Source organism: Nerophis lumbriciformis, linkage group LG02 (genome assembly GCF_033978685.3).
Source record: "Nerophis lumbriciformis linkage group LG02, RoL_Nlum_v2.1, whole genome shotgun sequence".
Classification (NCBI taxonomy): domain Eukaryota; kingdom Metazoa; phylum Chordata; class Actinopteri; order Syngnathiformes; family Syngnathidae; genus Nerophis; species Nerophis lumbriciformis.
Genome location: NC_084549.2, coordinates 35212330 through 35284418, shown reverse-complemented (window position 1 = coordinate 35284418; position 72089 = coordinate 35212330). Strand labels below are relative to the sequence as shown.

Below are 72089 nucleotides of genomic sequence, written 5' to 3'. Positions count from 1 at the left end.
ATATCCATCTGCGATTAATCACGATGAATTTTGAGTTAATTATGAATAATGCAATTAATCGCGATAAATATTTTAATCGTTGGACACTCCTAATACTTCTCCCTGAGCTGCTACCTTATCGTGGTGGAGAAATTTGCATGTCCCAATAATCCTAGTAGCTATGTTGTCCGGGGCTTCTGCGCCCCTGACAGGGTCTCCCAAGACACACAGGCTCTAGGTGAGGGACCAGACAAAGAGCAGCTCAAAGACTACTATGAGGAGACATATTCAAGGATCGTGGTCACCGGGGACACCCTCTTTAGCCAGGCCTAGAGGTGGAGCTGGATGGCGAGCGCCTGCACTCTGCCCCGAAGAGGCAACGTGGGTGCCCCCTCCGATGGGCTCACCACCCTTAGCAGTCAGGGTGTTGAGGGGATCCAGTTTAGTGGCAGCAGGATTAGGTCTCTGCTCTTTGCGGATGATGTGGTCCTGCTGGCTTCATATATATATATGTATATATATATATATATATACATATATATATATATATATATATATATATATATATATATATATATATATATATATATGTATATATATATATATATATATATATATATATATATATATATATATATATACGTATATATATATATATATATATATATATATATATATATATATATGTATATACTGTATATATATATATATATATATATATATATATATATATATATATATATACTGTATATATATATATATATATATATATATATATATATATATATATATATATATATATATATATATATATATATATGTGTATCAGTGACGTGCGGTCACTAGAGGCAGGTGAGGCCCCGCCTCACCTGCCTCTAGTGGAAAGAAAAAAAATGTAAAAAGAAAAAAAACTAATTACATTGTTATATGTATCCAGTGATTATACGAAAAAGTTATTTTCCATTTAACTTCACCAGTTTTAGATTATTTTTATTCAAAATCGCTGAATTTTCACATTTGCCGTTCAAATACTGAGAAGAGACGGTGCGGTGATCAGCAGCCAGTTGAGGCACGTCACTCATTTGTGCCTCACCATGGATTGCGGACTCGGCTAACTGCTGGCCTGCTGTGCAGTGAGACCGTATTGCTATATGAATTATATTATACATTTCCATAGTTTAGTTAGCTGAGGTATATAATGTACAGTGTATTTTGTCAACAACTGTATGTGTGTAACGTATTTCTTGTGCTGAGCAATCATAAAACTGCTGCAAAGACGCACTGGCTGAGGCTCGTGTAATCCCGCCTCCTGGTGCCGGTTAATGCACCCCCCGACGGGAGCGCCACACCAACCAAAGCCCACACCCAAACCCTCCACGTGCAAGACCGAATCCACCCAAAAAAAGTCACTTGACAAGAAGCCAAAAAGTGCAAAAACAACAATGCTCGCGCCGGAGGAGCGTGAACGACTGCAGGGACACCACATTAGGTACACATGCAGACTGCAGCACAGATTTCATATTTCATTCATTCACAACTCCTTCAACACGAACACCGCTGTTCCCGCACTTATAAGTAAAGGTAAGACCATAATAACGTTTTTTTTTTATTAAATGTGCTTTTTTGTGTGCTACAGTTTGTATGTGTAAAGTTAAAGTTAAGTTAAAGTACCAATGATTGTCACACACACACTAGGTGTGGTGAAATTTGTCCTCTGCATTTGACCCATCCTCTTGCTCACCCCCTGGGATGTGAGGGGAGCAGTGGGCAGCAGCGGCGCCGCGCCCGGGAATAATTGTTGGTGATTTAACCCCCAATTCCAACCCTTGATGCTGAGTGCCAAGTGGGAAGAATGCTGGTATGAGCTTTTAAACATAACCCGTTAACTGCTGCCAATCAAATGGTGAATAAGATACTCTTTAGGGTTCATATGTTTTTAAATCTGACTGTGATGAAGTCAGTGCCTCACCAGCCATGAACCTCACCGCACGTCACTGATATGTATATATATATATATACTGTATATATATATATATATATATATATATATATATATATATATATATATATATATATATATATATGTATATACTGTATATATATATATATAAATAAATATATATATATATATATATATATATATATATATATATATATATATATATATACAGTATGTGAATGTTGTCTGTCTATCTGTGTTGGCCCTGTGATGAGGTGACGACTTGTCCAGGGTGTACCCCGCCTTCCACCCAAATGCAGCTGAGATAGGCTCCAGCGACCCCCTGCGACCCCGAAAGGGACAAGCGGTAGAAAATGGATGGATGTATACATATAAATGTCTATACACTGTATATGTGCAGTTCGGGGGCCCCTAATGTAATATTCAAAAAAGCACTTGTTTGAAAAAAATTTATGATCTCACTCTCCAGTTTAACAGCAACAAAGCAACCGTTTTAAAATATTGTCTCTCCTTGGTGGCCCCTGGGCTTCACCTCGTGTATTAAGAGGGACCAGACTGGTGCTGTGCATTATTATTCTGCCTCCTAATTTCCTCTCTTCTGTTTACCTTTTCTACTGTTGATATATATTCATCCTTCAGCGGATGTCTCAGATTTTATGGATGACACAGAGGGACTATATGCTGGTGAAAATTGTAAAGAGCGCAGCAATGAAAAGGGCATTGATCCAGCTAAAGTGCACACAACCCTAATCAATAGGATAGATCTGTCAGAGAGTTATGGGTGTGTGGGTGTCAACCGTTATTAAATGACGTCTCCCCCGGATGCTGGTAAGCAGCCTGACTGGAGCCTATAAGACTCATGTCACCCTGTCTGCCATGTTTTCTTATTTGTTTTATGATTACAGTATTTACAAAGTGGCGCCAACCTCGTAATCCCGGATGAGGTCATAAAATGCATGAGTTATGAGTGACGCTTTGAATTTAATGAATCGATGCGCTGTAATAATCACTTAAGATAGACACTGATGTGCAGAACTTAACCAAAACATTTATATTTAGTTTATTGTGATGTGTTGTGTGTTTGCTGTGAGATGTGATTGTGAACAATAGAGACAGGCAAGGCCTTTCACAACTGACAGAGCTTGTGGTTATCAAAGATTCTTTGATGTTCATTTCTGACCTCATCCAGATCTGTGGAAACTCACTCACCAGCAATATTTCCTCTCGGGGGAGGGGGACGTGCTGCGGTGCAAGTGAAGCTCATCTGTTTTGATTTTAATGTCAGAAATTCAAAAAGATGAGGGAGCTCAGTTGCAAGCTGTCCTCCGAGATCCACTAAATCCCCCGTCCTTCATGTATAAATCCTTTAACAAACTGGCCTAGAGTGTCTCCCTGGGTTGTCCTGTTCAAAGGATCTTTAGGGTCAAACCTGCTGGGTCAACCTCCCTAAAAGTAACAGAGTTTACCCCCTAACTAACCCCATTTTCTCTAAAAACACATGGGGCCCCATTTAGACTGTCATCCTACCTACAGTCCAAGCCTGTTGTGATTTACTGCATGGGTACACAGCCCATATAAACATATCATCCACATGTCATCATCTGGCCCACTGGGGGACTTTTCACCGATCCGTGGTACCGGATTGTTAAGATGTATCCATCTCTGCTCTTTCCATCATGGAACATCAGCACAAAAATGTTTTTAACAGAGATCCATGTAACCAGCAGCACAATAAATCAAAACGCTGAGCTTGGTTTATATTCAAGCACATTCACTGTCAGGTGTTAATGTTTATCTTAACAGCAGTAAAAGGAAGCTCAGTTGCCACCCTTTTATTTAACCTATTTATGCCAGGAAGCAGCGGTGCTAAATGCCAGGAAAAGATAAAGGACAATTCACCATATGTTGCCTTTCAGTACCGCTTTGAAATACCTGTCTGTCTTGTTCAAAAAAATCCAAATGATTAATGAGAAACTGATGTTTGGCATTGCCGCCGACTGGACTATCCCATCTTATGTCTGCGTTCTCAAGCTTACAAAAGACTCATTTCTTTCTACTCCCAGTACAAAAGGTTAATGCCAGCCCTCCCCCGTACTTTACTTTGAGTCACGTTTCGAAAAACCATTTATCAGAATAGCGTATAGAAATAACAATAGCATGCACCGTTTCAAACTTTTGACCTCTTCACTTTTTTTCATGTGACCATGTGATGTGCAGCACAAAATATTTCTCAGCGGATTGTCAAGCCTATATCAGATGTTGCATTACACCGCAAGAATTGCTATATGCAACAAAATTGAAAGTTAATAGTGACAGCTGTCCGAACCTCTGGGTGCAGAGACTTGATACTGCCAGGAGGATCAGTCTGTTCCCTGCATGACCCCTGACCTCTGCACTAGGAGAGAAGCGCCTTGTCCAAATCACTCAGGAGACAAGACCTCAGGGAGTCCTGCAACTTGTTAGTGGAGCCGGCTGAGATTACCTTTGTACGCTCTTCAGTATCATGTTTGTTTGCGTTTTTTTGGGGCCCTGAGACACAAAAACAGTGAAACGGACACTAATGAAAACAAGTGAAACCGACTATGCCAAAGCACACATCCGGAACTGTAATTCTGCCTCAGGGGGAAAGGCATCTTGTTATACTTCGCAAATTTCTAAATGAGTGGAGCCACTCCAGCACACCTGCGGGATAGATGCTAACCACTAACTATGCCTAGGAGACAAAGGTGAAAAAGACAAACAGCAATATTTACCCCAAGGAAATGCTGCATTATGGCCTGTAACAAGCAACTTCTCCCTGCTGAGGTCAAATTAATTGGACAGCCTTTCACGCTGTGGAAAAAGTAATGTGTGCGTTTGTGGACTGTAAATGTGATCTGCATTGAATGGTAAATGAATGGTTTATTATATCTACCTTAATCCATGTTTTCCAACATCATAAAGGTAATTAAAACAAATGGTTCAACATACCAATCATGGAAAAAGCCATAAAATGGTAGATAGGTGCTCATAAAATTAATAGAATATTGACGCCTCCAGTTTTGCCAGCTGAGCCTTTATTTTTATTTAACACGACTAGTGCACTGGAGAGACACAACTACAAGTCTTTGTCTCAAATATTTTTATAGGTTGGACTTTAGTCCATTAGGCCTTGAGTTGTTTGAGCTGAAGGAAGCCCCAGCTTTCAAGGGGCCATTGTGTGAGCACTTGCAGTGGATTTATGGCATCTTCTAGAACGGGAGCAGTCACACGTGAAGGACAACCAAATAGTGTGTCGGAAGGAAGCAGAGGGAGCTCAAAACGATGTATAGTCCATTCATCAATTTTCTACCGCTTGTCCTTCTTGGGGTCGAGGGGGATGCTGGTGTCTATCCCAGGTGCATTCGGGTGGAAGGCGTATTTTATATACAGTAAATACAAAACCTAGTGGTAGTGTTCCAAAAGGTTTGGTGAAGACTGAATTGTATGCAAATCCAATCAACATACTTGCCAACCTTGAGACCTGAAAATTAGGGAGATATTCAAAAGGGGCACGATATATACAGTATGTATATATATATATATATATATATATATATATATATATATATATATATATATATATATATATATATATATATATATATATATATATATATATGGTGTCTTGCTAGATTAGATTTAGTATTTTGTGTTTTGTGTTCCTGCTTTAGAAGCACTTGCATTCAGAGGAGGAGCTACACTCCCATGTTTAGATAACCGTTTCAAAACAAAATAACATAAAATGTGGATTGTTATGATCATGCTTTGATCGTCAAAGATGTTAGGTGATATTTTTTAGGTAATATCCATCCATTTTCTACTGCTTGTCCCTTTTGGGGATGCCAAATATTAGCGCCATTTCTTCTACCACGTTGTTGGCTGCAGCCGAGTCTCTAAAGGTGCCAAATGCAGGAGTTGCAGCCTTACATCTAACTTGGCTGCACTCTTCAGCCATGAGAAAAATCCAGTGTTTAACAAGATGCTTCCTCGGATTGGAAATATTCCCGCCACTTGCCTTGATTTTTACATCACAAATATTGCCGCGAGCGTAATCTGCATCGGCATTGCATTTGGAAAAGACGTTCCACACTTTAGAGCGTTTTCTATTTAGCATGGTTGGGTTTTTGTCATGAAACATTGATGGGTTGCAAGATTACTAAGAGCATTTCCGCTTCGAAATTGCCTGTTTTCCTCTCAAGTGCGAGCAAGTACTCGCCATTCGCAAGGGCTAATTCAAACAGACTTTACGATGTGACAACAACCCAGGCACCAAAACATGGCACCGCTAGATCTTACGTGAATCGGTGCCCAGAAGTACCGGGTGGTTTTGGTCGGTGCCAAAAAAAGTACCGGATCCGGTGCCCATCCCTGTTGACAAAGCATGATCATAATGTAAGACATTTTTATTTTGTAAATGTTTTTCAACTGGATGTATAGCATAGCGCTTTTATTTTGAAGCCGGAAAAGTGTGTGATTGGTTTGAGAAAGTGTCTTGACATGTTTTGATGTTGGATCGACTGTTTTAGCTTTTGTTTAATCTTACTTACTAAATCAGTCACAGTAAAAATCTAAATGTTATGTTATCACTGCACATTAACCGTAATATGAACACGGAAGTGAAGCACCACCCTCCACTAGAACGACGCGCGCAGCAGGCGTTTGCTGCAAGAATGTCGTCTCTTCTCACGGCGAAAAAGAGTCCTTTCTTGTCGGGGGAACAACTCGCTATGGCTTTGATCCTGGTATTTCCATATGGTAGACTTTCCTTTGTCTATTTCTGCTCGCTTGTGGCTCATTAGTAGCAAGTGAACTGTAGCCACATCTTAAAAAAACTAGTGCCAGTATTGAAATGTATAGTTAACATGTTATTATCGCGTTAACTTGGACAGCTCTAACATATACATATATATAAAAAATATGTATATATATATATATATATATATATATATATATATATATATATATATATATATATATATATATACCTGTATGTATATATATATATATATATATATATATATATATATATATATATACCTGTATGTATATATATACTGTATATAAATATAAATATATATATATATATATATAATTTTTTTTTAATATATATATATATATATATATATATATATATATATATATATATATATATATATATATATATATATATATATATATATATATATAAAATAATAGTCCGTGGTAACAAAGAGTAAAGTAACAAATTAATTAGTTGTCCACAGTACCCAAACACTGGGTATATATATATTAGAGATGCGCGGTTTGCGGGCACAACCGCGGAGTCCGCGGATTATCCGCGGATCGGGCGGATGAAATTTTAAAAAAATTAGATTTTATCCGCGGGTTGGGTCGGGCGGTTGAAAAAAAAAAAAAAAGATTTTAAATAGATTCAGGCGGGTGGCAGTTAAACCAATTCGGAAATATATATACATAGTTAAATGTTGTTACCCACATACGAAAAACGAGCAGGCACCTGCAGCATATGCCACAACAGAAGAAAAAAAAAAAAGAAGAGATGGACACTTTTACGGAGCGGAGAAGGGACGCCTCGCCGGGGTCCGGGACCGAGGCCCCTTCCCCCGAGAGGGCCCCACCGGGAGCCGTAGCTGAGGCGATCCGCGAGAAGGGCCCGACGCACGTCCAGGGTCACCACCGCGCCCACCGCACCGACACCCCGCCTCGTCCGTCTTCGCCGCGGCCGGCGTCACGCGCAGCAGGTAAGCAGCTTACCTGCCCGCCACCCCCGTGGCCGGGGGCTCGTAACAGGGGTCACTCCGCGCGCTCCGCCCGCGCAGCTTACCTGCCCGCCACCCCCGTTGCCGGGGGCGCGTAACAGGGGTCACTCCGCGCGCAGTGCGCTCACGAAAGGGGTGGGGCTCACCCTGGTTGATATAGACAGCAGGACGGTGGCCATGGACGTCGGAACCCGCTAAGGAGTGTGTAACAACCCACCTGCCGAATCAACTAGCCCTGAAAATGGATGGCGCTGGAGCGTCGGGACCATACCCGGCCGTCACCGGCAGCGAGACGCGCTTGGAGGTGCGCTCAGCGCGGCTCCCATATGATTGCGCACTGGTGTGCGTCTGGGCCGTGACAGTGTGGCACGCGAATGTCTGTGCTGCATTGGATCAGTCTCCTTTCTTTAACAGGCAAAAGCTTTATAACCTCACTAATGCCTTGCATCGTCTATATTAGATATATAACAACGGGCGGGTGCGGGCGGATGCGGTTCTGATTAAATGTTAGGTCGGGTGGATGGCGGATGGTTGACGACTTTCTGATGCGGTTGCGGATGAAATAATTGCCTATCCGCGCATCTCTAATATATATATATATATATATATATATATATATATATATATATATATATATATATATATATATATATATATATATATACATATATATCAGTGACGTGCGGTGAGGTTGATGGCTGGTGAGGCACTGACTTCATCACAGTCAGATTTACAAACATATGAACCCTAAAGAGTATCTTATTCACCATTTAATTGGCAGCAATTAACGGGTTTTGTTTAAAAGCTCATACCAGCATTCTTCCCTGCTTGGCACTCAGCATCAAGGGTTGGAATTGGGGGTTAAATCACCAAAAATGATTCCCAGGCGCGGCGCCGCGGCTGCCCACTGCTCCCCTCACCTCCCAGGGGGTGATCAAGGGGATGGGTCAAATGCAGAGGACAAATTTCATTACACCTAGTGTGTGTGTGACAATCATTGGTACTTTAACTTAACTTTAACTTTACACATACAAACTGTAGCACACAAAAAAGCACATTTAATAAAAAAAACGTTATTATGGTCTTACCTTTACTTAGAAATTAAGTCCATGCGCCGCAACTAAAGCCCTCACTTAAACTTTCCACATGCAAGATTGAATCTATTTAATAAAGTGTAACCGAGGGTTTATAAATGTCGCCTATACTGTATGAAACTACAAAATAACAAACACGGAGGCTCCAGTTTACACGAGGACCACTTTATTGACCTTCTTTCAAAAACCTCCGCAACGTGACATCACTTCCGCTCTTAGCGCCTTCAAAATAAGAGCTCAAGGCATATACTGTATAACAGCGCATAACAGGAACTTAACATCACAAAGAGGAAAGCCCATGAAAATAGGTTACAAAAGTTATTTAATAAGAAGCCAAAAAGTGCAAAAACAATAATGTTCGTGTTGGAGGAGTTGTGAATTAGGTACACCTGCAGTCTGCAGGTGTATCTAATGTTGTGTCCCTGCAGTCATTCACAACTCCTCCAACACCAACATTATTGTTTTTGCACTTTTTGGCTTCTTATGAAATAATTTTTTTAAATAGATTCAATCTTGCACGTGGAAAGTTTAAGTGTGGGCTTTAGTTGATAGAACAATTCTACGGCGGGGGTGCAGGAGGCGAGCCTCAGCCAGTGCGTCTTTTGCAGCCGTTTTATGATCGCTCAGCACAAGAAATACTTTAAAATAAATAAATGATAAATGGGTTGTACTTGTATAGCGCTTTTCTACCTTCAAGGTACTCAAAGCGCTTTGACACTACTTCCACATTTGCCCATTCACACACACATTCACACACTGATGGAGGGAGCTGCCATGCAAGGCGATAACCAGCACCCATCAGGAGCAAGGGTGAAGTGTCTTGCTCAGGACACAACAGACATGACGAGGTAGGTACTAGGTGGGGATTGAACCAGGGACCCTCGGGTCGCGCACGGCCATTCTTCCACTGCGCCACGCCCTTTACACACATACAGTTGTTGACAAAATACACTGTACATTATATACCTCAGCTAACTAAACTATGGAAATGTATAATATAGTTCATATAGCAATACAGTCTCACTGCACAGCAGGCCAGCAGTTAGCCGAGTCATTGCGCAATCCATGTTGCGTCACTGAGTGACGTGCCTCAACTGGCTGCTGTTCACCGCACCGTCTCTTCTCAGTATTTGAATGGCAAATGTGAAAATTCAGCGATTTTGAATAAAAATAATCTAAAACTGGTGAAGTTAAATGGAAAATAACTTTATAGTATAATCACTGGATACATATAACTATTTACATTTTTTTTTTTCTTTTTACATTTTTTTTCTTTCCATGATGGTAGGTGAGGCCCCGCCTCACCTGCCTCTAGTGACTGCACGTCACTGATATATATATATATATATATATATATATATATATATATATATATATATATATAGATATATATAAAAAATAAAAAATAAAATAAAATAAAAAAATACATACATATATATATATATATATATATATATATATATATATATATATATATATATATATATATATATATATATATATATATATATATAAAATAATAGTCCACAGTAACAAAGAGTAAAGTAACAAATTAATTAGTTGTCCACAGTACCCAAGCAAACGGTGGATGATGGTGATAGTTCAATAAATAAAATAAGTAATAACATAAAATAAAATACATACAATGCAAAGGTTAGCCATCATTAAATGTAGCTTATCACTATGTAAAGCGCTTTGAGTCACTAGAATATAATTAATTTCACTTCACTTGATAAATGTTTGTAAGTGTGTGTGAGAGAAAAAGACGGGTGTGCACGAGAAATAATATGTATCTGAATTAAACCTTTAAACACAAAGATAGGCAATAAAAGTTAAACAAACTTTCTTACTTATTCTGGATGCAAAAACAACACATTCAGCAGCTCTGCGTTCGACGTAACTTTCCAAAAAACCTAGGATTTTTGGAAGGTGCACGTATGGCTTGCAGGAAGGTATGCAGGGGGAGGGTACAAGACGGCGTCGCCTACGCAAGTTACGTGACAAATACACCAGGCTTTACTCGCCATGTCTTAGACATGATGTCTCTTCTTCTTCTTCTTCTGTTTTGATTGCGGTGCTTGACTTCAAGGTGTAACCATTATTGTTGTCCGGCCTGAAATGCCGCTCAGTGACGAATGGTGCGCAATATTGTTGTTCGGGTGGAAATCAGGAGAAATTCATGAGAATGGAGACCTGGGAGATTTTCTGGAGGGTTCCTGAAATTTGGGACTCTCCCGGTAATATCGGGAGTGTTGGCAAGTATACCAATTAACCTGTTCCTGACCCCCTTGAATGTTAAAGGGGAACTGCACTTTTCTGGGAATTTTGCCAATCATTATATTATATATATATAATGAAAGACATGACAATGGATATTATTTTGTTTTGGGTTTTTTTGCATTCTAAATATGAAATGAATGCAATCAAAAGTCTTTATTTATCTTTATTCCGAATGCAGCTGAGATAGGCTCCAGCACCCCCCGTGACCTCGAAGAGATTGGCGGAGGAAAATGGATGGATGGATGGATGGAAATATATATATATATATATATATATATATATATATATATATATATATATATATATATATATATATATATATATATATATATATTATATATTATATTATATATTTAGACAACACACTCACACCAGTGCTTTCTTTTTTTTCAAGAATGTTAATGTGTGAACTGTTAATGTGGCCATTCCTAAGGTTACTTTTTTAACCTGTTTTTTCAGCCTCCTTCACTTACATTAGGGTCCCCTTGAACTATAAAGCGATTCCTCAAGATAAGCAGCTGCCAAACGCCAGCTCACAACCTCTAGATTTAGATCTGCTTAATACATTTTGTAACATTTTTAAGTAACAAGGTAATGGACCACACCTGGCCAGTTAACCTCTTGTGAATCAGTTGCCCTTTTGAGCCCTCGGAAAAAAAGGAAGAGGTTTGCATCAAATGAGTGTAGTTATTTATTTCTTAAATTAAACTAAAAGTCTACACATCAATCCCATTTTGACTATTTTTTTTCTAATCACTGGCGGTGTTGAAAACGTTTTTAAAACACTGTTTGCTTATGGAACTAGGTAGATGAACTTAATGGTTCAAGGGATGTGTGCAGAGAAAGGTTCGCAAGTGTCAAAGAGGAATTTACATGGGGGGACTTGTTAGTTGCCATATGGGAGCAGCAAGGAGGGCGACAAGGCTGGAGGGGGGTACCTGTAGGGTCCCATGTTCTCCTGTCACTCTGATCTTATCAGGGGGCCAGACCAAGAGGAGGACCAGCTGTCACTCTCGCCGCCCTTTTGATGTCCTCCTCCAGAGCTCACACTCACCACTTCAGAGCTTGTTTTTGTTCACGATGAGAATCGGTGGCTAAGTAGAGAAAATGCAAGATAAAGCAAAGATTCCCTCTGAGGACACGTAGGGCCGGGACAGTTGGAACAAGTACTTTCTGGGTTGACAAAAGAGAGGCAACCCTTGGAGCTGACACAGGACATCCTGCTCATAAAACAGTCAGGACATCCTCACAGAGAAGCACAGGCTGATAATAGAGGAAATGCAGTGCATTCAACAGATACACTCATTAGTACCCTTGATGAGCGCATGAGCTCTTTTGAAGTCTACGCACTTTGTTGATTACCACTAAGCTGCTGGGAGTTTGTGGCAACATTATTTTTACCGAGTGCAGCTCAAAAGCTTGCGCCAACCATTGCAAACTTAAAGGCACAAAAACCACATACAAGATGACGAATGGCTGCATTGACTAATTCGTTTTTTAGATGCACGTCTCCAGGGTTGAGATGTTTTTAGGGCACATCCAGCAACCACAAACTCTGAGCATAACGTCGATGCAAGTGCTTAGTTCTTGAATGTATCATACTGCAATTTCTTCTTAAACAAATATTCTCACAATTAATTGTTGAGGTAGCATGCTTACGGTTATCACAATATTTTGATTTTCTAATATTACGTCATATAAACCACAAATAACCATTTACCAAACAGTACCTCAGTTTGGCTCCAAACCAAAAGACTCCCTTTGCATGCACCCACAAGGATTTTCTCCCCTAGACAATTGCTTGGCAGGGGCAAATGCACTCACGTTGCCCTCTGTGGCTGTGAGTGCGTGCTCTCCATACACTGCGAACTTTTGAACCACCCCTTGACCACAGCTTGAAGGGAGTTGAAACAATGGTTAGCAAACACAGCAGAGTGAATGAAGGGATTAGCTATTAAATGACAGGATGTGCTTAAAGAGGAGCAGGTGGTGGTAAAGGAAGGGCCTACTAAGCCTTGCAGGAGTTGGACAGCATGCATCTCCATTTGCCTTCATGTCTTCACAGTCCACAATCTTTTTTAACTGCATGCTCTCAAATCTTGCTGCTCATTTCCCTCACTTGTATCTCTTCACATCGCCCTTCTATATCTCCATTGTCCACTCCTCCATAGCCAGAGAAGAACTGATCCTTAACTCTGGCTTCAGACAATTGACATTCATGAGGTTGGACATTCCGGTTCAGCTCCATGCAAATGTACAGTCAGCTAAGGGACAAAAGATACTATAGAGCCCATCCCCCATATGGAGCGTTGCAAAGAGGCTTGTTGAATTTTAGTTTTACTATAAACCTTTCTATGGGGGCTCCAGAACTGCAAAATGTAATCTCATCTCCCCTAAAAGCAAAAATGATGATAGTACTACATACAGTCTCGATCAAAAGGTTACATACACTTGTAAAGAACATAATGTCATGGCTGTTTTGAGTTTCCAATAATTTCTACGACTCTTCTTTTTTGTGATAGAGTGATTGGAGCACATACAAAAACATTCATAAAGTTTGGTTCTTTTATGAATTTATTATGGGTCTACTGAAAATGTGACCATATCTGCTGGGTCAAAATTATACATACAGCAATGTTAATATTGGGTTACATGTCCCTTGGCAAGTTTCACTGCAAAAAGGCGCTTTTGCAAAAGGAAATTTACCTCCAAATTCTTCAGGACAACCTAAAATCATCAGCCCAGAGGTTGGGTCTTGGGCGCAGTTGGGTGTTCCAACAGTACAATGACCCCACACGTCAAAAGTGGTAAAGGAATGGCTGAATCAGGCTAGAATTAAACGTTTTGGAATGGCCTTCCCAAAGTCCTGACTTAAACGTGTGGACAATGCTGAAGAAACAAGTCCATGTCAGAAAACCAACAAATTTAGCTGAACTGCACCAATTATGTCAAGAGGAGTAGTCAACAATTCAACCAGAAGCTTGCCAGAAGCTTGTGGATGGCTACCAAAAGTGTCTTATTGCAGTGAAACCTGCCAAGGGACATGTAACCAAATATTAACTTTGCTGTATGTATACTTTTGACCCAGCAGATTTGGTCACATTTTCAGTAGACCCATAATAAATTCATAAAAGAACCAAACTTTATGAATGTCTTTTGTGACCAACAAGTATGTGCTCCAATCACTCTATCACAAAAAAATAAGAGTTGTAGAAAGTGTTGGAAACTCAAGACAGCCATGACATTATGTTCTTTACAAGTGTATGTAAACTTTTGATCGCGACTGTACATTATACAGTACCGTATTTTCCGCACCATAAGGCGCCCTGGGTTATAAGCCGCGCCTTCAATGAACGGCATATTTCAAAACTTTGTCCACCTATAAGACGCCCCGTGTTATAAGCCGCATCTAACTGCGCTAAAGGAATGTCAAAAAAACAGTCAGATAGGTCAGTCAAACTTTAATAATATATTAAAAACCAGCGTGATGTGGGCGCGCACGGAGTCGTATATCAACATGGACGGAGCTGCGTGAAAAAAGCCACCCGGCCTCTTCGCGTAAACTTACCTTAACCACTCGCTCATCTTTTCTTCATCCATCCCTTCGAGTTAGCTTTTATGATGACGCCGGCTGGAAAGGTCTCTTTTGGCAAGGTCTTCCTTTTGAATATCACCATGGGTGGAAGTTTCTGGCCATTAGCATGGCAAGCTAGAACCACAGTGAAGGATGACTTCTCATTCCCTGTGGTGCGAATATTCACCGTACGTGCTCCCGTTGTATCCACAGTGCGGTTCACAGGAATATCAAAAGTCAGTGGAACCTCGTCCATGTTGATAATGTTCTCTGGCCGGATCTTTTTTTCAGCTATCTTGTTTTTACAATATGCACGGAAAGTAGCCAGCTTTTCTTGAAAGTCTTTAGGCAGTTGCTGTGAAATAGTAATCCGTGTGCGGATGGAGAGATTGCGTCTTTTCATGAACCGGATCCCTGTCGCTTAGTAGGAGCCATTTTGTGGTCTTTACAGATGTAAACACACAAAGGAAATGAAACGTACGGTAATATCCGCGCGCTTCTTCTTCTTCTATGCGGGCGGGTGGTTGCTTACAGTAGAAGAAGAAGCGCTTCCTGTTCTATGGGGGCGGGTGCTTACCTTGGCGGTTGCTTGCGTAGAAGAAGAAGCACTTCCTCTTCTACGGGGAAAAAAGATGGCGGCTGTTTACCGTAGTTGCGAGACCGAAACTTTATGAAAATGAATCTTAATATTAATCCATATATAAAGCGCACCGGGTTATAAGGCGCACTGTCAGCTTTTGAGAAAATTTGTGGTTTTTAGGTGCGCTTTATAGTGCGGAAAATACGGTACTTTCTTTTCAAATATATTTTATTTGGACCATAACATATTTATTTTATGTTTAAAATGGCCAGGCAGTCTCCGATAAAACGCACACACCACTTTTACTACAAGTCCCCGAATGCATTGTAACCTATTGGCTGGTTTTCTATAGAGCTCCAGCACATGACGTCACGCAACCCGACCCTACACCACGCCAAATCAAAACAAACGCCATATTGGCAGGAAAAAACGCGAGTGAGATAGTTTCTTTATGTTGTTCCTCAGTTGTTCCAAGTATTGTAACAGATGTGTACAAGGATGTCAGAACAAACAAGGAGAGAAGAAGCGGAGAGCATTTTACTGCATTTTCAAAGACCCTGAAAGGCGACTGATACGTTTTATTTTAGCTGCTGCCTTTCCTGCCAACATGGCAATGAAACAAAACTTCCCCCACCTTGAGAGGGACAATGGAAAGGAAAATGGATGGATGGATGGAACATTTTTAGTTTTAAAAAACTTTCCAGAAAGAACAGATTACAAAATCTAATCTTGGCTTCTGATGAGAAGGGATGGCCTTAAAAAAAATTAAAAACCGATCACTAAAAAAAGCCCCAATTTAAATAGATTTAAACATCTAACTAAAAACATTATTTTTTTCAAATTTATGAATGGACTTAGAATCATGAATCACAATTTTGATGTCAATCGATTTTAATTTTTTTTAATTTTTGGCACCGTTTCAGCCAGGTAATACAAAGCACACACTGCCTTTTTTATCGCATCCATGGGAGCCTGCATTCTTGTTGTCTCCCTTTCGACAAATGGACAAAGTTTTTTGCTAAGTAGAATCACAGCTGAGTTGGACATTCGAAAGTTACCTTGCCGTTCCTCTGGCACAACACACTGGTTGAAAAACACATCCCACCAGGCTGCCGTTCTTCCAGGCCTTATCCAAAACCGTCGCTCAACATTGCTATAATGCCATCTGAGATGTGTTGTAACTGAAATAGCTGCTATCGCATGTTTCCTTCTCCTAAGTTATTCATGTGTGATTTCTACAAGCGCCTGTACATGTAGAAGAATGAGTAACACGGGCATGTCTGGATGATATGTCTCCATATTTCATACTTGCCAACCCTCCCGGATTTTCCGGGAGACTCCTGAAATTCAGCGCCTCTCCCGAAAACCTCCCGGGACAAATTTTCTCCCGAAAATCTCCCGAAATTCAGGCCGAGCTGGAGGCCACGCCCCCTCCAGCTCCATGCGGACCTGACCTGTTTTCACCTCCGCTTTCCCACAATACAAACAGCGTGCCTGCCCAATGACGTTATAACTGTAGAATGATGGAGGGCGAGTTCTTGGTTTCTTATGTGGGTTTATTGTTAGGCAGTTTCATTAACGTCCTCCCAGCGCGGCAACAACACACAACAACAGCAGTCACGTTTTTGTCTACCGTAAAGCAGTTTGTCTGCCGTAAACAGCAATGTTGTGACACTCTTAAACAGGACAATACTGCCATCTACTGTACATGCATATGTGACAATAACATCGAGGGCTTTTAGAGAGTGCAGTGCACAACTGCGCACACAACAAGGAGACGAAGCAGAAGAATGAAGAAGATACAGCCATGGCGACGCCGACGACGAGTAAGATGAAGAAATACGCTTGTAAGTTCCAAGCCGCAGCTGTGATTGGACCTGGATAGCCTCCGGGAAGAGGTAGTGGACTACCAAGTGCTTGGCAGTGAAGATCTTCCTCAGGAAGGGTTAGGTTTTGGGCCATGCTAGGGAGAGATGGAAGATACCAGACTCTAGTGCATTTGATGAAAGCACTTTTGTGCGTGCCACACAGCAATGCATCATCAGAGAGGGTGTTCAGCATGGTTAGAAAAATAGTGACAGAATAGAACAAGGATGGACAATTCAACCCTTAACTCAACAATGAGTAGATGAGTGTTATGTGTGTGTATATGTGTAAATAAATGAACACTGAAATTCAAGTATTTCTCTTATTTATATAATTATATATATATATATAATTATATATATATATATATAATTATATATATATATATATATATATATATACATAAAATAAAATACATATATATATATAGCTAGAATTCACTGAAAGTCAAGTATTTCTTATATATATATATATATATATATATATATATATATATATATATATATATATATATATATATATATATATAAAATAAAATAAATATATATATATAGCTAGAATTCACTGAAAGTCAAGTATTTATATATATATATATATATATATATATATATATATATATATATATATATATATATATATATATATACGTATATATGAAATACTTGACTTGGTGAATTCTAGCTGTAAATATACTCCTCCCCTCTTAACCACGCCCCCGCCCCAACCACGCCCCCCGCCCCACCCCCAACCACCCCCCCCAACCCCACCCCCCACCTCCCGAAACCGGAGGTCTCAAGGTTTTCGTCGGATTAAATCAGCCATATACGATGTATTGTTGGACGTATATATGGTAATGGTAATGATGTTAATTGTATTGTTACTGTAATGTGACTGGCGTGTAAATTACCTTTTGTCACTGTATATTATATAGTATATTATATACTACATTGTTAGCAATGGCGTCCTTGTGTTTACCCTTCATCCACCGTGTTTGAAGGTTGCAGAAGGAGTGCATATTTGTCCAGAAGTTGATAAGCCAAGCGTATGAATAGCTTTCGTGAATATGGCCATCTTGATTTCCGACCACGCAACTGGAACACTCGTTGCTCAGCTGTGATGCCATTCCCAGCCCTGACTTCCAACTTTCAAGGTTAATGGAACACACCATAAGCTTGATTAACATGCAGGTCACAGCATGTAAATGGAAAGTTGTTGGTTGTTTTTGAATGTTTTTTAAAGGACTTTATAGGCGGATTAGATGAATCCCCATTACCTTTACAGTACCTTACCCCACTATCCACCATAGTTAGCCACCTCTTGCTAGCGGTTTTTCCACTATTTAGAACATAACAAAAGGAAGAGACTTTCCTTTTCCCTTAATTAGTTCTGGGGTGATTTAAAATCTGCATCCCATAGACACAATAACAAGTTTCCCCATATTCCTTTCACTAAATAAGTTTAAATAAAATAATAATTCATTAATTTCTTCAATTTATACACCACTTGTCCTATAAAGAAATAAGTAATGAGTAATTCAAAAAATTTAAGGACGGACTCACACTGCGGTGCGATTTTCCTCCTTTTGCCTTGCTTGTGCTCACTGAATGAACATTGTTGCTTTGCTATCTGTGTTGTATTTTACTGAGAGGAGGTGACGGCAAACAGACACCAGGGGGTAGTATATACAATTATTTATTATATATATATATATATATATATATATATATATATAAATAATAACAAACAATACTACTAAACTAAGGAAATGGAGTGTGAACTAGAATACAAGAGTGTGTGGTGTAAGACTATGTGTGTAGTTAACTGAAGTGAGTGTTACCAACGTGTTGAACGAGATACGAGGAAGTCCATGGTGCAGGCAGGTTATCCGGGGCGAGAGAGAGGCGTCGGAATCCAGGGGCGAGCAAGAGGTCGAGGAACGAAGGAAGCAGTCAGAGTCCAGAGGTAGATCCAGGGGAAAATGAGACGCACAGGCTCACTTTCCAGGCGACGGAGGGTACTGCGGGGACACGGGAGAAGACAAGGGACAAATCAAGGCACGGAGAGGAAACACGAATATAGCATAAAGCTTGTTGCTTACGGTACACCATGAGAAAGCTAAGTTCCCGCCCCGATCCTTGGGTCCACTGGTCCTTTATTCAGCTTGCCCTCATCAGACCCAGGAGTGTAGATTGCCGGTGAGTGATTGCAGCTGGTGGCTGCTGCAGGGCGGGGACGCGCGTGGCGCGTCCCTGGATGTGCGCACCCGTGGGCGTGTCCCGAGGTGCGCACAGACGGATGAGCGGCGTTGGCAGGAGCCTGAGCCGTAACAGTACCCCCCTCCTTATGGACAGCTCCCAGATGTCCTACAGGTCGTACCACAAAAGGCACAGGAAAAAAAATCAAGGGAGGGCGGAGGGGTGAATTGGTGGTGGGTCGCCGACCCAAATGTCCCCGAATCCACCGAGGACGAGTCTGATGGCGGCGGCGAGAAGAACGCCGCTGAAGCCGGCGAGGCGGGCGACCAAGGGACGGCCACCATCTTGGCCGTCGGGAAGGCGGACGTGATTGGCGCCATGGTGCGTCTCGCCGGAAACGAGGATATGACGTCGTCGGCGGCGTGGAAGCGGCAGACGTCGGCGGCGGCGTGGAGGAAGACGTCATCGGCGAGGCAGGCGTGGAGGAAGACGTCATCGGCGGCGTGGAAGCGGCAGACGTCATCGGCGGCGTGGAAGCGGCAGACGTCATCGGCGGCGTGGAAGCGGCAGACGTCAAAGCCGTGGAAGCGGCGGACGTCAAAGCCGTGGAAGCGGCGGACGTCAAAGCCGGAGACGAGGAGGGCAGTTGAGGAGCTGGCCGAGGTGCTGGAGTCGGCGGAGCAGGCCGAGGTGCTGGAGTCGGCGGAGCAGGCCGAGGTGCTGGAGTCGGCGGAGCAGGCCGAGGTGCTGGAGTCGGCGGAGCAGGCCGAGGTGCTGGAGTCGGCGGAGCAGGCCGAGGTGCTGGAGTCGGCGGAGCCGGCAGAGGGGCAGAGGTCGAGGCCAGCCTGGGAGCTGGTGGAGACGTGGGGGCCAGCCTGGGAGCTGGTGGAGACGTGGGGGCCAGCCTGGGAGCTGGTGGAGACGTGGGGGCCAGCCTGGGAGCTGGTGGAGACGTGGGGGCCAGCCTGGGAGCTGGTGCTAGCTCGGAGGCTAGCCTGGGGACTGGTGCTAGCTCGGAGGCTAGCCGAGGGGCTGGTGCTAGCTCGGACGCTAGCCGAGGGGCTGGTGCTAGCTCGGACGCTAGCCGAGGGGCTGGTGCTAGCTCGGACGCTAGCCGAGGGGCTGGTGCTAGCTCGGACGCTAGCCGAGGGGCTGGTGCTAGCTCGGACGCTAGCCGAGGGGCTGGTGCTAGCTCGGACGCTAGCCGAGGGGCTGGTGCTAGCTCGGACGCTAGCCGAGGGACTGGTGCTAGCTCGGACGCTAGCCGAGGGACTGGTGCTAGCTCGGACGCTAGCCGAGGGACTGGTGCTAGCTCGGACGCTAGCCGAGGGACAGGTGCTAGCTCGAACGCTAGCCGAGGGACAGGTGCTAGCTCGGACGCTAGCCGAGGGACAGGTGCTAGCTCGGACGCTAGCCGAGGGACAGGTGCTAGCTCGGACGCTAGCCGAGGGACAGGTGCTAGCTCGGACGCTAGCCGAGGGACAGGTGCTAGCTCGGACGCTAGCCGAGGGACAGGTGCTAGCTCGGACGCTAGCCGAGGGACAGGTGCTAGCTCGGACGCTAGCCGAGGGACAGGTGCTAGCTCGGACGCTAGCTCGGGGACAAGTGCTAGCTCGGACGCTAGCTCGGGGACAAGTGCTGGTAGCGTGGTTGGTGGGTGCGGCCAGGCAAACTGAAAGATCGATGGTAGCGGTCTTGCTGGCCGCAGCTGTGCTACCTCACCAGCACGGCTGTCGGTACCATTCCCCCCCTCCAAAGGCGGATTCCAGACGCTTCCAGTACACTGAGGAACAGACACTGAGGGTGGAAAGAGGGTGTCCAGGCGGCGAGAAAATTCCTCCTTGCTCACATCACTGCTAAACATGCCTTTCCACGACAGTTTGGCAGGACAAGACAACTCCTCCGGTGTGGAGCGAAAAAAAGAAAAAGACATGGTGAATGGGGCAAGAGGCAGAGAAAAAAAAAAATTCACAGGGGCGGAACTAAAGTCACTGGGGCGGGGCTAAGGAACTGTGCCGTCAGGTCCTTAATAATTTTGGCGGGAACTTACTGTTGTATTTTACTGAGAGGAGGTGACGGCAAACAGACACCAGGGGGTAGTATATACAATTATTTATTATATATATATATATATATATATATATATATATATATATATATATATATATATATATATATATATATATATATATAAAAATAATAACAAACAATACTACTAAACTAAGGAAATGGAGTGTGAACTAGAATACAAGAGTGTGTGGTGTAAGACTATGTGTGTAGTTAACTGAAGTGAGTGTTACCAACGTGTTGAACGAGATACGAGGAAGTCCATGGGGCAGGCAGGTTATCCGGGGCGAGAGAGAGGCGTCGGAATCCAGGGGCGAGCAAGAGGTCGAGGAACGAAGGAAGCAGTCAGAGTCCAGAGGGAGATCCAGGGGAAAATGAGACGCACAGGCTTACTTTCCAGGCGACGGAGGGTATTGCGGGGACACGGGAGAAGACAAGGGACAAATCAAGGCACGGAGAGGAAACACGAATATAGCATAAAGCTTGTTGCTTACGGTACACCATGAGAAAGCTAAGTTCCCGCCCCGATCCTTGGGTCCACTGGTCCTTTATTCAGCTTGCCCTCATCAGACCCAGGAGTGTAGATTGCCGGTGAGTGATTGCAGCTGGTGGCTGCTGCAGGCCGGGGACGGGCGCGGCGCGTCCCTGGATGTGCGCACCCGTGGGCGTGTCCCGAGGTGCGCACAGACGGATGAGCGGCGTTGGCAGGAGCCTGAGCCGTAACAATCTGGTCCCGTCACTGCTACATTGCTGCAATTTTCCTGACTTTGTGGATTATGTCTAGTCTTATTTTCACTTGTTTTGAGTATTTCTCTTGTCATGCCTTCATTACACACACAACTGTAATCAGGGTGAGTGAGCGTGCCGGTGTTTAGACTTTTACATTATTTTTATTATTTTTATTTTCCTTCTGCAGTCGTCCCTCGTTTATCGGGGTTAATTTGTACTGGACATGACCGCGACTAACTGATTTCCCGAACATGACCGCGATAAACTAATTTCCACAAAGTAGGATTATCAATGTGAGTGTGAATGTTGTCTGCCTATCTGTGTTGGCCCTGTGATGAGGTGGCGACTTGTCCAGGGTGTACCCCGCCTTCCGCCCGAATGCAGATGAGATAGGCTCCAGCACCCCCCGCGACCCCAAAAGGGACAAGCGGTAGAAAATGGATGGATGGATGGAGGATTATCATTGATAAATTGAATATTTACATAGCTAGAACATAAAACATGTGTGTGTCCTTCTAAATATGTTTTTTTTTTCATTATTAGAGCCATCTAATCATGCAAGAACATCCATATAGTCACCTCTACACTGGTCTCACTCAATATAGTACGTAGCCTTGAGTTTGTTCAACTGTACATTACAGTACTCACCGTAAACCCAGAGGATCTTCCAAGTTCCAATGCTATGGTCGTTGCATAGCCATTAAAACACGACTACTTCGCAGAAATACTTCATCATATCCTGGGTAATTCCTGTAAGTTAGAACTGGGCTTCTACGTGCTGAAACCAACACTGAAAAAACTGAAATCTAAGTAAGATTAAATATCTCAAATAAGGGTGGTATTTGCTTATTGTCTGTCTGATAAGATAATTCTTCTCACTAAGCAGATTTTATGTAAGCGTGTTTTACTTGTTTTATGGGTTTTGGTCCTAAATTATCTCAGTAAGATATTACAGCTTGTTGCTGAGATTTTATGACCTATATTGAGTAAAACATGCTTGAAACTAAAATATCAACTGATGCAAAGCTGTGTCATTAACACTCACAAGTATAAAACTACTTTTTTAAAGTAATAATTTCTTTCTTCAAGCATGAAACAAAAAATCATGATGTATGCTGTGGAGGGGGCGTGGTACACGCGTCGCCTGTGGGCGGGGCGTGTGCAGGAGCCGGCTGTGAAGCAGATGACAGGTGAGTGGATAGCTCAGCTGGGACGAGTTATCTAATCACCTGTCTCTTTATTAGCAGCGTTGGTGACCGCAGAGGGAGAGCTGAAAAGCCAGAGGGAAGCCGGAAGGCGAGAGAGACTTTTTGAACTGAAAGAGGAAAAAGACTTTTGAACTGGAAAGAAAAAGAAAAACATTGTATCCTTGGTAACACGCCTGGCCACAGTTTGTCGGTCCTGGAAAGAACCCTGCAACACAGAGCTGTCACATATGCATATCATTATGTCAAGATAATGGCACTAGCATTTACTTAATTTAAGAATATTTTTCGACATATTGAGCAAAAAGGTCTCTTTTTTTTCTACCAAGAAAAGTGCACTTGTTATTAGTGAGAATATACTTTTTTAAAGGTATTTTTGGGTTAATTGAGGATAGCTAATTTTAATTGTTTTGGAAAGTCTTAACAAGCCGAATCTTCTTGTTCTATTGGCAGATAATTTTGCTTAGTTAAAATAAAATACACCTAATTTTTTTATATTTTTTTTATTGTTTTTGAACACTGACTTTTTGCAGTGAAGGCTGATTGTCATTTTGCAAATGCTTGGTCAACAGTCATAGTGGCTATCCTTAGCTTGTTAGCATACTTGCCAACCTTGAGACCTCCGATTTCGGGGGGGCGTGGTTGGGGGTGGGGGCATGGTTAAGAGGGGAGGAGTATATTTACAGGTAGAATTCACCAAGTCAAATATTTCATATATATATATATATATATACATATATATATATATATATATATATAAGAAATACTTGACTTTCAGTGAATTCTAGCTATATATATATATATATATATATATATATATATATATATATATATATATATATATATATATATATATATATATGTATATATTATATATATATATATATATATATATATATATATATATATATATATATATATATATATATATATATATATAAATAAGAGAAATAATAAAATTTCAGTGTTCATTTATTTACACATATACACACACATAACACTCATCTACTCATTGTTGAGTTAAGGCAGCGTTTCTCAAAGTGTGGGGCGCGCCCCACTGGTGGGGAATAGAGACATGACAGGTGGGGCGCGAGGAACGGGAGGAAATTTCACTTTAAATTTTTTTTAAAATTATTATATTCTTAGATTATTTTTTTTACTATGCTTTCATTTTCTATACACACTGTAAATCACTTTGTGATTCTGTCTGTGAAATCCGCTATATAAATAAATGGAAATTACCGGTACTTATTTTTATTGAGGCTTTATATTTCTCGGTACGAGCGAAAGTTTGACAGACATAGCAACAGTAACTAATGGGGGCGGGGCTAAGCGGAACAAACTTTCGCGCGGATGGGTAGCAGGCTAATGTGTGGATCACAATTACACAAATATATACATTTGTGACTCGCACCTCAAAGGTCGTCGAGCCAGAGCCATGCAGCGCCTGCAGAGAAACAAAAATCTGACGGGCACACACTGTGTCATTCACCGGGAAGCACTAGCGTCAAGGCAGCTCAGCCCCGAACTCAATGAGGTTTTAACAGATGTTGTGAGCGCGGTAAATTTGATCAAAACACGACCACTGAAAGCGCGACTGTTCTCTGCACTGTGTGAGGAAATGGGAGCTGATCATACAGCCGTGCTGTTTCACAGTGAAGCAAGGTGGCTCTCCTGGGGGAAAGTGCTGTCACTTGCCCTGTCTTGCCAAATGCATAGCTCCTCCTTTTTTTTTTTGCAAAGATTGCAAAGTGGCACTTTTATTGTATTTATTATTGAACTTGATGCAAGTTATTTGATTTATTATTGAACTTGATGCAAGTTATAACACTTTTTTTGATTTATTATTGAACTTGATGCAAGTTATAACACTTTTTTTTATTTATTATTGAACTTGATGCAAGTTATAACACTTTTGTTTTATTTATTATTGAACTTGATGCAAGTTATAACACTTTTTTTGATTTATTATTGAACTTGATGCAAGTTATAACACTTTTGTTTTATTTATTATTGAACTTGATGCAAGTTATAACACTTTTTTTGATTTATTATTGAACTTGATGCAAGTTATTTGATTTATTATTGAACTTGATGCAAGTTATAACACTTTTATTTGATTTATTATTGAACTTGATGCAAGTTATAACACTTTTCTTTTTTTATTGAACTTGATGCAAGTTATAACACTTTTGTTGTATTTATTATTGAACTTGATGCAAGTTATAACACTTTTTTTGATTTATTATTGAACTTGATGCAAGTTATTTGATTTATTATTGAACTTGATGCAAGTTATAACACTTTTTTTGATTTATTATTGAACGTGATGCAAGTTATAACACTTTTTGATTTATTATTGAACTTGATGCAAGTTATAACACTTTTTTTGATTTATTATTGAACTTGATGCAAGTTATAACACTTTTATTTGATTTATTATTGAACTTGATGCAAGTTATAACACTTTTTTGATTTATTATTGAACGTGATGCAAGTTATAACACTTTTTTTGATTTATTATTGAACTTGATGCAAGTTATAACAGTTTTTTTTATTTATTATTGAACGTGATGCAAGTTATAACACTTTTTTTGATTTATTATTGAACTTGATGCAAGTTATAACACTTTTGTTTTATTTATTTTTGAACTTGATGGAAGTTATTTTATTTATTATTGAACTTGATGCAAGTTATACCACAGCTGCACAGTTATTTTATTTATTATTGAACTTAATGTTATTTTATGTTATTGAGTTTGAATGTATACAACTTGATGTTCAATAAATTTGAAAATGTTAAAGCTTGGCATTAGCGCTCTGTTGGGGCGATGGGGGCAGGTGGGGCTTGAAAACTCCCCCTTGTCCAAAGTGGGGGATGACAAAAAAAGTTTGAGAACCACTGAGTTAAGGGTTGAATTGTTCATCCTTGTTCTATTCTCTGTCACTATTTTTCTAACCATGCTGAACACCCTCTCTGATGATGCATTCTGCTTCGTCTCCTTGTTGTGTGCGCAGTTGTGCACTGCACTCTCTAAAAGCCCTAGATGTTATTGTCACATATGCATGTACAGTAGATGGCAGTATTGCCCTGTTTAAGAGTGTCACAACATTCCTGTTTACAGCAGACAAACTGCTTTACGGTAGACGAAAACGTGACTGCTGTTGTTGTGTGTTGTTGCCGCGCTGGGAGGACGTTAATGAAACTGCCTAACAATAAACCCACATAAGAAACCAAGAACTCACCCTCGATCATTCTACAGTTATAACGGGATTGGGCAGGCATGCTGTTTATATTGTGGGAAAGCGGACGTGAAAACAGGCTGTCGACACGTCACTCAGGTCCGCATGAATTTCGGGAGATTTTCGGGAGAAAATTTGTCCCGGGAGGTTTTGGAGAGAAGCGCTGAATTTCGGGAGTCTCCCGGAAAATCTGGGAGGGTTGGCAAGTATGCTTGTTAGCAATGCATGTACTATGTTGTCATTCTTCATAACTCATGGCAAAGCTGTGTTATTTATGTCAAAGATGAAGTGCCTCAGTGTTGCCAACTCCTCAGCAAAGGAAGTAGCTATTGGCTGTCCTAAAAGTCTGGTAGAAGTCGCTAGATGATGTAATCGCTTCTTTGCATAATGTCTGCAAAAGTGAGTTTAAAAAATGATAAGTATGATTTGAACTGCAAATTAACTCTCTTCTTTTTAATCTTAGTTGTTTTTTATATCAATTTGTTCTACCAAATTTGATTAAAAGAATGGCGCGTTGTGATATTCATTAACGAACCAAGTTTAATGACTGGCTCATCAACATGAACGATGGAATTGGGACATTGCAGTGATTTATATTAGCTTGACATGATAAATATTTACATTTACAACTTGCTCTGTCAACGAAAGCGGAAAAAGTGGCAGCCTTGCACATGCACAGTTCATTTGCAGCCTGGAGGCGTATGGGTCTCCCCTCTGCACTGACATGATGAGATAGTGAGCCAGATGTTCAACTTTTGTCACAGAGAGACACACACACACACAGAGACAAGGTGAGTAAATGAATGAGGCTGTTTACAGTAGGCAAATCAAATTCAGTCAAGTGTAACAGTAAAGGAACATTTTCTTTTAAAATTCCAGTTAAATCTTCTGGCTAGGAACCTGGAAATTCTGACTTCTCAGTACAAACAGAATGCACCATAAAAGTCCAGACAGCAAATAATTTACGCATGCGTGGACCATTGTAATTCCCGCCCTGTGAGGGTCTCCGCTCTGCACGCACAGCAGCAGAACCATCTGACCGGCAGCACGCGTCACTGCTTGTTAAAGATGCAGTAACTGCTGCGTTCATTTACCTCAGACAAAAGTCTCCAATAACACCAGAAAAAGTTGTTAAATTTGTCGCTGGTAGCTGTTTACAAAAAAAAGATTTAGGCTGCCTCTACACTAAGCCGGTTAAGATTATACAGGATATAACCCACCTAACCTTATCCCTGTCCACACACAACAATGCCATCGTTTACGACCCCCTCCCCCCTCCGTCCGCCGGTGCAATGCGACCTAGTACGCATGCGCGGAAAATGGCAGACGCGCAAATATTACGTCATAGTCACCTCTGACCTGGAAGTGTATCCTTGCAGTCTGGTATGTGAAGTATTTCAATGTAGCCTATTGCCACATTTATTTTAACAGTAACCATCAGCAGCTGTTAGACTCGCCCTATTGTAGTGAATTACACCTGAGCCATCATACATGAATCAAATCTTTAATGGACGTGGGAAAGGAAACAATGTGATAAAGAACAATTTTACCAGTGATGTACGGTGAGGTTGATGGCTGGTGAGGCACTGACTTCATCACAGTCAGATTTACAAACATATGAACCCTAAAGAGTATCTTATTGGCAGCAGTTAACGGGTTATGTTTAAAAGCTCATACCAGCATTCTTCCCTGCTTGGCACTCAGCATCAAGGTTTGGAATTGGGGGTTAAATCACCAAAAATTATTCCCGGGCGCGGCGCCGCTGCTGCCCACTGCTCCCCTCACCTCCCAGGGGGTGATCAAGGGATGGGTCAAATGCAGAGGACAAATTTCACCACACCTAGTGTGTGTGTGTGACAATCATTGGTACTTTAACTTAACTTTAACTTTACACATACAAACTGTAGCACACAAAAAAGCACATTTAATTAAAAAAAACGTTATTATGGTCTTACCTTTATGTAATATATTAAAGTTGGAGGCAATAACCAGGCGAGGTGATGAAGTACGTCTCTTTACTGTAGACTTCAGAACAGACTCAACACACTTGACGTCAGGTGCGCAACACCACATAAATCGTTGGCCAACCAAAAAGTAACCACAGTACGCTATAGCCAACATTAACCAGGAGATGGCAACAGACAAACATATAGATCACTCTATTACATTCCTCCCCTTTTAGAAATGTAGAAATTACTCAAAAGAAATAAACAACCCAACCAAAAAATGCAGCAGCTCAATAAGAAGCCAAAAAGTGCAAAAACAATAATGTTCGTGTTGGAGGAGTTGTGAATGAATGACATATGAAATCCGTGCTGCAGTCTGCAGGTGTACCTAATATTGTGGCCCTGCAGTCATTCACAACTCCTCCAACACGAACATTATTGTTTTGCACTTTTTGGCTTCTTATTAAATAACTTTTTTAAATAGATTCAATCTTGCACGGGGAAAGTTTAAGTGTGGGCTTTAGTTGATACAACACTCCCGTCAGGGGGTGCATTCTACGGCGGGAGTGCATTCTCTACCACCAGGAGGCGAGATTACTGCGTGCGTCACACAGTGCGTCTTCGCAGCAGTTTGATGATTGCTCAGCACAAGAAATACGTTACACACATACAGTTGTTGACAAAATACACTGTACATTATATACCTCAGCTAACAAACTATGGAAATGTATAATATAATTCATATAGCAATACGGTCTCACTGCACAGCAGGCCAGCAGTTAGCCGAGTCCGCAATCCATGGTGAGGCACAACTGAGTGACGTGCCTCAACTGGCTGCTGATCACCGCACCCTCTCTTCTCAGTATTTGAATGGCAAATGTGAAAATTCAGCGATTTTGAATAAAAATAATCTAAAACTGGTGAAGTTAAATGGAAAATAACTTTATAGTATAATCACTGGATACATTTAACAATTTAATTAATTTTTTTTCTTTTTACATTTTTTTTCTTTCCATGATGGCCCCGCCTCACCTGCCTCTAGTGACTGCACGTCACTGAATTTTACAACAATCAATCTAGGGATGGGCAGCACGGTGATACAGGGGTTAGTGCGTCTGCCTCTCAATACGAAGGTCTTGGGTTCGATCCTGCGCTCGGGATCTTTCTGTGTGGAGTTTGCATGTTCTCCCCATTACTGCGTGGGTTCCCTCCGGGTACTCCGGCTTCCTCTCACCTCCAAAGACATGCACTTGGGGATAGGTTGATTGGCAACACTAAATTGGCCCTAGTGTGTGAATGTGAGTGTGAATTTTGTCTGTCTATGTGTTGGCCCTGCGACGAGGTGGCGACTTGTCCAGGGTGTACCCCGCCTACCGCCCGAATGCAGCTGAGATAGGCTCCAGCACCCCCCGCGACCCCAAAAGGGACAAGCGGTAGAAAATGGATAGATGGCAATCTAGGGATATAGATATCTGGTCAGGACACTCACTGTTTTATCTTCACCTTCATTGTCCATTCTTGCAATCCTGCCTGTGCTTGGAGGCTGAAATTGGCGCAACCACTTCATGGGTTCAGAGTAGTTATGGAGTACAAAACTAGATGTTGAGTAATCGCTCGACATAAATGGCGGACAATAACCGATACAGTCTGCTTTGTTAGTCCAAATGCATTCGTTGTTTTCGGTAGTCTTCCCTCGTCGGCCAGGTAATACAAAGCACACGCTACCTTTTTTATCACATCTACGGGAGCCCGCATTCTCGTTGTCTCCCCTTTGACAAATGGACAACGTTTTTTGCTAAGTAGAATCACAACTGACCTGGACATTCAAAAGTTATTTTGTTATTTCTCTGGCACAACACATTGGTTGAAAAACATATCCCACCAGGCTGCCGTTCTTCCAGGCCTTATCCAAAACCGTCGCTCAACATTGCCATGTTGCCCTCTGAGATGTGTCGTATCCGAAATAGCTGCAATTACTGGTTTCCTTCTCTTAAGGCATGGGTGTCAAACTCTGGCCCGCGGGCCAAATTTGGCCCGCCGTGTAATTTCACTTGGCCCTTGAGGCGATATCAAATTAGCACTAAAGCTGGCCCGCCGATCCTCCCGGGAGTTTTCCAAATGCCAGCCAGCCAGCCAGCCCAACGAGTGCTGGCCCAGTCACATAACATGTGCGGCTTCTGCACGCACACACATTAGAATGCAACGCATACTCCATCAACAGCAATACAGGTTACATTGAGGGTAGCCGAATAAAAAACTTTAACACTGTTAGAAATATACGCCACACTGTGAATACACACCAAACCAGAGCCTTTTGCAGCACTAACTCTTCCGGGACGCTACAAGGTGTGTGTGTGTGGGGGGGAGGTTTGGTGGTAGCGGGGGTGTATTTTGTAGCGTCCTGGAAGAGTTAGTGCTGCAAAGGATTCTGGGTATTTGTTCTGTTGTGTTTATGTTGTGTTACGGTGCGGATGTTCTCCCGAAATGTTTGTCATTCTTGTTTGGTGTGGATTCACAGTGTGGCGTATATTTCTAACAGTGTTAAAGTTTTTTATACTGGCACCCTCAGTGTGACCTGTATCGCTGTTGATGAAGTATGCGTTGCATTCGCTCGTGTGTGCGTACAGAAGCCGCACATATCTTGTGACTGGGTCTGAACGATGTTAGAATGGATGAAAAGCGGACGTGACGATAGCTCGTAGAGTACGTTAAAGGTTAATATGTTCAACCTTGGCCCGCGGCTTTGTTCAGTTTTAAATTTTGGCCCACTCTGTATTTGAGTTTGACACCCCTGTCTTAAGGTATTCATGTGTGAAGTGCCTGTACATGTAGAAGAAGGAGAAACACGGGCATGTCTGGATGATTCGCCTCCATCTTTCTAGTGGTTACCTCCGAGTGGAAACCGTTTTTTATGAAGTTGGCTCTGGGGCGTTCTTTCTGACGTCACTTCCTCTCCGAACTCCGTTTTTAAACGATCAATGAGTCCATACAGAGCTAAGAGCCGGAGATTCAAGAAATAGACGGCGCACTTACCCGTGTAAAAAAATATCCAAGGAGGGGGACCTTAAACGATGGGTTAGTGTGGCTGACACGTAACCTGACTCTCGCCAGATCCTTGTAGTTCGCTGAGCTCCACACAAGGATCTGGGACTTCTCAATAGGAGATGTATTTCAGAAGGCGGGGCCTTGTAAAAAAAATCATTGTATGTGATTGGATAAACCACTTGTCCATTATCTTGAATGACGTGCTACTTCAACCACTCACATCGAAATCAACCCGTGACGCTGATGAGAGCGACGCTGGGAAATCCAAAACAGAACAGCCGACATATTGGATAATGACAGAGCGAAAAGTTAGAGAACTTTTACTGAAACAACGCAGCAATGTCAGTAGACGATGAATGTCATTTGTGCAAAGAAAATATGGGAATAAAAGGCTCCATTGGGAAGCCTTCATTTCTCCTTCACCACCTGTGGAGCGATTTGGTAAATCAAGCTCTTGCCAAAACATCCTTGCCACCAATAAATGCCTTCAAAACCGTTCTCTGTTCATCTTTTAAAGAATTAATATTCGATAGATTCGACAAAACAGTTGCAATAGCAGAATCAATGTCAGCACACGACTCCTCGCTGCGAGCCGCCATTGTTGTTTGAATCAAACAGTCGCTTCGGCGCTACGTCACATCTATGAAATCCCACCCGGCGACCCTGATTGGTTCATTATTTTTTGCTATCCTGAAGGCATTTGCATTGCCCTCGAGCCCAGATCCTTGTGTGGAGCTCAGCGAACTACAAGGATCTGGCGAGAGTCAGGTTAGCTGACATGGGGTTTAGGCTAAATAGTTATTAGTTATAGTAATAGTAATAGTTATCCGGCTTAATGTAGACAAGGCCTAGGTGACAAAGTCGCCAAGTGGGCAACACGGCCCTCTTAAATTAAATGAGTTCATCTCCACTTTGCAGGACAGTGAGGATATGTTTATGGCTGCTAGCGGTCTCAGTTAGCCGAATGTCCGCTGCTACGACCTGCTGTTGTCTTTTGAAAATGCTCGCAAGTCTCACCGATGTGATGTATTATTAATGAGGCAGGAGTTGAATAATGTCCATCAAAAATGTGCTCTTCCAAAAGTTGGTTAAATTTAGGTTGTTCTAGTGAAGATAGATTAGCGCCAACATTAGCCGCTTGTTGTTAGTATGGTCCACCCAAAACCCGGAAACAGAATTCCCGCTTGGTGAATATCTTTATCGATCGCCACGCTACAATAATAAAGAATAAGACAAATACTGCATGGTAACATATAAAATAGGAAAATATTTAACATTTAATTTTGGCCAAAAAAAAAAAAAATGCTTGTAAACATCCATCCATCCATCCATTTTCTACCGCTTGTCCCTTTTTGGGGTCGCGGGGGGTGCTCGAGCCTATCTCAGCTGCATTCGGGCAGAAGGCAGCGTACACCCTGGACAAGTCGCCAAAGCTTGTAAACAAACAAGTAAAAAAAAAAATATATATATTTTTTTTAATTAAAAAAAGATACATAAAAAAAATCAGCAAAGTTGTGAAGCTGCGATTTTTGAAGCGATGTAGCGAAAAGGTTTGTGTTGGTTATCATTAACAACCTGCATGAAGCAATTGCATGACAGTCATGCCATGTCCTAGCTCGCCTATTCCAAAAATGCCAAAGGAAGTAAGGTTTTCCAACCAGAGCCAGATTAGAGCACTTACACTTTACACTTGTCTAATCAATTTGGTTGACTTTCACAGTAATACTGTAATATCCATCTAACCGAACTGATGTTTGGAGAGTTGACTAATGTTGAATGTGTTTGAGCACTGCACATTCCACTCTTCATTTGACCCTTTTTGTTGTTTTAGGTATTTGTCAAAGTGCTGTATGATTAATCTTCTGTTCTGTGAAGTTAAAATCCTGGATGTTCCTCTGCTATCTGCTGATCTAAAACAGAATACATTCTAGAGAGGTCTGCAAAATACTTTGTTGGCTTTTTGTCATGCTTTGCTGTGTCTGTTGTAAAACAAAATAATAAACGTTGCCAGTGAAAAATTCAATACAAAATATTATCAGTCCAAACTGTGTACTTAAAATCAAATAAAACTAGATTAAGCCTACGTGTAGTAAATGTGTAATTTATATTATTTCCGTAGGTCCCACTGCAATACGATAACTCAAACGCACAATCTGTGTCGTGAACGTAGAGACAGACTGGGAAGGTCTGGTATAAATTAGGAATTGTGATTACCTAATCGTCATGTAAGAGGAGAACCCCTCCTCCAACTTTGACCCAAGTCAAAGTTTAATTAGCACCTGTCTGAAGCACACCCTTTGTTGTTCTTGGTCCTCTCTGTGCTCTCTGTGGCGTTTGTTTGCAATGTTGTTCTTGTTTCACAGTTGTCACATTGTCACGGAATTGTCAAAGCTACCCCGCCATACACAATTTGATATTTCCGGTGCTCTGTTGATAACAGAAATACGCTTTGACTGCCGTGCTAACTGCAAGAGTCACAGCTCAGTGACTTAGGTGTAACATGTAATAAGATCACTGTCCAAATCTGCTCAGTGACATGTGTTCTAATGACTTCAGAGATCATCTGTTCTAGTACTAAGAGCACTCATTCGTGACACTACCACCTATTTTTATCTCAATGGATGTTGACAATAATGACCTGCTGCAGAGTAGGGTAGACAACATGTCACTGGGAACCTTAATAACCAAACTAACAGGCGAGAGTTACATCTTCGCTTTAAAAGCTTCTTTGCCTGCCTTCGCTTTGGCAAGCAGCTGTGATGTTTCCACCAGCCGCTGCGGTGTCAGCGAAAAAAACAAACAAACTGTATGATCTTGATGAGACCTGACATCTGTCCATATGTTCTTTTGCATTTGATGTCAAAGTCAGAGTGCATGAACGACAATCTGTGTAATGAGATCCCACGGCGACATCTGTAGTCCTTCTTTAATGACTTGACGGGTAACCATGGGGGAGTATTTTAGGAAGAAGGTAACACCTTTGGCATAAAATACTTGATATACATATCAGTCACCCAGGTGATAGTATCCTCAAATACTAATTTGTACAGTCTTGGCCAACATATTTTTACTCACAGGCCAATTTAGCCTTAATTCTACTAGGGTTTTTTCAAGACTTATCTCCAGCAAAAGTGCATCGATTCTATGACATTGCTAAATGTATATTTTTCTGAAAGGGGTTATATCATGCGAAACCCACTGTTCCTCCCTGTTTTTCCCAAAAAAATGTAATTCAAACAATAGAGGCGTGGCGGAGATATCCATAAGACAATTTTGCCTTGTTCCAGACGAGCCAGTGGCATTGTCACAACAGCGGATATCTCATTACATTGTAGAGGTTTACCTGAATTTTTATTTAGTTGTAGTCCAAACAAAAATATGTCCACAGTGCAACCCAAAGACCGAACATGTTCTGTTGTTGGTCGTATTAACTAGCAACAAAAAAACACACAAACTTCCAGGCTCATCTGAGAAAGTAAGAAGTCCCTGGTTAACTTTTGTGTATTAGAATAAATATACACTTAATTTCACCCATTTGTTTTTAACTTCATGTGACAATAAACTGTTTGATTAAGCACATATGCAGCTGCATCTCCGACCTTCGGGCCTGCCTGACTACTATCTGTTGCGTTAGGGACATTGATGTGTGTTTTGGTTCATCTAATCACTGGTACAAGGCTAAAATAATGATGGCTCCTAACGTGTAACCTCAAGTTCAAGCTGTCTTCAATAGCTAAATAATGGTAGAAAGTTTAGATGTTAGTTATCAGTTATCAATATTTGTCATTTATAATGATAATTTTAATTAGCTACTCAAGCTGGTGACAACAATTCCCCTCATCGATGAATGTAACAACTCAAGCGTCTTCTCTTTATCACTTTATTTTTCCTTGGACTGCCCCCCACCTCCGTGAACACTCTTTGACCATGGACTCATTGACCCATTGGACTTGTCTGCTCCTGTGCTATAAAGAGAGTGAAGAATTCTTCATCGGGGCTGACTTTTGGCAGAAGCTCGCTCTTGTGGAGGCACCCGCTCGAGGTGTTTACGTACGCAATCGAAAATAAAATAAACATGGGTAGAGTGTAAGGGTACCTACTTGGGGTACCTGACGTGGGGCCCAGTGAGAAATGCTAACAAAACCTGGCCAAGATACACCCCAGTTCCTACAATGAATGGCGACAATGGATACAATAAAACAATCAGTCCAGTAATAGTAGATTAACAAAAATAATAATACGCTATCGATGTAGCATTGTTAGCTTGTACAGTACAGTAGTGTTAGCTTAACCAGCCTACATGTAGATGAGCTATGAACAGGCAAATAAACATTGATTGATTGATTGATGTATAATGCTATATTACTGCATGGATACATACCGTATTTTTCGGACTATAAAGCGCACTTAAGAGCCTTTCATTTACTCCAAAAACGACAGTGTGCCTTATAACCTAGTGCTCCTAATGTACAGATTATTTCTGGTTGTGTTTACCGACCTCACAGCAATTTTATTTGGTATATGGTGTAATAAAAAGTGTGACCAGTAGATGGTAGTCACACATAAAAGATACTGCAGGTTGACTGACGCCTGTTCAATAAATGACGCTACCAAGTACCTGAAAGAAAGCAACACCAAAATATTGATGTTTCATTGACCACATAGAACATTACACACAGTGCTCAAAAATCTGTCAAAATGTATTACGACTTTAGTAAGCTACCAAGCCGCACCGCTTGATGTAACGCGGAGCATTACAGCTACCAGAGTCAGATGTAATGTGCTTCAACGTGCGGGTAATAATAAAATGTGACTATATGATTAAGAGGGACAAGAGGTAAAAAATGGACGGATTGATCTATTTGAACATTTACCGTTAATATCTGGTTATTTTCTGTTTTAACATGTTCTATCTACACTTCTGTTGAAATATAATAATCACTCAATCTTCTGTTGTTTGGATAATTTACATAGGTTTTGGGTGATACTACAAATTTGGGTATCGATCCGATACCAAGTAGTTCCTCAAAAAAAGAAAAAATATTTTGTGATGATTAAAAATCTAAATGTAATCATCATAATGTCGATGAGATACGGCTCTTGTACTTGAAACCGTTACAATTGATATCTTGTCCTTGCACGCTACACCCCTACAACAAAGATGACGGGGAGAAGACGCTGCCGAAGGTGAGCCACGCAAATAAGACCGCCCACAAAACGGCGCATCCGGAAGCGACTGTCAGAAAATGTCTTGAAGATGGTCTGTAAAACATAATATATGCAACATTTTGACTAAAGAACCACCATTACATGTTATGTAGACCACAAGGTTGTGTTTTCAATTTAGAAAAAAAGAAGTATAATATGACTCCTTTAATGCGCCCTATAATCCGGTCGCCTTATAAATGAAAAATTATCAAAAATAGACCGTTCATCGGCAGTGCGCCTTTTAATCCGGTGCGCCCTATGGTTCGGAAAATACGGTATATCTTTATATATATTACATTGATTTCAGTGCCCAGAGCAAACGCACTTCCTACTTTTGTCAAGAAATGTGTGTACCTACTTCCGGCAACAAACCTGTGTGTTTCCTAATCATGACAGACTTGGTAATAGACGACGAAGACGACTATTTTTGGGCAAATGAGGATTCCCAACCTTACCCTTTTGAACCTGATTATACAGATGATGAATTGCTGGTTATAGAAGAGCAACAAGCACAAAAAGAGGGTAAAACAATGCAGCAGACAGGGGCAAGAGAGTCAGGACCGACATGACTTGGCGTTGTAAATGTGGAACTTACCAAGCTATGCCGACACAAATGGCACACAAAGTTATTATTGATGGAAGCTTTTTGTATCTGGCGAGGAGGACACTTCAAAGAAACCACATCACAATGAAAGACGAACTGTTTGCGCTAACAAACCCTGCAGTCGTAAAAACTTTTTTCCACCTACACAAAATCAACTGCCCAAAATGTACCCGGCCAGCTGGACCAAACTGACAAATGTCCCACAATTAAGTCACTATATTGATCATGATACATGCAGCACGTCATGTTTGATAATACAACTACAGTTGTGGTCAAAAGTTTACATACACTTGTAAAGAACATAATGCATACTTGCCAACCCTCCCGAATTTTCCGGGAGACTCCCGAAATTCAGCGCCTCTCCCGAAAACCTCCCGGGACAAATATTCTCCCGAAAATCTCCCGATTTTCAGCCGGACCTGAGTGAGGACAGCCTTTTTTCACTATGGGAGGACAACAGGGTGACAAGAACTAAATCATCCAGACTAGAGATAAATTGTATTATTATGTTTATCTTACCTAAAAATAAATATATTTATTAATTAAAAAAACAACAACTAAATAACTAAATACATTTGTACTATATTTTGCTAAAAACATCAACATTTTTTTTTTTGGTATTTTTTCTGACTCCTTATTACATCCAGCCATAGAATTATACCGGTACATTAAAATAAACATATTTGAAATAATACATTTTAAATGATCATAATAATTCATTTAAAATGACCATATTTAATTATTAAAATAATTGCTTGTTTATCAACAACTTTGGCATTTTATTCATTACATTTTAAGCTCTCAGAAGCCAAGTTATGTTATATTCATGTTATATTTGGGGCGGCATGGCGTAGTGGGTAGAGCAACCGTGCCAGAAACCTGAGGGTTGCAGGTTCGCTCCACGCCTCTTACCATCCAAAAAAAAAATCGCTGCCGTTGTGTCCTTGGGCGGGACACTTCACCCTTTGCCCCCGGTGCCACTCACACCGGTGAACTGAATGATGAATGATAGGTGGTGGTCGGAGGGGCCGTTGGCGCAAATTGCAGCCACGCTTCCGTCAGTCTACCCCAGGGCAGCTGTGGCTATGAAAGTAGCTTACCACCACCAGGTGTGAATGAATGATGGGTTCTACATGTAAAGCGACTTTGGGTACTTAGAAAAGCGCTATATAAATCCCAGTTATTATTATATTTATGCAAGTTTGAAGTATCAATTATCTAAACACAGTTTTGTTTGCATATTTTCAGGATGTAGATATATATATATATATATATATATATATATATATATATATATATATATATATATATATATAGACATATAGATATAGATGAAGCCAGCAGGACCACATCATCCGCAAAGAGCAGAGACCTAATTCTGCTGCCACTAAACCGGATCCCCTCAACACCCTGACTGCTATGGGTGGTGAGCCTATTGGAGGGGGCACCCACGTTGCCTCTTCGGGGCAGAGTGCAGGCGCTCGCCATCCAGCCCCACCTCCAGGCCTGGCTCAAGAGGGTGTCGCCGGTGACCCGCGTCGGGTCGAGGGAAACCACGATCCTTGAATATGTCTCCTCATAGTAGTCTTTGAGCTGCTCTTTGTCTGGTCCCTCACCTAGAACCTGTGTGTCTTGGGAGACCCTGTCAAGGGCGCAGAAGCCCCGGACAACATAGCTACTGGGATTATTGGGACATGCAAATTTCTCCACCACGATAAGGTAACAGCTCAGGGAGAAGTATTAGGAGTATCCAACGATTAAAATATTTAGCGCGATTAATTGCATTATTCATAATTAACTCAAAATTCATCGTGATTAATCGCAGATAGATATAATTTTTCGTCATTAATAAGTGTACCCTAGAAATACTTGACTTGGTGAATTCTAGCTGTCAATATACTCCTCCCCTCTTAACCACGCCCTCAACCACGCCCCGCCCCACCCCCCACCCCCCCACCTCCCGAAATCGGAGGTCTCAAGGTTGGCAACTATGACATAATGTCATGGCTGTCTTGAGTTTCCAACACTTTCTACAACTCTTATTTTTTTGTGATAAAGTGATTGGAGCACATACTTGTTGGTCACAAAAAACATTCATGAATTTTGGTTCTATTATGGGTCTACTGAAAATGTGACCAAAACTGCTGGGTCAAAAGTATACATACAGCAATGTTAATATTTGGTTACATGTCCCTTGGCAAGTTTCACTGCAATAAGGTGTTTTTGGTAGCCATCCAAAGCTTCTGGCAAGCTTCTGGTTGAATTTTTGACCACTCCTCTTGACAAAATTGGTGCAGTTCAACTAACTTTGTTGGTTTTCTGACATGGACTTGTTTCTTCAGCATTGTCCACCTTAATTATAGCCTGATTTAGCCATTCCTTTACCACTTTTGATGTGTGTTTGGGGTCATTGTCCTGTTGGAACACCCAACTGTGCCCAAGACCCAACCTCCGGGCTGATGATTTTAGGTTGTCCTGAAGAATTTGGAGGTAATCCTCCTTTTTCATTGTCCCATTTAAAGCACCAGTAAAGCACCAGTTCCAATGGCAGCAAAACAGGCCCAGAGCATAATACTACCACAACCATGCTTGATGGTTGGTATGGTGTTCCGGGGATTAAAGGCCTCACCTTTTCTCCTCCAAACATAATACTGGGTATTGTGGCCAAACAGCTCAATTTTTGTTTCATCTAGCGTTTCATAAGGCGATGGATGTGTTACTACGCTTTAAAAGTTCCTCAGTGTTCACTCTTACTATACCAATATCGCTACAGCTTATTATTATACGGGTTACAAAACGTAAACAAAGTATTGTTGGCAGATTTTAGAAGTGTTTTTAGAGTGTTTACTCCCATTAGCTGCTTTGCTAGCCACCTTGAATAAGCTGATTATTACAAATTAGAAAGCAAAATTTAAAAAAATTTCTCTAATGAGGATTGTGAACAATGGGCCCCTAAGAAGTGCAGTTCCACTCTAAAAAGTGAACTGCAGGAGATATTTGGGCTCATTACAAACAAAAGGATAACAGACATGTTGAACATAAAAAGACAGCAAGGTTAAAAAAAAGGCCCCCCTGACCCCTCTTTTGTAGATACCCTCGGAGATGAGCCAGCGCTACAGCTGCAGAGGTCAGCCAGCACACAAGGTGACGCCGACACGGCTCAACATCAAAGTTAAGTCCAGCAGCGGTCATGCTCCCTGTGAGCCTGCATGAAAACAGCAGCACTAATCCCACCAAGGCCTTGCTGTTGCTCTTAAGGAGTGGACAGACGGTGTGCAAAACCCCCAGACAGTTGACTCAGTTGAATTGAAAACGCTACCTTTGATGTATGAATTACGGCCTCTGCACTTTAGTCCTATTTTTTGTGGAGGAGTGAGAAGGAGTGCTGCTTTAAGAGGGTTTCACTTTCATCATGTTTTCGTGTCAGAGACGAGTATTAAATACTCATTTCTATATGGACATTCCACCAAATGGGTGCCATTTTCTTGTTGTAACTCTCTTCAAATAAAGTAAATATTAATATTGCCACATGCCTTTATGCTAATATGATGTTAAAACTAAGCACGTTAGACATATTGAATAAAAATAGTATTTAAAAAAATAAACAAATATATAAAAACATATTTAGGTGACAGGACTGTACTGAGAATTTAAACTCCTGCCACTTGTCCAGTCATGTTTTAAAATATCAGCAAATACGCAGAAACATTAATTAAGTGACTTGAGGATTGGGATGATGCCACTTACTGTGTGCACCATGTGACTTGTGGGATTTAATTTTTTTTTAAAGGGGTTATGTGGTAGCGTAACCGGACTGAGTGAAAACATCTGGAACACAACTGAAGTGTGAATTTCACTATTTTCTGTAAGAAGTATAATTGGGATGAGAAGTACCACAAATATATTTAAAAATGTAACATATCTGAAGGATTTTAATTATTGAATGTAATGATAAAGTCTCGTTTTTAGGACAGGGGGCCACAGATAACAAAGGCATTTTTTTTCAGTATTGAAGGTTTAGACATTATACATTGAATATGCAACCAGATCAATGTGCCTGATAAAAACATTTATTGCACAGTTAAATATATCATGCATTTATACATTTTATACACAGGGGACGCACATGTCAAAGATTTACTGGAATGGCCCCAATAGCCTTTCTAGCTGCAGGGAACACATCTTCAAAGTACAATTTGATTAAATGCTGACTATGCGATCTTTGTAAGCTTCTTAGTTCAAAACTTTATGGTTAGAAGTAGTGATGTGGTATTACGGAAAACCACGAGAGACACGTTTTTTCCACCCCAGACAAACTGGATATTACACGATTTATCGTCACAAAGTGATTTTTGCAATTAAATAATTGTTATTATCTTTTAAATAAATGACACTTCTCATTGTATTGTCTCCTTATGTCAGCGCAACAACTTAGAACATCTTATCATTTCTCTCCCCTCTTAAATCCCATAAAAGTGGTAGCCTAAGCTATGACACCTCACCTAATGTCATCTCAGTGCCCGCTCGTGTGTGGTGATTGTGTGTTTTAGTGCTCCAGTGTTTGCTTTCATTTGAATGTCTGAGTGCTGACAAGTTTCGCCCCGCTAATTAAGCATGACTGTCTGGGTCTAATGTTGAATCTGCAACTTATTAAGCCAACAGCTGGTCCGAATCAGAAAACCAGATAAGGAGCAGCGAAAGATATCTGTGCTAAATTGGTTTCCCTCAGCAGGATGTTTGTCAGGATCAAGAGTCGTTCTTACCAGTCGCATGTGAAAAAGAAAGAATGTTGCATTTGTAGCTCCTAATCATGTGTAACATTTTAATTCAGAGTCAGTCCAATTCAATATATTCATCAATTATCAATTTATTAAAATAAGAAACAAGCATTATTAGTCAGAAAAAAATATGATTAAACTATCAACAGAAATAACTAAAGCAAAAAGTGAAGTTTAGTTGTACATGTTATTATGAATTTCTCACAAAATCTCCAATAGCAAAGACATGCATTTAGGAGTGAATAAGAATAGTATTTACAAATAAGTGTCAGTATAATTTTGTCATACATGCATGCTTCTTTGGTTATAACGTCATTGTTCATGAAAATAATCAGTGCACAGAAAAGAAGGCTGATGCTCAGACAAAGTTTCCCACAGTTCTCTGCTGTAGCCTGAGGTAACACCGCTACACCAGAGTCATGACCTTTAGAGAGGCAGGTTGGAAGCGACGGATCTTCTTCTTCAGGGCTCGAGAAGCTTTGATGCGGCAGGACGAGGGCTCCGGTCGTGGGAGTTGCTGGAGTGTCTGTCCAGCTGCAGTGGGCCCAAGCGTAGCTTCAGCCCATACTAGGTCTCCCTCCTCCTCAAGGTTGTCCAACTGGTCCCCCTCATCCAGGGAGAGGCTGCTTTCTGAGTCTGAGAAGGATTGGAAGCTTTGGCTGGATTCGATATCCCCAAAGCGATTGGTGGTGTTGTCGCTCATCTCCCCATCGCTGCTTGCAGCAATAGTAGAGTGAAATAGCGACATGCACTCAGCGGAGTACTCAGACTCGCATCGAGGTGGGTACTGGCTGGATATGCAGTGAGGTGCTGGGGGGTATCTGGCATTGAGATTACTATGGAAAGTATTAGCTGACATAGAGGTCATTAAGGGGTGGGGAGGTCCTATCCATTGGCCTGACCTGGTGCTCATGCTGCGGACCAAATGCATGCCTCCTGGTACTTGGGTATGGAGATCTTTGGGCCACTGTCGCTGTCCACTTGATGCTTGGAACTTCTCCCCATCAGATAACCACTTGACAGCCCCTTGACTCTTCTTTCTCTGATCCACCGGCTGCTCATACTCTCCACATTGTAATCTACGGCTTTTGTTGGACTTGGTAGCAGCTTGAACAGGGTATGGCTTTGAGTGGACCTTGTGAGTGTACATCAATACAGGGCCACACAGGCTGGAGTCTGAGCCTGAACCCTGTTTGCGCTCCTCGTTTGGACAGCTGGGGTATTTCTGGAGCAGCTTCGCCTTTCCTGACCTTCTCACGTCTCCCTTGGATCCACAAGATTCTCGTGTTCTTTCGCCAGATGAACATCCATGCGACTGCCTCAGTCCTCGAGGCTTTCTCTCTTCGCTCTTTCTTTTAAGTTTTATTGCTTTGGTTTTACGATCAGCCTGTCTCACCTTGACCCTCTGAGTTCCAGCTGGGACAAATTTGGCGTGGACAAACTCGAAGGAGCCTCTGTGGCCATTGTGCACCTCAAAGCTTTGACTGTCCTCTGCGCTTGAGCTGTGCGACAAGACTGGTCTTTGCCTATGACCCTTCTTCTCTACCGGCCTTGATTTTGAGTTATCCCCACATGTCTTCTGTGCTTGGCCTCTTGAAACAACTTGGGTTTTGTCCTTCTTCCTCAGTGATGACATAGTCACCTCATCAGAGCTGTACTCTCTCATGACAGCAAGATAGGATTGCCCATACGAAACCTCCTGAGGTCTCATTGACTGTTGGTGGTCTGCGTTATCAGTTGTTTCTGGACTGGAATGTGTCATGCGGTGTTTCCTCTGTTCATTATCTAGTGGTATGATGTTTATGGCTTGAGACGGGGGAGGTTGAGGAGGAGATACCGGTTTCTGAGGAAACACAGTTGCGACTTCAGTCGGTTTCCTCTGATAGTTGCTATGTGCCTGCATAGCCATAGGGGACATTTCAATTTGGCTTTTGCTAGCGCTGCGGTGTAGGAGTTTGTCAATATAGCCTAAAGTCTTGGTATCATATCCCAGCTCAGTACCCTGGAGTGTGTCAGAATCACTCACTGGGGCTCCTTCTGCAAGTCCCGGTATGGCAGGTTCCCCACAGTGGAAAAAGATTGGGCTTTGGAGGGCCACCGCATGCAGTGGACTGGGGTAGTGGTACAGTTCAATTCCATTGCGGGACACCAAATTGCTCTGGAACTTTGGATCCATCATGGGGATCTTCGGGTTGGGGTACGTTGGTTGTTTCTTGGCATCCACAGATTTATAGTTTAGTCCTTGAGTCATCATCCGTTCGAGGTCACCTGAAAAAACAATTATCCGTTGAATGAAAAATGCACTACAAAAGCAGACTTTTTACACAGTTCTTGTGTTGCATATCATTATGCTGTGCAGGTGGCATGCGAGTATGCTTTAAAATTATGTTTCAAAGATTATCAATCAATCAATCAACCAAAATGTATTTATTTAGCACTTTTAATACACAGGCAAGTTGCAACATAAAGGGCCTGATAATTTGTGCTAAACTGCACGTGCAATCTATAAAATAACGCGTACGATTAGTGGGCTTGTTGCGTGCATCTAATAAGATTGTGTGTACAATTAAACATTGGTGCAGACCGCCTTATTTAAATGACAATTTTGCTTGTACTGTAAGGGGCATCACCACAGAGCCATACTCTCATTCACTGCACATTCATGTTGTCATGTTCCTACCTGTGGCGTTTTGGGAGGCTGCACTACTGCACACATGACCCAAAAATTGCATACTTCAAGAAGTTTTCATCATATAGGATACATGTTAGCAATATTTATTCTATGTGAAAAAATGTACGGCATTGAAAAAAATGTAAATGACACCAAAATGCATCAATTTAAGTAATCTAGCAGCTATGAAATCATAAAAGGATGTTGCTGAATAGACAATGTGTCTAATATTTTTTATTTCTGACCGTCCAAATATGTTGAAACATACAACGCCGTGTGTGGAACTGTCAGTTTACGCGTCCTTTTCAAACGTGCTAAATAAAACGCAAAAACTGCTCGCAAAATGGTGATAAATGTTGCGCCATTTTGATTGATTGATTGAGACTTTTATTAGTAGATTGCACAGTACAGTACATATTCCGTACAATTGACCACTAAATGGTAACACCCGAATAAGTTTTTCAACTTGTTTAAGTCGGGGTCCACGTTAATCAATTCATGGTAATATATTTGCATTTTCTTCTCCCAGTATTGTGGGCGTTTTTATGATCAGCATATATTTTGCATATTAATCAAGACAGAGATGCAAAATGGATTGCACGCCCTATTCTCCTCACTAGGAGACGCAATCCTCTTTGCACACTTTTAGTAGATCAGCTTTGCATGTACTATCAAGTTTGCACGTGTTTTAGTACACACAAACATTTAATAAATCAAGCCCAATGTGCTTTAGACCAGTGAAAAAATCCTCAGCGTAACTGTGAAAACTGATGCCGTGTCTTCTAATGACTTCCCCAAGAAAAGGCATGGAAAGATAAAAAAAGAATGGGATCTAAAATTGAGACTTGGGGAATCCCACATCTTATTTCATGGGTTCCTGAGGAGCATGTATCCATACTTGTATACAAGATTAGTTCATATATAACAGAGTTTTTGTGTTTCAAACTGCTAGCTCAGAGTCAGCAAAAAGTAGAGCGTTAAAAAGGTGTTTACCTGTTGACACAGGTCTTGTTCGTCCATGTTCGGCAACGACGCAGCTCGCCCTAATCCTGCTGCTTCCCAGATGAATGCCACGGGTACTGTTGGGCTGGGTTGCGCTTTCATCGGCCGAGCGGCGACGGTAAACATCCTTTTGTAATTGTGGACTAACTTGAGCATTAGCGGGGCTCGTGGAAGGGAGGAGAAGACTCGTCTGGGAGGACGACAGGCACTCGCTGTACACTGAGGTGCAGGAGTTGGACAAGGAGCATGAGCCACCATCGCTGAGCTCGTAAAAACCTGGAGAGAGTATAAATGAATACTTAACGGCGACGTAACGCGTGAATCCTTGACTATAAACCAGCGAGTGAGCATACACACCTGAACTTGGCCTGCTGTCACTCTCCAGTTGCTCTGTGGAGGCCTTGCTCACATCCAACTTCAGCTCACTTATTTGTTGGTCCAGCTGCTGTAGGTGTGTTTTCAGTCCTACGTCCTGTTTCCGAAGACGAGACTATATGTAAAAAAAAAAAAGTGTTAGAGTCTAGGTCAGTCAAAAATTGTGTCAACTGGGAGAGTTAATAAGGTTTATTTACAACTGGCTACAGGTAAATGTTACAGCGTTGGCTTCACTCCCGTAAATGCTTCTTCCGGTTAGTCAAGAGCAAGAATGAGCTCTGACGCGAAAGACTTCATCCTCTTTATTTCACAAAGGCAGGCCAGTCCAGCGTGTTCAAAGTTCAGTGATGTGTGGTCCCATTTCAATTGCTTGGTGACTTTCAAGGTTTATTTACATTACATTACACATTATTACATTACAGTGTAATAACAGTGCAATACATGTTCATAACATGATCACTACTGCATAGTTTCTCTTGTTATATTCTTATTTTTACTATTGTATTTTTATTGTTATTGTTGCTTTTTATATTTATTCTTATTGTTATATTTTCAATTTTATTTCCATTTATACCCCCATTATTTACTTTTTACTTTTTAAATTTGATCTCAATTCTGTACACTGCTGCTGGAATTTGTATTTTCCTGAGGGAACTCTCCTGAAGGAACCAATAAAGTACTATACATCTATTTTGGGAATGAGGATATGTAGCTAAAAAATTTCTGTCTTTGACACCTTATATCAGGGGACTCCAAACTACGGCCCAACAGCGTCCAAAATCAGGCCCGCAGAAAGTCCCAGGTTAAAAAAAAAACAGTTTTTTTTTTAATTACCGTATTTTTCGGAGTATAAGTCGCACCGGAGTATAAGTCGCACCTGCCGAAAATGCATAATAAAGAAGGAAAAAAATATATATAAATCGCACTGGAGCCCGGCCAAACTATGAAAAAAACTGCGACTTATAGTCCGAAAAATACGGTATTATTTTTTAGTCTGTCCTCTCTAATCCATTTTCTACCGCTTGTTACTCTCGGGGTCTCCTAGCCACTCAGGCAAATCATATTGTCTAAAAATGCATTTTCCCATTGATAACGTGACATCGCACGCTCTTTCAGTCAAATAGTGCCTAGTAATATATATATATATATATATATATATATATATATATATATATATATATATATATATATATATATATATATATATCTATATCTATATCTATATATATATATATATATATATATATACAACCCGGCCCCCGGCCCAATTTTTTCAACCCAATGAGGCCCCCAAGTCAAAAAGTTTGGGGACCCCTGCCTTATATCCTGTATTTTGTTCCTTCTATCGTACGAGTATAGCAGTTTTATGTCAAGCAAAATGGCATATATTCTAGAATATTCCAACATCTACTGTACAGGTATCAGAACAAGAGGCGCTGCTCAGCTGTGGCTGATGATTAACCCCAGCAGGACATGGGGGAGCATGGATAAACCAGCGGTGGGTAACTCATTTCTCCCCCACAGCGAGGGGGCCGGCCATTGTGTAAACTGCTTAGAGGCTTGGGGGGTTGGGATGAAGTGGTGTTTACTTTTACTGTTACAGTTCCCCTTCAAAAAAAAATACACTTTTAAGTCGTATGTTCACGTGTCTGCAGCTACGTTTCACCAAATTCGATGCAATCTGCAAAGTCAAAGAAGTTATGCATTTCAACATATTGTCAACCTTATAGGGTTGATGAAAAATAAGATGGCTTTAGCGTACCCCACAATAAATCATTGTAACTCAAGCATGCGGGATAATCCCTGGCCTTCCTGCCAGAAGCAGCACACATGGCAGAGCTTGTCACACTCACCAGTTGTCTGCAACACTCACACAAACTCACACCATCCTTTATTTTATTATTTCCTGGCATTAGTGGTTAATGATTGTGACTGCCCCCCTGCAGTCTCCACACACACACACACACACGCACACACACACACACACACACACACACACACACACACACACACACACACACACACACACACACACACACACACACACACACACACTTTACTTTGTTTACAGCAATGAACCTGATTTATGACTCCCAATCCTGCTTCCTACCCCCAGCTGAGGGCTTGAAAGTGTGTGTCTGCTAATAATTGAAGATCAGCATATTGCACAAGAATGGTAAGAATACATTAAATGATGCATGTTGGTAAAGTTGAGTTTTGACTTCATACCAGCTGTTGCTTGAGCGCTGTGAGGGTCGCCTCCAGCCGCTGCTCCTCGGCCCCCATCGTACTCATGCTCTCGTTCGGGCCAGTGAGCGGCTCCTCCCGGTCCGCCCTCAGAGCCCAGCTCACCATGTCTCTCTGCCGTTCCCGGAGCAGATGCAGTTCTTGCAGCCCGGCCAGGGCAGCCTGCAGCCTCTCCCCGACCCTGCTGCGGTCCATCCCATGCACGGCAGCGCTCATCATTCCCACGCAGGAGCTCTTCGTGCTCAGCATGATGGAGATTAGACAGCGGGCATATCCAGAAATGTCAGAGAATGATGTGAAAAGTCCTCAGTGAACGAGCGAGTCTTTACCTGCTTGGGTTCAGAACTACCTGATGATGGGACTACCCTCCAGCATAGAGATGAGATTTAAGCCCCGCCCACACACAACAAATGGGATCGCTCCCTATTGGCTGGACGCTGCGCACGCAGTCAACATCTGCTTCTAATCTTTCCCATTTAAACCAACATCATCTGCCTATCGTTCCAAAACAGGGCAAGTATCTATTTTCGGTCAATTGCGCTCTCTTGAGGTCATGTCTGTTACTGTTACCATGAATTGATTAACGTGGACCCCGACTTAAACAAGTTGAAAAACGAATTCGGGTGTTATCATTTAGTGGTCAATTGTACGGAATATGTACTGTACTGTGCAATCTACTAACAAAAGTTTCAATCAATCAATCAATCAACTTTAGGGTCACTGAAAGCCTAGGTGGGAAACGCACGGCCCGCCACTGGCAACCAAACAAAACAGATTTGCAACTAAAACATCCATCCATTCATCCATTTTCTACCGCTTGTGCCTTTTTTGGGGTCGCGGGGGGTGCTGGAGCCTATCTCAGCTGCATTCGGGCGGAAGGCAGGGTACACCCTGGACAAGTCGCCATCTCATCGCAGGGCCAACACAGATAGACAGACAACATTCACACTCACATTCACACACTAGGGCCAATTTAGTGTTGCCAATCAATCTATTCCCAGGTGCATGTTTTTAGGGTCGCGGGGGGTGCTGGAGCCTATCTCAGCTGCATTCGGGCGGAAGGCAGTGTACACCCTGGACAAGTCGCCACCTCATCGCAGGGCCAACACAGATAGACAGACAACATTCACACTCACATTCACACACTAGGGCCAATTTAGTGTTGCCAATCAATCTATCCCCAGGTGCATGTTTTTAGGGTCGCGGGGGGTGCTGGAGCCTATCTCAGCTGCATTCGGGTGGAAGGCAGCGTACACCCTGGACACTTTAGGGTCAGTGTAGTCGTGTATGATCACACGTGTTTATAAATACACAGCATCTGAGATGTATAGAGATATTTTTTTATGTCTTTGTATGCAACAAAGCCAAAAATATTTGCAAACAAAAAACTTTTTTCGGTTTGAAAATATAGATATTTTTAAAATTTCAAATATATGTTTTAGTTGGGCAGCACGGTGGAACAGGGGTTAGTGCATGTGCCTCATATTACGAAGGTCTTGAGTAGCCCTGGGTTCAATCCCGGGCTCTGGATCTTTCTGTGTGGAGTTTGCTTGTTCTCCCCGTGACTGTGTGGGTTCCCTCCGGGTACTCCGGCTTCCTCCTACCGCCAAAAACATGCACCTGAGGATAGGTTGATTGGCAACACTAAATTGGCCCTAGTGTGTGAATGTGAGTGTGAATGTTGTCTGTCTATCTGTGTTTGCCCTGCGATGAGGTGGCGACTTGTCCAGGGTGTACCCTGCCTTCCACCCGAATGCAGCTGAGATAGGCTCTAGTACCCCCCGCGACCCCAAAAAAGGGACAAGCGGTAGCAAATGGATGAATGGATGTATGTTTTAGCTGCAAATCTGTTTTGTTTGGTTGCCAGTGGCGGGCCGTGCGTTAAATAAAATGGTAAATGAGTTATACTTGTATAGCGCTTTCCTACCTTCAAGGCACTCAAAGCGCTTTGACAATATTTCCACATTCACACACACATTCACATACTGATGGCGGGAGCTGCCATGCAAGGTGCTAACCACGACCCATCAGGAGCAAGGGTGAAGTGTCTTGCTCAAATCAACTCAACTTTATTTATAAAGCACATTTAAAATTTACCACAGGGGTAGCCAAAGTGCTGTACAATGGGCAGGTTAAAAGATAAAACGAGTACCGAGCAAACACAACACAACACAAACAGAACACGATAAAAAATAAATAAATAAAATAGAATAAATAAAAACATAAAAACAAAAAAACAGGTTCACAGCAGGTGTATTATGGGGCGCCATTGCAGGATGGATATCACTCAGTGTTAAAAGCCATGGAATAAAAGTATGTTTTTAAGAGAGATTTAAAAACAGGAAGAGAGGAGGCTTGTCTAACACTCAGAGGTCACAACGGACGTGACTAGAGTGGTAGAAGCTGGTGGATCGAACCAGGAACCCTCAGGTTGCTGGCATGGCCTCTCTACCAACTGCGCCACGCCATCCATAATTGATGTCACCACATGACCATTGCTGGAGAAATACTACACAGAAACACATTTACGCCCCACGGGTTATTTTCTGGCGCATTTAAAACTCAATAAACCGGCATCAGCAATTAAAACATATCTTATGTGGTACTGTCAAAATTTAAATTGCAAAAAACCTATTAAACCTAAAAAAATAAACAAATAAAATATTTGAATTTACAATTTGTAGCACCCGTATAAGCCTGTGGTACCCCTTGTCGATTCGAGTGGAAATGGCGGGCATTACCCCATTTCATCGCCGACATCGTCTCACAAGATGTAGTTTCTCTTTAAATATCGGCTGGGAACATCTCTACGCTGCTGACCCGTCTCCGCTCGGGATGGTGTCCTGCTGGCCCCACTATGGACTGGACTCTTACTATTATGTTGGATCCACTATGGACTGGACTCTCACAATATTATGTCAGACCCACTCGACATCCATTGCTTTCGGTCTCCCCTAGAGGGGGGGGGTTACCCACATATGCGGTCCTCTCCAAGGTTTCTCATAGTCATTCACATCGACGTCCCACTGGGGTGAGTTTTTCCTTGCCCGTATGTGGGCTTTGTACCGAGGATGTCGTTGTGGCTTGTGCAGCCCTTTGAGACACTTGTGATTTAGGGCTATATAAATAAAGATTGATTGATTGATTGATTGAAATATCTTTCTTGAAAATGGCCTTGCAAATATATATATCTGCCACCTAATCAACGTTTTGTTCTCCTTCTTTGTGGGTCAACACTTTCTGCTTCCTGCTAAGTTGCAACTGAGCAGGAATGACAATTGAGTATCCAATCACAGTCTCGTTAACATCAGGCTACCTAGATAGGCTACTGTCAACAACTTGTGATCTGATTGGCTATCGTATGTGTTCTCAAATTTATTCGCTAACGGTCCCGATGAGTATCCAATAACAGGACGCGTAAATGTCACGTTAAAGGTGAGGCCAGCTAGAAGGCCTTACTGACAACAACTTGTGATCTGAGTGGCTATCACAATTATCTATCAACTGTATGTGCCCGTTCACTTACAGTGCATAGACGCCTGCATTGTTGATTCTGAAGGCTCTGCGCAGATTTGGTACAGCATGGCAACATAAGCGAGCTAAATTCTGATTGGATAAAAACTCTAAACTAAAAACAACAGCGCTTGAAGGAGCATAATATAACATGAAGAGAATATGAATACTTTTAGATATGAAAGTAAATTAAAAAATACTTTTATTTTGAATTATTATCATGATTTCTGGTTCTGGAGATGCCTCTTGGATATAAATGAAATAAATATTTTACAGGAGTATTTAACTTAGTTTTTTAAAATAGTCAATAGTTCAGAATACATGCATGCAGTTCTTGTTCTACTTTAAACAATATTTATGTTAGTTTATTTTTACTCCTGCATTTATTTATTTATTTTTTTCAAGTATTGTAATGATTTATTATTTTAAATACAAAGCATCTCGCTTTCACCTTACATTAATTAGAAGTGGCACACATATTCTGCTGGTCTCATATGACATAATATGTATGTATGTAGAGACATTTGTTTTTATGCAAACAAACAAAAATAATGGATCTGCACCCCCCAAAAAGTGTGCAAAAAAACCCCCCCATTGATTTTAAACAAAAAACAAATAATGATAATAAAAGTTTTTGTTACAAAATTGCAACATGTTTTAGGTTTCAAATAGTTTTTCGGGGTGTTTTTCAACCAAAATGATTTTTAGGTTTATTTGGTTTTTAATTATTAAACAATTATTAAAAACACATTTGAAAGAAATACTTCAAAAGAAAATTTTTTAATTACCAAACACATCAAGTATGACAGCTTGTTTCGCGTTTGTAAGGAGAGATAAAAAAAAAGCAAACAAAACAAGACAACAACAAAAACCTGTGAGCAAGCAGGTTAGGTTCACAGAGGATGTTGCCATGGTAATTGACTTTGAGTTTGACTTACGGTACCTCTATTTTTTGGAAAGGTGCATGTCTGCATGGACACACTTCACACTAGCATGCATATTGCAGCGTTTCTATTGGGAACGGTGATCGTTTTAACCTCATCGTCGTCTGGATGAAAACTCTCAACGCAAAGAAAAAAGGTTTTGTTGTCATTTAAATTTATACTTATATGCCAAGGCTGTTGTTCTTGTGTTGAAGTTTGGGACATGTATGGAATAAAGACAAAAACCAATATTTTTTCACACATGTGTTCTCCAGTCAAGCTGTGATTCATGCATCAATTTTTAATTTATTTTTAATTTAATAATAAACCAAGACCAAAAGTGTGATTCAAAATGAAACATGCGCTTAGGCCCAACTGTGAGAACCTATCCAGTGTCCTGTTACTTTTCTCTGATGTCATACCAACACTGCCTAATGGCTGCAAGCAGAATATGTGCATAACCTCAGCCTTTCCCTCCTTCTTTTTGTTTCTTTTGGCATAATCACACTTTTTGGAGAACAAAATAACCCAGTTATGCAAAAATACACACAGCCTTTGCAAAGGATGCTGGTTCTCAGGAGAATATATCATTTTGAGATTTGACATGCTGGGATTGTACTAAACAGCATTGTTCTTCACCATTCTCTGAACCTGTTTGTCTTAGAATTATAGGGCTGTCAAAAATGACAAGTTTACTCATGTGATTGGTCACAAAAAAAGGATCGCATTAATCATGTGTATTAAAAGATTAATCTTGCAATTTATGGTTACCTGAAAGGCGGCACAGGAATTATCAGTGCAAACATGATTAAGGAAACTCAGACTGGTGTGCTCGCTGGCAAATTTTGCTTCAAAATAAACCCAGACTGGACTTTAGATAAAACTCTTACCACATTTTAAACAAATAAGTGATGTGCAGTCAGGTAAAACATGTTCCTGTATGACACTCTGACATTAAAATAAGATAAGTCCAAATATTGGTCTCACTTTTAAATGATTATTAATTATCAAGAAAAAATAACCTCTTATCAATCCATTTTCATTTTCTACCTCTTGTTCCTTTCGGGGTCGCGGGGGTTGCTGGAGCCTATCTCAGCTGCATTCAGGCGGAAGGCAGGGTACACCCTGGACAAGTCGCCACCTCATCGCAGGGCCAACACAGATAGACAGACAACATTCACACTCACATTCACACACTAGGGCCAATTTGCCAATCAACCAATCCCGAGTAATCCAAATTCAGAAGTGTGATTACTCTGATTTAAAAAAAAGACACCACTACTTTAAAATTATATTTGTGGATAATTTCAAAATTGAAGCTCCACAAAAGGCCTTCTTGACCTGGGTGCATTCCAACTATGTGGTAAGACATTAACATATCCTCCATGTGATAAATAACAAAGGGTGACTCATATGTATCGTGTTTTTCTCAATCAGAGTCAGGAAAATTAAATCCTTGTTCCAGTGTCAAACAATCTGATAACACATCAAGAAGTTGGTGATTACGCCCTCAACCAGTTTTATCTTTAGCATCTTAATACTGGCCATCAAAGGAAACACACATACACGTGCAAACATTAGACACTAGAGGGCAGTCTCATACTACTTTACACACTTGAAGGAATCACCAGACTTGGAGGATGTTCATTAAGTTTCATTTTGTAGAAAAAAGCAGATGCCAGACATGACACAATCTATAATAATCTCAAAGGGCAACTTTGTGGCTTTAAGAAGCACTAAAAGAAATCAAGAACATTTATTGTGGCAGCAACAGTTTAATTTGTAGATAAAGCATGGTGAAATATTATGGAATCAATCAATTATGAGGACACAATAATGGAATTATGACACAAACAAAAACAAACAAACAAACAAAAATACTAGTACTTTTTTGCACCACCTGTGGCTTTATACGAGCTTGCAGTTTCTGAGGCATGGACCTAATCAGAGACAAACAGTACTCTTCATTAATTTTGCTTCAGGTTTCCTTAATTGTTGTGGTCAGATCAGTTTTGTAGGTTGGAGTTCTGTCATGGACCATTTTCACCAATTTACACCACAGAGTTTTAATTGGACTGAGATCCAAAATATTTGACCTCATGTATCTTTTGTCAAAGAAAATGTTAACAGTTTTGTTCTATGGCAAGATTCATTATCTTCTTGAAAAATTATGGCATCATACCCAAACATTATTTCGATTGATGGAAATGACTTGAGCATTTATCAAGGGGCGGTATAGCTCGGTTGGTAGAGTGGCGGTGCCAGCAACTTGAGGGTTGCAGGTCGATCCCCGCTTCCGCCATTCTAGTCACTGCCGTTGTGTCCTTGGGCAAGACACTTTACCCATCTGCTCCCAGTGCCACCCACACTGGTTTAAATGTAACTTAGATATTGGGTTTCACTATGTAAAGCGCTTTGAGTCACTAGAGAAAAGCGCTATATAAATACAATTCACTTCATTTCACAAAGATGTTAGACAGTCATCTCCCCAGGGCCATTACCTGACATGCAGCCTCACATAATAAATGACTGTGGAAATTTGCACGTTTTCTTCAGGCAGTCGTCTTTATAAATCTCATTGAAACAGCACCAAAGAAAAGTTCCAGCATCATCACCTTGCCCAATGCAGATTTGCGATTCATCCGTCAATCACTCATCACTCATCACTCAATTGCAATTCTTCACTCAATTTGATTTTCATCCTGTCATTCATAGTCCATGACTTTTCCTTAACCCATTGTAACCTTGTTATTTTCTGTTTTGGTGTTATTTTTGGCTTTTCTATAGCTTTTCCATATTTAAATCCCATTTCCGTTAGGCGGTTTCTTACAATTCATTGACAGACCTTTAACTTCAGTTTCCTGCCCATTTGTTCTTCATTTCGTTTTGCTGCTAATTTGCCGTTTTCAAGATGTATTGCTTTAAGTTGACATTCGACATGTTTATGTTTTCCTTGGTCTACAAGTATGCTTCATTTACAACCTGCCCATGTTTGTACTTGGTCCAGCTTTTAGACACAGCTGACTGTGACCAACCAACATCTTTTGCAGCATTTCATGGTGATTTACCCTCTTCAGGAAGTTTGAGAGTCCTTTGCTTTGTTTCAGTTGACGTCTCTCGTGTTAGAGCCATGATTTATGTCTACTCACTAGGTGCAACAGCTCTACTAGGTGTGAACACTCCTTTTTAACTGCAGAAAAATGAACAGATTTAATCTGATGCAGGTGTTGACTTTCGAAATAAAAAAATACAGGGTGATTCCAAAATGTTATCCTCAACATGAATTTAATAACTGTACCCACTTGGCATCCATTGCAGCCGGTCATCTATAGGAAGGGTACCCCTACCTCCACATTTCTTGATTTTGTTTAGTTTTTCTTAAATCCAGAAAGTTTCCATTTGGAATAACTATAGTTATGTGTCATGTCTATTATCTGCTATTTTACTACACAATCATACAACTAAATTAACATCCTCCAAAACTGGTCATTCCATAATATTTTCCAGGGGTTATATTCCTACACTCTGTTGTGTTAATGAGGTCTTTAATCCAAGTGCTGCTACAGTTTCCCCCCCCAGAAGCACATAATTCTCCTCCCTGGCGCACTTATCAAGATGCTCCCACCATATAGGACAGATACAATACAATGTGAAGACAACTCCTCAAAGGGGTAGCGTCATGTCCTTGTGATGCCACAGGCACACAAGGCTGCATTGTGAAGCCTTGATGCCCCCATCGTCCCTCAAAGATTTTCTACCAGGTGACATCACCTGAGGTGCTTGGCCACACGTACGCGGTTATTTCGGTTTGCAGGATCTGTCCACACAGATATGTCACATTGAACAAGACAACAGGTGGAGTTATGACAACTAGGGCCTGATCTACTAAGATCCAAATAACAAGTGCTAAACAAGTGTGTGCAAACTATAAAATTGTGTGTTGTGTACTATGATTGAGCGTGTTGCGGGTGGTCTACTAAAACTGCATGTACAATTGGTAACAAATGCAAAAATGTCGCAGACTGCCGTATTTAAATGAGGTATTCGCATGTACTAATCGACTTCAACATAGAAACACTCATTTCCCTCCACATTCATATTATCATATACTCTTCAACATGTGGGGTTTTGCAATGTTGAAAAAACGTACACAAACATGTAACACCTTTATCTGCAATATAAAATTACCATCTATGCAACATAAACTATTTTTAGCACGCTACAACGCGTTCTGCAGGGAGGCGGTGGACCATTGCAACACTTCAGTGCATGCATTAGTCTGAAATGATCCAAATGCACGAAAATACATATCGCAAGACATTTTTTTTATGTATGAGATGTATTATAATATTATATTTCCTTCTGGAAAAAAAATAAACGCCATTAAAAAAATGCCAGCAGACACTAAAACGCATCAATTTAATTTGTTTAATCAGCCCTTTAAGTCATCCAGCAACTCTAAATTATAAAATGATCAGTGGCCTTGTGGTTAGAGTGTCCGTCCGGAGATCAGTAGGTCGTGAGTTCGAACCCCGGCTGAGTCATACCAAAGACTATACAAATGGGACCCATTACCTCCCTGCTTGACACTCAGCATCAAGGGTTGGAATTGGGGGTTAAATCACCAAAATGATTACCGGGCGTGGCCACCGCTGCTGCTCTCTGCTCCCCTCACCTCCCAGGGGGTGATCACGGGGGATCCAGAGGATCATTTCACCACACCTGGTGGGTGTGTGACAATCATTGGTACTTTAACTTAGTGTTGTTGAATAGAGGATATGTCTATCATGTTTTATTTATGACAGTTCAAATATGTTGGCACACACCCACACGTATGATGAAGCATTGTCTGTCCAGTTGTTGTTTGCAGCGAGATGCCCTCCTTTTTCACAGCTACTGTTTGTGCGCGTACTAATAAAGACGCTGAAACAGCGGCCGCTGAACAGTTTCAGCATTAATAAATCACATTACATGTGCTGAATGATTATGTTTACATCGTCTCCTCTCAATATTGTGGGTGTTCTGATCATCAGCATATATTCTGCATATTCATTAAGAAAGACACGCTAAATGGATTGCACTCTCTATTTTGGTCATTAAAGAGACGCAGTCCTCTGGGCACAAGTTTATTAGAAGAGCTTTGTGTGCGCTATCAAGCTTGCACATATTTCAATACACACAAACCTTTAGTAGATCAGGCCTTAGTCTTAACCAAACATTGGGAACCTGAAGAAATTCCTTTCTGAAAAAGACACAATAGTACGGCGAATGTGACATCATACTTTCTTTGTTGATTGGCGATATCACATGGTTCCACTGTCCCATAGAGAGACATTTTGAATTCAGTCACCAAGTAATGTTGACGGAAACAATAGGCAGGATGGGCATGAGGTGGAAGTCACTTATATAAACACGGTGTGTTGTCAGTGCATCTGTTGTCTTCTCTTTGTACATTAAACTCCACACAACTGATATCGTTGTAAGAGTCTGATACTACAAACAAGAAAGCATTCCTATAATAAACCTTGTTGGTTTCAAGCATGTGTGTGAGGTAAAGAATTCCTGTGTGGGTTGTCTGAAAGTCCCTTTTGAAGGATTTTCTGCAAAGTGATTTAGTTTTGCATCAGACAACAGTGTCCTTTTTGCTTCTGTCCTTAAAGGGGAACATTATCACCAGACCTATGTAAGCGTCAATATATACCTTGATGTTGCAGAAAAAAGACCATATATTTCTTTAACCGATTTCTGAACTCTAAATGGGTGAATTTTGGCGAATTAAACGCCTTTCTATTATTCGCTCTCGGAGCGATGACGTCACAACGTGACGTCACATCGGGAACCGATCCGCCATTTTCTCAAACACCGAGTCAAATCAGCTCTGTTATTTTCCGTTTTTTCGACTGTTTTCCGTACCTTGGAGACATCATGCCTCGTCGGTGTGTTGTCGCAGGGTGTAACAACACGAACAGGGACGGATTCAAGTTGCACCAGTGGCCCAAAGATGCGAAAGTGGCAAGAAATTGGACGTTTGTTCCGCACACTTTAACGACGAAAGCTATGCTACGACAGAGATGGCAGGAATGTGTGGATATCCTGCGACACTCAAAGCAGATGCATTTCCAACGATGAAGTCAAAGAAATCTGCCGCCAGACCCCCATTGAATCTGCCGGAGTGTGTGAGCAATTCAGGGACAAAGGACCTCGGTTGCATGGCAAGCAATGGCGGCAGTTTGTTCCCGCAGACGAGCGAGCTAAACCCCCTGGATGTCTTGGCTCACACCGTCCCTTATGCCACCGAAGATGATCAAGAGAAGAATATCGACCCTAGCTTCCCTGGCCTGCTGACATCAACTCCAAAACTGGACAGATCAGCTTTCAGGAAAATATAGCGGATGAGGGTATGTCTACAGAATATATTAATTGATGAAAATTGGGCTGTCTGCACTCTCAAAGTGCATGTTGTTGCCAAATGTATTTCATATGCTGTAAACCTAGTTCATAGTTGTTAGTTTCCTTTAATGCCAAACAAACACATACCAATCCTTGGTTAGAAGGCGATCGCCGAATTCGTCCTCGCTTTCTCCCGTGTCGCTGGCTGTCGTGTCGTTTTCGTCGGTTTCGCTTGCATACGGTTCAAACCGATATGGCTCAATAGCTTCAGTTTCTTCTTCAATGTTGTTTTCGCTACCCGCCTCCACACTACAACCATCCGTTTCAATACATGCGTAATGTGTTGAATCGCTTAAGCCGCTGAAATCCGAGTCTGAATCCGAGCTAATGTCGCTATACCTTGCCGTTCTATGCGCCATGTTTGTTTGTATTGGCATCACTGTGTGACGTCACAGGAAAATGGACAGCTGTATATAACGATGGTTAAAATCAGGCACTTTGAAGCTTTTTTTAGGGATATTGCGTGATGGGTAAAATTTTGAAAAAAACTTCGAAAAATAAAATAAGCCACTGGGAACTGATTTTTAATGGTTTTAACCCTTCTGAAATTGTGATAATGTTCCCTTTTAAAACAAATTAATGAACAGATTTTCTCTGTGGTTTTGAATTTTTTCCACATGTAAGAGCAAATGCATGGCAAATCCTGGCTGGTGAGGCACTGCCTTATTTTGTTTTTATTCGTAACACAGTTGGACTTACACTGTCTATTAATACTGCAACACTTTGCTTCTCCAGCAAAAGTTATGTTACTTTCTTGCAAAGAAATCCTCCTTATTTTCTTTTGATTGCACTTTTCCTCTTTGTAGAAAGTAAATCGCCACAAGCCCTTGCAGGCTTACCTTCATGGTAAGCAAGAGTACTTTGTGCTAGCGCTTTGACAATCGCGAACGAGTCATGTGTTTTGAATGACTCTTTAAAGTGAACAATGAGAACCAATTCCCTGTTGGGAGTGGTTCATTTGCGAGACCTTTTAATATGAAAATTGCCCACGCCGACACTTTTACTGCTGTACCAGTCGGAATGAGTACTGAAGTCTGTAGTTTTGAAAGCACTAACCGAATTTGGGTATTGATTTACGTAAAATCAAACGGTAGATTATTTCCATACCTTTGTTTTGTATGTGAATGCAATTTTGCATTCACATCTTTATCAAGTACAAATGTTTATTCTTGTATTTATAACACTATGTACTGTACACACATATACATTCAAATTTTAGTTGTATATTTATTTCAGTATTGTTAAAATGTTAGTGGAAATTTTAAGTTTGCATGGACTTAATCTATAGCATACATGTTTTTTTTTAGTTGTTGCAGAACGTTTTTAATAATACAGTACAAATAAAAAGTGTAATCTCATGGTCAAAGCATGGCGATATGGCACCACTGAATAAAATGTATAAAACAAGCCAAGATTATAATTATTCTGATAAAACAATTAGAATTATTCTGATACAAATCTTATAATTGCTACAAGATTGTTTCCTTTATATGTAACAAAATATAACAACGGGCCAGTCTTTTAAAACGGCTTTTCAAGATCCGGCACCCTTCAAAGTGCCATAAATCCCATTTCTACTGTGCGCCTCGTCGCATTGAATTATACTAATATATCATCTATTTGTTATAGTTTTTTGCCCCTTTATCAAGAATAATTGATATTACACTTACATTACCATATCTTCCGGACAATAAGATTCACCAGTATACAAGCCGCACCCACTAAATGAAAAAAATAAAATAAAAAAAAGATCTGGTCATATATTAGCCGCAACGGACCATAAGCCGCACATTTATACCAGTATGTTGGAGTGCGTATCCCGTATTAAAAACTGGTTGTCCTCAAATTTCCTCCAGATAAATTCTAACAAAACAGAAACTCTGATAATTGCTGGCAATAAAAAGATCCCCCTGATCAAGACCTCCCTTGGTGCTCTGGGTGCATCTGTTAAAAGCAGCTTCAGAAACCTTGGGGTTGTGTTTGATAGTGTATGTCTTTGGAGGGTCACTGTTGTCAACTGACCAAAAACTGTTTTTATCATGTCAGAAATATTTCTAAAGTGAGCAATTTGTTGTCAAAATTGGATCTCGAAATGATCATTCACGCGTTCATTTCGTCTCGTATTGACTATTGCAATTCTCGTTTCACTCTTTTCAAACAGTCAACGCTAAAAACTTCAGACTGTACAAAATGCACCTGCCAGACTTTTGACCTGTGCACCCAGAACAGCCCATATTACCCCCATTTTATCCAGTTTTCATTGGCTTCCAGTCAAATTCCGGGTTGAGTTTAACATTTTTGTCCTGACACTCCGTGCGTTGCATTGTGGGGCTCCTCAGTACATCACTGACTTGCTATGCCCCTACTCTTCAGGGCGCAGCCTCCGGTCTTCAGGCCATGGTCTTCTAAAAATCCCCAAACTTGTTTTAAAATCCGTGGAGACCTGGCATTCCAGGCTATAGCTCCCAGACTCTGGAATAATTTGCACCAGTCCCTCTGTGATCTTGACTGTGTTGAAACTTTTAAGAAACATTTGAAAACTTGTCTTTTTAGTAAAGCTTTTAGTTAATGCACCTTTTAACTATCATTTTTAATCCACTTTGTATCCTTTTTATGATGTTGCCCCTGTTGTTTTAATTGAATTGTTGTTTTACTTCACTTATGTATTGTACAGCGCTTTGTGATTTTTTCTGTGAAAAGCGCTTTATACATAACATTTACTTACTTACTTACTTACTTACTATGTTGAGAACTGAGATATTTGCATAGAAAATGTAAATGTTTATTTGCATACCTTAAAGGGGAACATTATCACCAGACCTATGTAAGCGTCAATATATACCTTGATGTTGCAGAAAAAAGACCATATATTTTTTTAACCAATTTCCGAACTCTAAATGGGTGAATTTTGGCGAATTAAACGCCTTTCTAATATTCGCTCTTGGAGCGATGACGTCACAACGTGGCGTCACATTGGGAAGCAATCCGCCATTTTCTCAAACACCGAGTCAAATCAGCTCTGTTATTTTCCGTTTTTTCGACTGTTTTCCCTACCTTGGAGACATCATGCCTCGTCGGTGTGTTGTCGGAGGGTGTAACAACACGAACAGGGACGGATTCAAGTTGCACCAGTGGCCCAAAAATGCGAAAGTGGCAAGAAATCGGACGTTTGTTCCGCACACTTTACCGACGAAAGCTATGCTACGACAGAGATGGCAAGAATGTGTGGATATCCTGCGACACTCAAAGCAGATGCATTTCCAACGATAACGTCAAAGAAATCTGCCACCAGACCCCCATTGAATCTGCCGGAGTGTGTGAGAAATTCAGGGACAAAGGACCTCGGTAGCACGGCAAACAATGGCGGTAGTTTGTTCCCGCAGACGAGCGAGCTAAACCCCCTGGATGTCTTGGCTCACACCGTCCCTTATGCCACCGAAGATGATCAAGAGAAGAATATCGACCCTAGCTTCCCTGGCCTGCTGACATCAACTCCAAAACTGGACAGATCAGCTTTCAGGAAAATATAGCGGATGAGGGTATGTCTACAGAATATATTAATTGATGAAAATTGGGCTGTCTGCACTCTCAAAGTGCATGTTGTTGCCAAATGTATTTTATATGCTGTAAACCTAGTTCATAGTTGTTAGTTTCCTTTAATGCCAAACAAACACATACCAATCCTTGGTTAGAAGGCGATCGCCGAATTCGTCCTCACTTTCTCTCGTGTCACTGGCTGTCGTGTCGTTTTCGTCGGTTTTGCTTGCATACGGTTCAAACCGATATGGCTCAATAGGTTTAGTTTCTTCTTCAATTTTGTTTTCGCTACCTGCCTCCACACTACAACCATCCGTTTCATAATCTGTTGAATCAATTAAGCCGCTGAAATCCGAGTCTGAATCCGAGCTAATGTCGCTATAGCTTGCTGTTCTTTCCGCCATGTTTGTTTGTATTCACTATGTGACGTCACAGGAAAATGGACAGGTGTTTATAACGATGGTTAAAATCAGGCACTTTGAAGCTTTTTTTAGGGATATTGCGTGATGGGTAAAATTTTGAAAAAAACTTCGAAAAATATAATAAGCCACTTGGAACTGATTTTTAATGGTTTTAACCATCCTGAAATTGTGATAATGTTCCCCTTTAATTGTCTGCAAACGGTGCCTGTAAATAGCTGATCAAACAAAGCAGAAAAGTCAGTGATGGGTTATTTTAGTGCATTGTTTGATTTCTTTGCTTAATCCATTCCATAATTTAGCCGTTACCGAAGAAAAATCCCTAAACTAGCCAAACCGCAGCATTCAAAACTTGAGAAAAAAGTAGCGTCTTATAGTTTGCAAAATACGGAAACGGTTTAGAAAGAGATTGTGTTTAATACATGTTTTTGCAAACATTTTATGATGCTGACAAACAGAAAACGGAACGTGCATTCCAGCACAGTTTGTAAGAGATTGCGCAAGCAAGAGGGTAGACTTAATTTTAGCTTTCTGTCATGTATTTGTCAAGAAATGTGCAAATGCAGCGATACAGCTCAACAGAATTATTGGAAATCATGCAGATAATAATTTTATGACAGTTCAGTGGACACATATTATATATGCTATTAACATGCCTGCCCTGAGTATTGAAGCCATGCATTTGCATCTATTGTTTTATATTGCTTGTGCACTTCCAATAAACTTGCATGTTTTCCCTGTTTTGCAGACACGTTTCCTCCAGTCTTTGAGGTATGTCCTCTCCTAGTACTGTTACTGTCCAAACTATTCTTGGATTCTTACGCTCAGACAGTCGCAGCACAATCCACCATGTCAGCTTTCTATTCTTTGTCAGTGGAGCAGCTCCAAGATTTATCTCCTGATGAAATCTGAGATTAGACGTTTGAATCTGTGTGTTTAGGCTTTGATTAGAAGCTCCCCATGCCAAAAAAATGTTGAGTGAACTGTTTTATGTTGTCTCTTTAATTTTTGGTTTGGTGAGTTTGCTTGATTCAGTCAAGACATTTGATGATGTAATCTTGTGGAATTTTTAGCCAACTCCCCATAAAATAGGCTCATTTTAACACACCAGCTCATGTTGGTAAACAGTTGATTTAGCTAAAATATTAGAAATACTGTGCAGTTCTACACCACTACAAATAGTAATAAGAGCACAGCTCACAAGTCTTTTGTCATATCAGCTGTCTCTTGACTAAAGATTCTTGACGGATAGTTAGAAAAATAACACTTAGTTTTTCCAGCTATGGGAATGAAGAAATTAAGTGTAAGGCCCAGTGCTAAGAAGAATAAGAGGATGGCTTCAGAACAGTAGACAAATTAGTTCTGACTCATTTTGCGCACATGCGTACTGTTTGAGTTGGCCATGTGTTTCTCTGTTTCTATACACGCACAGTGTCCACCCTTCTGGCACTACATAAGTACAAATAAGTTTGTTTTTAAAGAACTTACAAGCAACTTAAAGCATAACAATTGGAGACAGATCTTTTTTCAAAACACTCTTAAGTTGGGGTACTTTTAAGTTGAGGTACCACTGTAGTCAAGACTAACATTTAGACAAAATAATCCATTATATCATTCCTTATGAAGAAAAACATTTAAAATAACCACACATTGTGAGGGTTTTCCAATTGCGACTCTGACACTATGACATCAGAGCATCAACCTTTTATCATATAATATAAGTTTTAAGCTGCTTTTTATGACATCAAGTTGTTAAAGATTGTTGTCGAAAATCGAAATTTTTGACATGTTCATGTCCCTATAAATGTTAATGTCATCGTATAATAATCTGTAGTGTAAAACATGAACACTACAGCATATTTGATGACAAAATACAGTAATATTGCCTTATTTTGTCTAAAATTCTGCCAATGAATCAAACAACGAATGCAGCTGGGATAGGCTCCAGTCCCCCCCCCCCTTGAGAGGGACAAGCGGTAGAAAATGCATAGATGTATGGATAGACGGATTCTAATCCTTTTCAGAAAAGACACACAACAGGCTTCCTTGGATTGGTTCTGGCCAGGAGTCAGTACTAGTTTAAAGTGACCAATCAGAAAGGAGGCCATGTATTAAATGCTCGCCCATAATTGCCAAAAGGGTGGAACACACTGCGTTTGTAGAAAAACTGAGGAAATGCATAGCGAGTGCAAAAGGAGTTCGCACGTGAGGACAAAAAAAGAGTCCATGTGAGTGTAAAACGAGTCAGCGCGCATTGTGTCCTGAATGACATAAAAGAGGACAATATTATAAAAGAAAGAAATCTTTGAAAACATCACTTACTTGGCGAAGCAGTTCGAGCGCAGCACTGCTACAATAATTTCTGAACGGCGAACATTTATCCACGAAAATATGGAGAAGCTATTAATGGTGTGTTTATGAAGCAGCTCACAGGCGATAACGTAGAAGTTAGCTCACCAAGGGAAATGCTGTACATTATTATCATTTTATTTCATAAAAATTCTGTTGTTTTTGATACATTATTCGTAATCTAGAAGTTTGTTTTTCTTATCTAAAAGCATGTTACGTGTTGGTTCTGTTGATGAACGGAATTTAAATTAATTTAAATCGCGAGGATAGATTTGTGATAGAAGTATCACAAAACCAACTAAATTTTTAGACTTAGGTACCACTGTATTGTGATTTAGAATTGGGGATTTGCACATCAGCCGAATCATTTTGGAACGTCCAAAAGTGTTAAGCTGGCTTGAGTGGACTTGTCTATAACGGGGGACCTGATCAGCTTTATCCTTCATCAACATGTCCAGCATATGCTGCTGAGTCGCAGTTGATTTGCCCTAAGAGTGCAGAACCTCAGCACATGAGAGAAACCTTTATGCTGCATGCTCACAAAATTATCTCCTCATCAAATTTTATTTGAGCCGAGCAAAGTTCTGTTTATTCAGCAAGTGAGTGAGACTGGCTTCCATGCATCGTACGCAGTCCTGTAAATCATAAAGACATCGGTCTACATTAACATTGATTTAGCAGTGCTTTACTACTTTACTGTGTGCTGCTTTCAGCCAAGTTCCCAATGAGGAGCAAAAGTAATAAATGTTCAACGCTTCTTGTATGACAAGCAAGGCAGCCCTGTGGAAAAAAAACAACATATAAATATATTATTTTTCTAAAAGCCCAAATTAGGTTGTCAAGCGATTTATACAATGTTAATTTTCGGAAACATTTTTTACATTGTATGTTTGCTTCACCCACACCATTTTAAGGTGCATTGAGTTAACTTAGTGTGTTTATAGAATTCTTGCATAGTTCGGCTTCAGACGGAGAAAAAACATTCGTCTGAAAGACGTCATTTACCTATGGTGCAGGCCATATTTCAGGCATGGGTATAAAAATGTCCAAGTAAATACAAAGGACACTTGGTCTCAAGTGGCCAATAGATTTGAATATGAGAGAGACATTGTAAGTTGTTGGAATTCTTGGAAATGTCTCAACTGCTTTGCACTTTTTGCAGACTAAACTCAGTTATAATAGTAAGATTGCAGGGAAAATAGAAACCAATTACATCTCTTTGTCTTTAAAGTTTGTTTTGCATGAATGCAATGTTACTTGGCTCAGCCTCTGCCCAAACATAAGAGTGGGATATTCCATTACATGCAGTTTGTTATTATAGCTCTGAAAGAGCTACTTTTAAACAATGTACTTGGGAACGAGCTCTCTGCATGCAAATGCTATATTTCTTCCTTTGGCCAAGGAAAGTCATTGTGCAACTTTTTTTGAGTCTGCAGCTTTTAGAAGCACAACTGTGGTTCAATGGAACGGCCCAAAGACATGTTTTGCACAAAGGACTTCTGTTTTGAGGATTGGATAATGTTTTTAGGACTGCCTGTGGTATGCAATTTTTAACTCTTTAACACCAGACTGCAGATACTCTATATTTTTAGGAGTTCTCTATTGTAGTGCCACAATGTGAATAAAAAAATCAGTTTTTGAGCTGCAAGCATGAATCAAATTTCATACAACACTTTGGTTTTTGTACGCCCACCTTTTTGTATGATTTTGGTTTTCATTGAAAATTATGGCCAAAAGTCTCGGTTGTCGTGCGGCCAAACAATACACATAACCAGAGGCATAGCACCAACTTCTGGGCCCGCTTACACAGGACTCCTGGATTCCACACACACACACTTTGTATCTTAACATGCAGTAACAAACTCATTATTGCATGCATTTTGGTTGAAGCTATATTCACTTACAATATGATTATGAATCTGTGAAATTTCCCTTCCAAGTCAGAGTGTAAAATAGAGATTAGCTGTTACACGTAGGAATATCATCAGTGGATAATGCAAATCATGATAATTAGGGATGTGCCGATCAATCAGTCCGGGATCCGTATCGGACGATTTTCGTCAAAAAGTATGTGGTCACCCATTACCGATTAATGTCTTTTAACGCCAATCATCATTAGTTGACAAGCGACTAGCGGCTTGTTGTGTATCTGCATACACACAGTGTGGCTTTAAACAACACCAAGAAATAAGTGCTCAGTAAGATGTAGATGGAACCATGTTGCAGATAATAACAGGAAATTAACAAGTATATTAAAACAAGTCCAGACAGATAGACAGAGGATAATATAACAACTGTTGGTATGTCAGCATTGTCACAGTCAGTACACAATTATGATTTTATTAATATTAGTGCATCTCCTGGGAGTTAAGCTTCTAACTTTTAATCGAGTGTCCTTGAACGCACCACAGTTATCTGCAATGAGAAGCAAAAATGACATTTATACATAACTGTGGAGGTCTTCCTCCCTCCGGGTTCCATGGACCACCAAGGACAGACATGACGGCGAGCAGTTTGTGACTTCTTTTATTTTTTCAAATAAACCTTCGTCTTGTCGGGTCGCTTTTCAGCTCCTCCTCCACTGCTCGCTCTTCGGTTGCTTTTCAGCCGCCCTTGTCGTCTTCTACGTCTCGCTCTCGGTCGCTTTCGCTCTGCATGCACTGGCTCTCCAACTCCTTCTGCCCTGTCCTCCTCTGCTGCTGCCCTTTTACACACTGACGGTGATTACAGAATTGTGCCCAGGTGGGCAATCCACGCACTTGACATCCATCTCGGAGCCGGTCCCGGCGCGCCCCGCCTCGCTGCAGGTCTGCCGGCCATGCCTCCTCACAATAACTTTCTCCTATGCTGCCACAAATAGATTTTTACGTTTATTCAGTCACCTCATTCTTGTCTCAAAATGATGCTACTGAGTGTGAATGCTTAATGGGGAACTTTGATGATTTTGTGGCGTCTGTGTTAAGTGAAATGTTCGATGTTAGGTATGTCGCTGTCCAGGTAGAATGAACCATTTTGCTTTTTGATAGTGGGTGTAGGTAATCTTGGATAGACCTAGTTTGATTTAATCAATCTTATTATTGAAATTTAATGGCAATATTTATGTCTCTATAAACATGCATGATGTGTTTTTTTGTTTATAACTGAGACGTATTTAAATGTATGTGTTTAAAAAATCTTCAAACTTCACAAAAGCCAATTGGCCCCGTGCGCTTGTGGCCCCGGGACAACATCCCCAGTCCCCACTTACCCCTTTACCTTCGACGCCTCTGTGCGTAGCAACCTTAGTCTCTTTCGTTGCATATCATCCATACAAAGAATCTCAAGCGTTGGTGACTCAGTCTTTTTGCTTTTGTTGATTAATACGACTGCAGAATAAGCCACCATAGGGCCAAGGGAAGTTGCAAGTGATTTTGATAAAGAAGATGAGAAACAATATTGAGTTTGAGAAGATAACTCCCCGCATATTCCATCATTCAATTTAAAAAGAAATATAAAAAAGTATATTTGATAGATATACAACAAAGAGGAGAAAAAAAAAAAAAATGTATATATATTATGATTTTTTTTAAATACATTTAAAACACTTCCCTGTGGTCTGCATAACATGTAATTGTGGTTCTCCGGTCAGAATGTTGCATAGATTATGATTTACAGACCATCTTCAAGACGGTTTCTGACCAGATGCGCCCTTTTGTGGGTGGTCTTTTTTAAGTGCCTCCACTTTGCCTGAGTCGTCTCCCATCATCCATGTTGTATTTTTTAGCGCTTCCATAGCGAGTCTACTGACAGGTATAATTTGGAACTATGGCAACTGCAGAGGATGCATGTGCATGTACGAGACAGTCTGCCCCACAACAAGAGGATAGAGAAAAAGAAGGAATTTAGTGACTACAACGTCGGACTGCAATAGCAGACTTGAGCAAAGCTCTTTGGTTACAACTTTACCATATATGGAGGTATCAAATGGGGCTTGTTTGGAGGAAGAATGAAGGAAGGTTTATAAATATCTCTGCCATGCCTCCGTTGTTTGATAAACAGGCACCAATAGGTAGGACAAGTTGTTTTTCTGGGGCGGCGTGGCTCAGTTGGTAGAGCGGCCTGGTTTGTGGTGAGGTGGGTCGATTGCAGCTTCCGCCATCCTTGCCACGGCTGTTGTGTCCTTGGGCAAGACACTTGGTTTTCATATAATTTGTTCTTTGTTGGACCTTCTAGAAGAAATAAAAGTCCCAAACTAAGATAAAGCTATATTTTCTAGGGTGCCGCATGTTCCTTTATAGAATGCCACATTTTAACGGTGGTAACCTTAAATGTTCTCATGTGTGCTTCTTTAGCTTAGGTTGTTTTTTTACCAGTAGAGAAGTGCTATGAGTTCCCATACCCCCAGGGTGGTATTAGAAACTGTCCACACATCATTGACAAGCATCGTTCATGGAAACGCACAACTTCCGCACACCCCTTTCTTTACCTGGTTAAAAAGCCCCCGGAAAGCGTATCGTTCTGGGCCTCTCTACACCATTTATTTCCCCCCTAAATGTTCTTGTGGATGCATGATGATGCGTGGATTGTTCTTCCCAGATGCAGCAGGAACTCCGGAGGCAAAGGTGCAGGTAAGACAGTGATTTATTCTCATAAATCAGGCAGGAACAAACAAACAAAGCAAGCGTGCCCAGGCAACGGATCATAACAGGTTTTTAGTGTTCATGACGATGCCTGGTGTAATACACCCAAATTGTTTCCTTTTTTATGATTAACCACTTAACAAGTCAGAGTATTATTATGTAAAATATGTATTATTAGTTGTTTTTTTTACTTTTTTGTATTTAGGCTATTCAAATTTCCCACCAATAACACATTTTACAAGACCACATTGAACACATCATGATAACGTAACTGGCCTTAGTCAGATACTCACATACATTACGAGAATCTGACAGATAACATTATTCAGTTACCCAGTAATTATTAATATTAATGTTTGATAACAACTCAGTAACTAATAATTACTGAGTAGAACTTGAATGTGTCATGATACAATTCAATGCGCACGCTGGAGTACTACCAAACAGTGATATCTGTGTAACATGCACAGTCGCACCGTTGCACTACAAAGAACTGGTGACTTGTCCACAGTGTAGCGCGGCCAAATGACAGCTAACATACGCTCCAGAGTCTATTCTGCGCCCCGTTGAAGGTAATGTTACAGACATTGTAACATTAATGTATAAGTAGGCTAATTGTTTCAGCCGCCCCCCGGTAGTTTTAGACCCTGTTTACACTATGCCGGATAAGGTTATCCAGGGTAAATCTCACCTAACCATATCCGTGTCCCCACACAACAATGCCACCGTTTAAGACCCCCGCCACCCTCCGTCCGCCGGCGCAACGCGACCTAGTACGCATGCACGAAAAAAAAAAAAATCCACCTGAATGTCCATCTGCTCCAAGCTCTCCAGGAGATAACTTTACTTCACTGTGAAGTTATTTAAAAGAGCTATAATGTAAATAGTTTGCTGTGCATTTTACATTTGTTTGCTGTGTTTTGTGTGCAAGTTTTTAAATTAAAATGTATCTCCTTTGAACAATATCCAGTGTTGTGGTATTTCAATGAACTAGAATCCAGTGTGCTGTGGGGCCCTGTTGTATCGACATGAGAAAGTAGACAATGCGATAAAGAACATTTTACAACAATTAATTAATACAGAGAATACCCAAAGTATTGTTGTTGTGGGTTGACTCCGCAGTTGGGGTATTCTTTTGTGAGATATGGCGTCAGGGGATAAGCTGGGTCACCCAAAAGAAAAACAGGGACTGGATCTTCATCTTCCAGCAGTTGTTTGGGACACGAGGGGATGGTTCCATCTTTCAGCTGTGAGCTAATGGCGGAGTTAGCGAAGATGCGGGCATCACGCACGCTGCCTGGCCATTTCACAGTCACATCCATAAAGCAATATTTGTAGTCACACACTGCCTGTATCACATCCACAGGAGGAAGAGACAAAGTTTTTTGCTAAGTAGAATCACAGGTGACCCGGATATTCGAAAGTTCTCTTGCCGTCTGAGAAGTGTTGTATCCGAAATAGCTGCAATCGCTCGTTGCCTTCTCTTAAGGTATGGATTTGTGATTTCCAAAAGCGCCTGTACATGTAGAAGAAGGAGAAACACGAGCATGTCTGGATGATTTGCCTCCATCTTTGTTATGAAGCTGGCTGTGGCGCGTTCTTTCTGGCGTCACTTCCTCTCCGAACTCACTTTGTAAATGATCATAGAGTCCATACAAAGCTAAGTGCCGGAGATTCAAGAAATACACGGCGCACTTAGCTGTGTAAAAATTTGTCCGAGGAGGGGGACCTTAAACGCTGGTTTAGTGTGGCTGAAACGGGGCTTAGGCTAAATAATAATTTGTTTATGTCATGTCTTGGTGATCATGTTTAGTTTGGCTATGTTCTGTTTGGTTTTTGCACTCTGTCAGTTCC

The 72089-nt window shown here is 41.0% G+C and overlaps 1 protein-coding gene across 1 annotated transcript; it reads right to left on the bottom strand.

Annotated features, from left to right (window-relative positions):
• Positions 1-42259: 42259 nt before the first annotated feature.
• dact2 (dishevelled-binding antagonist of beta-catenin 2) lies at positions 42260-48751 on the bottom strand. The gene is made up of 4 exons (XM_061963037.1): positions 48408-48751; positions 46161-46293; positions 45795-46079; positions 42260-44398 (listed from the first exon to the last, which is right to left on the bottom strand). Exons 1-4 carry the CDS (start codon positions 48672-48674, stop codon positions 42537-42539), a joined length of 2547 nt encoding a protein of 848 aa, XP_061819021.1. The 5' UTR covers positions 48675-48751; the 3' UTR covers positions 42260-42536.
• Positions 48752-72089: the final 23338 nt, after the last annotated feature.

Coding starts and splice junctions, on each gene's coding strand:
- dact2 (XM_061963037.1), bottom strand. CDS start 48,674: ATGCTGAGCACGAAGAGCTCCTGCGTGGGAATGATGAGCGCTGCCGTG. Junction 46,294..48,407: donor CAGCGCTCAAGCAACAGCTG/GTATGAAGTCAA, acceptor TTTTACATATAG/TCTCGTCTTCGGAAACAGGA. Junction 46,080..46,160: donor TGACAGCAGGCCAAGTTCAG/GTGTGTATGCTC, acceptor TACTCTCTCCAG/GTTTTTACGAGCTCAGCGAT.